This window comes from Cupressus sempervirens, chromosome 5 (assembly GCF_028749045.1).
Source record: "Cupressus sempervirens isolate cs-2001-9-10 chromosome 5, ASM2874904v1, whole genome shotgun sequence".
Taxonomy (NCBI): domain Eukaryota; kingdom Viridiplantae; phylum Streptophyta; class Pinopsida; order Cupressales; family Cupressaceae; genus Cupressus; species Cupressus sempervirens.
Window position 1 is genome coordinate 264156982 of NC_143122.1, and position 72089 is coordinate 264229070.

The 72089-nt window shown below is 34.4% G+C and overlaps 1 protein-coding gene across 1 annotated transcript; it reads left to right on the forward strand.

The window, feature by feature from the left end:
• Window positions 1-16978: 16978 nt before the first annotated feature.
• Window positions 16979-45089, forward strand: LOC149555564 (pentatricopeptide repeat-containing protein At3g22690-like). The gene is made up of 4 exons (XM_089829677.1): window positions 16979-19100; window positions 26951-26957; window positions 34328-34342; window positions 40429-45089. Exons 1-4 carry the CDS (start codon window positions 17180-17182, stop codon window positions 42863-42865), a joined length of 4380 nt encoding a protein of 1459 aa, XP_089685803.1. The 5' UTR covers window positions 16979-17179; the 3' UTR covers window positions 42866-45089.
• The last annotated feature ends 27000 nt before the right edge of the window (window positions 45090-72089 follow it).

Sequence of the window (72089 nt, forward strand, 5' to 3'; positions counted from 1 at the left end):
TTCTCTTTCAGTATTTGAAGATATAAGATATGCTCACATTTTTAGAGAAGGCAACAAAGAGGCTGATTCATTAGCCAATCTTGGTACCAATGGTATTAATTCTTTAACATTCAATTATTATTAGAACCTCACAACAAAATCAGATTAATCATTATCTTTCTAACTTCGATGTAGTAGTGTGATCTCACACGTATTGGACAGAGTACCTTTTATGGGAAATCCCTCACCTTAGCCTTGAAATCCTTTCAATATGATGATTTTGTGAGGAGCTACATTAATCATTCGCATGTCTTCTCCATTATTAGGCATCTAGAAATTTTGACTCCTATTTATTAGTAATTTTGGGGCTATTTTACAATACATTCTTGCAGAGTGTGGTTTTAGCAGCAAAATAATTAATGATATAGGCCGGGTAATATGGACTCCAACATTAGTTTGTTTCATGCTTATGAAAATCGCACCATGGCTTTCTGTGGGCCGATTACTCAAGAGAGATGGAATAGGATCTTGAGGCCCATAGATGATATGAGCTATATAGCAGTCAGTCGGGCTTTAGAAGGAATTTTCAATTATGATTACTCATGGAGGACTAATAGTGACATAGTAGGGCTTTGGGTAGGTTGCTTGGCTTAGGAAGGGATTGAAAAATGGGACATTATTAGGATTACCTACAACATTTTCGATCCTTGTTGGTTAGTGGGATTGGAAATTGTTGTTGCAAACATTGATGCTTGGCTTTGCATTCCTCTTCCAGAGGCATACATCGAATTCGAAGTTAATAGTCAGGAAATGGGAAGGAGACTGAGACACCCTTGCATGGTAATTAGGGATAATATCCAATTTTTCAATGAGTGGCCTCGTATGGAGAAGAGTATCAACTTTCTGTTGAGATGGAGGGGCATTATCAAAGATCTAGGAAGGGATTGGTTAACTGATTACCTAAGGGTGTATGATGCCTATATCCATTCGGATGTGAATTTCAACAACATGTAGGATGTGGAATTTTGTCTTCCAAACTATGACAAAACCAGTAGGGGTAGGTCAAACTATGAATTCCCCCTAGGATCAAAGGCAAGTTATCTACATGAAGCGTAAGAAATCATAATGGTTTTCAAAAAGTATGACTAAATCATCTCTTGGGTCATTTTGTATATTAACCAGACCCAAATTTTGGCTTGTAGTGCTCTGTTTTAAGTTAGGGTACCTCTGTAGATAAGTCGCTCCTACTATAACATCGAACAAATCGATTACTAAACACCTTCTACTTCAGTGTCTTTTTCAATATAAGTCAGGATATGGTTGTTACTGTACATATAAACATATATTAATAAAAAATGTTTTAAGCTATTATTTAGCCTCCTTTATGTGGTTATGGTGTTTACATTTCGACTCTGTTGATCAAATTTCAGTATAAATTTTGATAGAAATCCTCCTCCTAGTCAAAGCTTTATGCTAATTGGTTTTAATCCGGATCTTAATTCATGCATCAGTGTTTTCAATATGAAATTTGGAGTATCTCTAAAGGCACTATCAATGTGTTTTCGGCTTGCTCTCCCCTAGGATTCAACTTATTAATTTAATTTTGATATAATCTTCTTTTAATTGAGCATGAAAATTAATCATGTTAAGATAAGTGAACTTTGTTCCCCATCTGTACTTTAATTATTGATTTCACAAATACTAAGATAATTAATTTAACTACAAATCAATATAATTAAGTTAAAATAGATCAATTAATAATTATAAAAATTAATTAAATTATAATAAAATCAGTTAATTAACCTACTGTATTAACTCCTTCATGACTCAATATATCATTTTGAGATGGTTCCCCTAGCTCCATATTAAATTTTATTGTTTTAGTTTTTCATTAACCCTTAACATTTGTTGATGGTTGTGAATTTAGACAGATGTGGATTATCTTTTCTCCAACTTGGAACCTCTTTGGAAGATAATCATATTGCTCTGAACATCAATTTGATGTAATCACTAGGTTATGCCCCTTTTACTAATGTATAATACAGGACTGTGGTCTCGGGCAAGATAGGAGGTTTTCTTTCCCCGTTATTTCCTACTTGTGCCCATCATAACAAGGGAACTATTTGTATTTCCTTTTAATTAATAAAATTAATCAAGGCTTCGGATGTTTACTGAGCAAAAAAAAAAACTTTATTAATAAATTTTAGTATATAATAAAAAAAAATTATAATAATAATTAAATATTTAAAAAATCATTTTTCAAAAGATTTATAGCCTCTCAGCTTCACACAACAGTGTGAAGTAGCAAGGCAACGCTCAATGTTGCTACAACAATGTGAGCCACTACTTGTAGTGCTCACGACTGTTGTATGCAGTGTGACCTACTACAGTGATAGGCCGCATGCTGAAAAAGAGAAGGAGAAGGGTGTGCAGGGGTGGTGGCCCTCACCCACCATATAATATATATATATATATTTTTTAAATTTTTTTTAAAAAAAGCCCCTCGGTTACAATGCAAAATTCACGATTTTCAATAAAATATTATATGTGATAAAAATTATCACAGTAAAATATTTACTATGGTAATTCTTTTTTTGGTCGATAATAAGTTTGTTTTTATTAATATTATAATAATATTTACATCAAGATAATAAGGTCCTTAATTATATCTAGATGGCTATCATTTACAATATGATATGTTTCTCCTTTACATCTGAAACACAAAAGGCCTCTTCATTAGGATGATTTACTTACAAAGCATTTCCTTCCTTTTCTTAAAAAACTTGAAACCTATACCTATGGTCATTATGACCTCGACACTGCCAAAAAGCTTTCACTGTGTCGATCCTCCAAAAAATCCATATTTTGAAGTCGCACGTTCAAATCGAATTCTTCCATTTGCAAAGCCAAACATCCTTCTTTGTGCTGCCTCCCATTCTTGCAGATCTTCCTACTTGTAAAAAAAATGGCTTTCTTGCTCAAACAAAAAATGACATTGTTCTTCTATCTTCATGCATTCCCTACCATAAAAAAAACTACCATCCCACTCCATTAGCCTTCAAAAAGGGATTTTCATTGGCTGCATCAAAATTCATCACTACCCTCATTCACTTTAAACTCTACAAAAATTTCTTGCCGACCTCTTTCTCTTTGGGAAATCCATTGAGAAAGTGGCCCCCTTCTTTTGGTCATGGTAGGACAAGATTTCAGACTTAAGACTATTCCATGCATGGTGTCGCTCATTTGTGTAGGTTTCTCTGTCAATTTTCCTGCATGGCCAATTACAAAGGGAAAAACCCCTTTTTCTATCCCTTCTTCCTCATCTTTGTAGCCTTCACTAAAGTCAAAGGCCCATCCAAGATGTGCACATTCCAGTAATGCCTCCAAATTCAGAATTAAGGCCTCTTCAAAGAGTGCCCTCATAACCCATGCCACAATTTGTTCATGTTCTCCAATATGCAGACCCCATGCCATTACCATTATTGCTATATCCACCTGAACCTTCCAACGGTGGTCAGCTTCATGAAAGAGAGGGCCCAAAGTCTCTTGCATTGCTTGAATCACTGTATTAGAGGGGCATTTCATTATTTTCCTTAGATGATGATTTGCCACACGCCCGAACAAAGCCTTCTATTGCTTCATCATTTTGAAAGTGAAGGTCAGCTCCATGAAACCTGCACAAAATTACTTTCTTAATTCAAACTTTTGCTTTGAAGAGCTACTCTCCTCCTTTTTTTAAAGACCTTTACACGCTTTTGCTGATGTAATTTCTATTGCATTGGCATAGCCAAGATATTCCCCTTTTTTAATTAGTCCTATTGCCGCACATTTTAATTAACACACACGCTTCACAAAGATTTATAATCTTTAAGAAATCTTACTAAATCCTCCTTTCTGACTTCCCCGTCCTTTCATAGGTTGTTTTAGAGTTTCTTACATTCCTTCATCATTTGAACTATAATTTATATCTTTTTCACAATTTCAATGCTTGACTCTAACTGTTTCATCATTTAATGACAGTGCCCATTTTAACAAAGTGTCTGCTTCCGTGTTTCCTTCCTATTTGATGTGCATGATTTTAAAATCTTTAAATTTAATTAATTCTTCCACAATTAAATTAATTATATTTGAAGATGCCAAGCACTGATTTGCATTTTTTATATTGCCTGCACTACTATAAGAGAGTCACCTTCTAAGTGCAACTTCTTGATCCCCTCCTTTCTTGCCAACCTTATTGCTAGCAATGTTGCTTGACATTCTGCTATATTATTAGTGCATGTGGGTAGTTTTTTTTCTTCTTTCAAAGAAATACATCCTTCACTATCCCTCAACACGACCCCAATCCCTGAGATCCCTGGATTACCACTTGCAGCTCCATTAAAATTTTCCCTTACCCATCCTTCCCGTGGAGCTTTCCACTCTATCTTTTATGGCCTAATCTTTTTATTTTTGGTTACCAATGCCCTAGAGGGAAATTTGAACCTTATTCGTGGCCATGAAGATAGTAACACACTATCATCTTTTGTGTAAGGAATCTGCATTGCTTTTATTTTTGTGGCCAAGAAACTTACTGTCTCCTCTATTGCATTTATAATTCTATTTAAACATCTTCTCAAATTTTCCGTTTCTCCTTTAAAAATCCTTCTATTACATTCCTTCCATAGTTCCCAAATAATCAAAAATGGGGTAACTAACCATATGCTTGAGAGGGTTGATTTTCTTTTCTCTCTTGGCCATCCATCAAAAACTTCCTTGACACTTTGGGCTCTTGGGCCTTGCCACCTTAATTTGAATTGAACCAAATCCCAACATTTCCTTGCATACTAACATTGAATTAAAAGGTGATCTACTATTTCCTCATGCTTCTCACACAAAGGGCATCTTGATGGACCTATTATGCCCATTTTCCTCAGTCTTTCTGTCATTAAAATTCTTCCATTATAAGCTAACCATGCAAAAGCCCCTTGCCTTGGGTAAAATGTCCTTATTCTAGCAGAGATCTTTTGAAGTGAATACCTCCCTATTTGTTTCAGCCAAAATATTATATCCTAATTTAACTGAGTAATTACTTGATAAGGAGCCACACCAAATTATTTTATCCTTCTTGAGACTCACCAACATATTTCTTTCTTTGAATATGCTCTGCATTTGCTGCTTCTGTACATCTGTCAGCTCCTCTCTTGAAACATATTTCCAACACCATTCTTTCCCTATTAAACCATCCTTTTCTACCATATAGTTAGCCACTAAATTTCCCCACTTTTCTTTGGAGTATGTTTTTAATTCCAAGTTACCATCATCCTCCTCCAAAATTTTATGTCCATTCCAAGAGTCCTCCCAGAATTTAGCTTCCTTCCCATCCCTAATACTCCAAGAGATGTGCTTCACTATAATATGTCTGCAAGAGAGCATGAAGTTCCATATGGTTGAACCTTTTGGTGGGTCTCAAATCATTAAGATCCTTTGAACTTCATCTGAGTCTAAATATTTACCTTTCAAAATTCTCACCCAATAGAGCTATGGATTCTCATACATTACCCATATTAATTTGGCTCCCAGTGCTTTATTTATAAGTTGCCAATTCCTTATTCCAACTTCCCCTTCTTCCTTGGGTCGACATATCTTTTCCCATGCTAGTAGGGGGATTTTGTCACCTTCATTAGACCCATTCCAAAAAAAATTTATCATCTTCTATTCTAGAATGCAGACAATATTTTTAGGTATATCTAGACACATCATTGCAAAAACAAGCATGGCTGAGATTACTATTTGGAGCATAAGGATTCAGCCTACCAAAGATAACCATTTTCCTCTCCAACCTTCCATCTTTTTCTAACATTTTTCTATCAATTTATCCCATAGCTCCGCTTTGTTTCTGCCTAAAAAAAAGGGTATCCCTAAATACTTATTTGGCATTAGCCCTATTTTCATATCCATAATCTGGCATATTCTCAATTTGACATTTTGTGGGGTGTTGAAGAAAAAGATCACTAATTTATTCTAATTTATTAACTGCTATGAAATTCTTCCATAGAGTTCTAGAGTATGCTTCATAGCCTTTGCTTCCTCTATACTTGTTGCTCCTGCTAAAAAAGTATCATCTACAAATTGTGAGTAAGGGCTTCAACTATCTCTGTAATTTTGATTCCTCTCCACAATCCTTGCTCCCATTGCCTATGTATTAGCCTTCCTAACACCTTCGCCATTATGATAAAGAGATAGGGGGATAGGGGGTCCCCTTTTCTAATGCCTTTTTCTTGTTCAAAAAAGCCTTGAAGGCTTCCATTTATTAGTGCTGAGAAATGTGGTGTAAATAAGAAACCTTTGTCAACCTCATCATAAGCCCATTTTATATCTAATTTAACCATCATGTTTTGTGTTTTTGAAGTTTGAATAGTGTGGACTGCCTCATGTGCTACCACCATCCCCTCAAATATGGATCTTCTTGGTAAGAAGCCACTCTATTCTATCGAAATGATTGAGCTTAGAACTTGTTTGAGTCTGTTTGCCATAACCTTCGAAATAATCTTGTAAATTGTATTGCATAAAGAAATTGGCCTAAAATCTTCAAAGGTTATTTGTGTTTCTTTTTTTGGCACTAAAGCTATAAAGGTGTTGTTGAAATATTTAAGGATGAATCCTACTTGTCTAGATTCCTCAACTACTTCCCACAAATCCTTTTGAAAGATAAAACTCAATTACTGAAACATTGTAGGAAACCATTTGGGCCCGGGGCTTTATCCCCTCCTAAACCTTTTAAAGCTTCAGTAACTTCACTCTCTTTGATGAGATCCATTAGTGCTTTGTTTTGAGATGCTATTATCAGTGTCGAGATAACATTCAACACTTCATCCACATCATTTTGATTCTTTGCAATCTGTTGTCCCCTATGAGAGAAAAAATTAATTGCTTCTAAATTGATTTCCTCTTTATCTTGGATGAGAACCCCTTCAAAATATTGAATCTCATAGATTTTATTAGTCGCCCTTCTAATTTTTACTAAATTATGAAAAAATGAGTATTCCTGCCCCCCTCCTTTAACCATACTTCTCTTGATTTCTGCCTCCAATAAGTTTCTTCTTTATTTAGACATGCTTCTAATTCCTTTCTGAGAATTTTCTCCTCCTTAAAGTCCTCCTCAAACATACAATTTTCAATGACGTTAAGGCTTAAAAATTTTAATTTCTCCTCTAGTTCCTTTTTTTTAATAAAAAATGTTGCCAAAATGTTCTCTATTCCAAATCTTCAACTATTCCTTGAGGAATTGTAATTTTTTGAAGAAAATGAAGGCTTTGTTAACGTTCCTTGTTGGAGCGTTATTCCACCATTCTGCAATCAGGTTTGCAAAGCCTTCAATTTTCATCCACATGGCCTCAAATTTAAAAGGACACCTATCTAGAGTTTTTTTTTTTTCTTGAATCCTCAAGAAAATAGGGAAGCGATCGGAACCTTGATAAGAGAGAATTTCAGCAGAGCATGACCAATTTGTCTCTACCTAATTGCCTACCACAAGAAATCTGTCCAACTTTTCTACTATGTGCACAAAACCTTCTCTTCTATTTGTCCATGTGAAATCCCCTTTTTTGAAATGGATTTCCACTAATCCACTATCATTAACAAAATTACTAAAATCTTTTTGGCTTTTTGAACTCCAGCCGTTCCGACCCTTTTTGTCTTCTAGGTTCAAAATTGCATTAAAATCCCCACCTATAATTGCCACATCATTATCTAAATCTTGCACTTTTGTAGATATGGTTTTCCATAAAATCCTTTTTTGAGCATTATTGTTTGGACCATATACATTTATCACCGAGAAAGAACAGTGTAATTGTTTTACATATACTTTGATCCATTGCCAGTTAGTGTCTAGATGGGTTTCAGTCATTTCTAAAGTATTTGATCTCCATAAAATAGCCATACCTCCTGAGGCTCCCTGAGCCCCTGTCAACAAACATTCCCATCTTCTAAATTTGCTTTTGAAATTGGTAAAATCCTCCTCCTTAATCTTTGTTTCTTGTAGAAGCATCAAATCAGGCTTTGCTTGATCAAGACACATTTTGATCAATCGAATTTTGTCAAGGGCATTGCAACCCCTGACATTCCACTATAGTGTTTTAATGGCTCCTAAGAAAAGGCTAAACCTTTCCCCGATCTCAATATTTTTGATTGGCTTGTTGCATTGCCTGCCAATTCTAGTTTTAATTTGATAGATTTGGGGCCTCTTTTCTTCTTGCTCCCTACATTTGGTTTCTTCTTTTTAGAGCTTATTTTCTCTATGGATCTTTCATCCTGAATGCCTAGATATTCGAATAGACCTAAGTCATTTAGGTTATCTTCCTCTTCTAGAGCCTCCTAAGATGATTATCCTCCTTCCTTTGTGCTACTACTATCCATTGTTTCTTCAAAAGATTCACATAGGTTTTGGCTTGGGAGTACTTCTATATCCTTAAAGACTTCATTTTCCTCTCCTAGTATAGTTCTCCCACTTTGATCTTGCATTTTCAAGGATGTTTCCATAAAATTTCCTTAAAATTCTTTGGGGTCTAGATTTTCAGGTTGGATAATTTCTCTATTCTTATCTGACATCAATATATGATAGGGAGTATCATTTACCTTTTCATGCATCTCTGTTTCCTTCTCCAGATTGCCCATTTGGAAGTCCTTTCCCCTATTTTCTTGCCATTGTTCCATAGGGGTTTCTATCACCAGTTGAGTTGAGATCTATTTATCCTCATGCTCCCTCGCATCTTTTTCCAAAAAAAAATTCTCCACCGTAGCTGACTTCATTGAAGTTGAAATCTCCTAATTCTCGCTGAGATCTTTTAAATGAATATGATTATTTAAGCTTTTTTCTTTCTCCAACTGGCATTCCCTCAATTCCAATTCCTCTAAAAGTTTGTCAGCCTCTAGCCCTTTCCCTTTCATAAATCTGCTACTCTGTAATGCCTCTTCCGAGATTGGATTTTCTTCCCCTTCCCATATCTCAATAGGCTATTTCCATACTCCATTTTTCGTGCTTAGAGTGATGAAGTTTGGGTAAGGGTTTCCTTCCTTCATATTGATTAGAATCCTTGAGTGAGAGGAAGAATCTTTAATGTTCAAAACTTCCTTTGTTCTAACAAAAGTGCCAATCGTGTTCCCAATCTGTGCTAGAACCTCTTCCCCCCAATATTTTGCTAGTAAGTTGTAAAGATTAATCCATATAGGAAACATGTGTAGCTTTTATTTTCTTGGGTCAAAATTTGGCTTCCAATCCTTCATTAATATACCTCTACCTTCTAAAAGGTAAGGGCCATTGTTTAAGATATCCCATTTGTCTATTTTTCTCGGTGCTAACCCCATGTAAAAGTCATTTGTTAGGGTTTTCAACCTACATTCCTTTCCCCATAAAGCTTTACATCCTAACCTTATTGTTCTTACAGAATGCCATGGGCCTAGCCATTTGAAAAAGAAAGCTTTTTCCTTTAATTCACATATAGTTTCTTGCCATTTTGCATTATCTATGTGAATAGTAGACATTACCTCATAGGTGATATGCTCTTCTAAGTTTTGGGAAGGGTCTTTGACTGCCTCTTTCACCTTTGCCAGAGCTTGTTGTCGTTGTTTGGGTCTGTAGAACTTGTGTGCAATCTTTGTATAGTCAAATCTATCAAACTTCCTATAGATAAGCTTTTGTCCATGCACCCGGTTTCCCCATTTCCTCTCATTCCCCCTATTTTGTCTCCTTTGTGGTGGATTGAAATGGTCATTTCTTTGGGGGTAGGGCATCGGTCTCTAAAAACTTGTTTTATTATATCTATTCAGAGGCCATCTATTGTTGATTCGCTGCCCATAAGACTAGCTTGCATGTTGATGAAAACCTAATCGAGCATTTGCTTTCCATCCATGATTTTCCCTGCCATTTGCAAGTAGTCTTTGCTTCCATCATTCAAAGCACTCCCGCTCTCGCTCCTAGGCCATTTCTATTCCATTACTGTGGTAATTTTTATTAACATATTTTGTTTTTTATTTTTTTCCTATAAAATCACAAAATAGATCTGATAGGGAAAACCAAATAACTAAACTGAATTTTGCATTTTAAATATCAATTTCTTTTCCAAACCTACTCAATTTGAAATCAATTAAAAACATAGATCTTTAAACTTTACAAGACGAGGGTTTCAAATTTTCAATCCAATTCCAGATGTTTCTCAAACGAAGAACTGTAAACTCACAAACAAGGGTTTCAACCCAATTGAATTCTGAAAACCATTTTAATCAGACACAGAGAAGACATATAATTTCACTAAATGAACTACTATACAAAACTCACGAGATCCTATTTGGGTCTGATGCTAAACAACGAATGCACAAAACACAAGAATTTTCCTTTCCTTTTGAAAACCCTCTTCCTGACAAACCCGTGTGTGGAGAAATGGGCTCTTATTTCCTAATAAAGAGATTTTCCTCAAATTAGGTCTTCGATTGTGCAATCACGTGAAACCCCTTTTCCTTAGTCACTTTATTATATTTTAATTTCATGCACAAACTTTATGCAATTTAATTAAAATAAACTTTATTAAATTAATGTTTTTTCTCTTTTATTAAATCATGAGGCATTTTTAATAAAATATTTATTAACTTAAATAATATTAATATTTAGAGTTTATTATAAAAATGAAACTCCTAAATATATATATTATTAAATTAAATAAATATGATTATGCCAAAATTAGAACTTTAAATAATTCTTTAAATTTAATTCTTCTATTTAATTAATTTCTTAATTAATTAAATTTAATTTAAAAATTAATTTTTTTAATAAAATTTTCATTAAATTAAATCATTAAATTATCTTTTAATATGATTTAATTACAAATGAAAATCACACCAGACCCACAAAACTAAATACAACTCAATTGAAGACAAAGAACATAATCAAACTCCAAGATCAAAATCATGAATTCACGTCACTTGACGAATTTGAAAGGTAAACAACTCATACACTTGTCCTACTTTCTAGGACAATTGGCTTAAGGTTAGGATTTGGACTCAAGAATAATCTCTCCACTTATACCATTAAGATATTGCGATAGGGCATGCTCATCCTAGCAATTCAGGAAAGTTGATGCCCGATACGCAATTTGCATAAAATCTGTGCATGTACATGCACATATAATCTAAACTAAATAGACAATGACAGGGAGTGGTGCATCGTGTAGATCCCAACTAGTAGGTGACTATGACTCCCTCCCTCAACCACATCAAAAACATCAATCATAAAATAAAACATACACGTACACCATACACATGCAAGTATAGGGTAAGTAACCATAGAACTGCATATAAATCATTCATCTAACTAAAATAATGAAATAATTGTATCACTATATGAACATACATGTATCATCATGAACACATGAAATAACTAAGTAACTCATTAAATAAATCAATTGAGTATGAAAGAACATTTAATCAAATTTGGTAAAACATAGCCATCAAACTGGCCTAAAAGAATTCAACAATATAATCTGAAAAGTAAACTAAGGGTAGGCATTACATAGTCACAAGTTCAAACCTTCTTGGGTAACATTAAGGGAGGATTGTTGGACTAATCACCAACATTCCTCTTTTGGATTTGTGGCATGGATTAATTGCCTTCTATGGTTCTATAAGTTTAGTGATAGTATCATACATTGACATGTAGATATTTTGGTGCAATGACAACCCTAGTTTGTAATATTCTTGTGTCATTTTTTAATCATGAGGAAAATGATAATTTAGAATCTATTCTTATTTTTGTAGCACATCATCTGCTTAAAATTTTAAATTAAAGTCAGGGAAGGGAGTATAGAAGAAAAATAATACATGGATCTCTTTCTTATTATTTCCTATTTTTATATTTAAACATTCTAGATTGAATGTCTATTAAGAAATAATCATAGGACCATGAGCTCCCCCCAAAATTGCAGCTAAAATTGTTGAACAAAAGTTGGTAGGTAAAACAAGTGTCACATAGTGACATGTACTTGCCATTGTAATTTGTTGTAATTGAATTGGCCATTCAAATCAATTTATATTATAACTAACATCATAGTGAAAAATAAGCAGGTAAGATGTAAATTAAAAGTAACATTATAGTGAAAAATAAGTAGATAAAATGTAAATTAAAAATAACACTAGTTAAAAAAAAAGATAAGATGTAAATTTTAATATAGTATGTTATGATTAAAAATGTAATTAAACATGCAACATTTATATATGTTAGCTGATCAAGTTGTAAGATAGTCATTATTGAGATATTGGTTTGTAATATTTTATATAATTATAATAGAAATATAAGAGCTTAGTACAATGGATAAAAATATTGTACTATTGTTTCAATATGTCTTTTATATAAATTTTAGAATTTGATTGATTAAGTACTTAAGTGAAACTTAGATACCTAAAAATAATTTTTTGGGTAAAATTTGTAGATCTACTATGGAATAGGTTTAATTTAATTCATAAATATTTTGATAACGTGAAAAGAACATTGAAAGTGTAAATATTTTCAAACATTAAAATTGCACTAAAATTATAAATATATATTTTATAAAAATTATTATCATATTAAAAAAAAAATAGCATTGGATTTGTAGTTAACTATATAGTAATAGATAAAAAGTAATTAACAACATATTTATAAAAATTTAAAATATTAAATACTAATAAAACATAATAACTAGCCTAAAATATAGCCGAAAATAAATGAATATGGAGAGGCCTCCGCAAAAAAGGGTTATATAAGAACAAATTAAATGAACTAATCATCGTTGAAGAAATAGTTATAATAATAAATTATTCTAGCAATCACACCTTAGTGTGCAATGTGTATGTTGTAGATGTATGGAAGGTTAGCATATTTCTCCCTTTGTTGGTTCCTCCCTCTCACCCTCTCTAGATATTCTCATCTCTTTACTAATCAATCTCAGCATTTATATCTCTTTCTATTGTATCCTCTCTATCTTTCCCTCTTTATGTATCCCTCAATATCCCTCTAGATCTATTTCTATCTCTATATCTCTATTTATCTTTGACTATGTATCATCTTTTCTCCCATCTTATTTCTATATGTTGATCTCTTTCTATATCTTCCTCTCTCCTCTCTATATCTAAACAAATTTCCCTCTCTATCCATCCATCCATCTCTTCCCATCACCCCCTTTCATAGACCTTTAAATCTCTACATATTTATTTTTCTTGCACTATATCTCCCTATATATGTATATCTATTTTGTTATCTCTTCATCTCTTTCTATCCCTAATATATCTCCCCATTTTAGTGGTCATTTATCTTTATCTTTCTCTTCACATAATTTTTTGTCTCTATCTATTTCTCCCTCCCTTCATCCATCTCCCGTGTTTTTATCTCTCAATCTTCATATTTATTTGTATATATGTACTTATCTATATATGAGATCTCTCTATCTATCTAATTATTTCTACCTCCCTCCTCCTCTCTATATCTCCATACCTCCTCATCTCTCTATTAATCCATCTCACAGTTATCTATATATTTTTAATTATCCCCCTGCTTTTTAAAAATCATTGAATAGATTATAAACTAATTCACTAAAAGTGCCAAAGTGAATTAGTAATAGCCTAGAACTAGAACAAGTGCAAGAAGGGGCGCAAGCGCCAGAGTTCCTACCTTTGATGGTGTGGTTGAGATAAAGGTCTTTAAATAGGTCAAACAATGGAAGGATAATACTTAATTGATTAGTGACATAGAACACATTCAACTTTCAAATATTAGAAGCTAAAATTGAATGCCTAATTTTATGGATCATTATAAACAATGTTGTAATGGTTAATAATGCTTGTCCATTCTTGCCTTATGCAATGTACCATTTTTTCACTTTCTTTCAAAAATTAATAATCTAGATTGGTAGACTGGGTAGAGATAAAAAATTGTTTCAAATTGGGATGAATGAACAAAGTTGTTGAAATTCGTACGGGTCTACTTAGTTAGATGCCTTGACTGTGGGATCAACAATTCAACCTCTTGTTAGAATTGCCTATTGAAATCTAGGCAGATGAATATTGCCACTTTTGGTTAGTGTGAAAATTGTACATTTCTTTCAATAAAGGAAAAGGAAATTGTCTAGAGGTTCGTATTTAAGTGCAAAATCTTTAGGCAAGACCAGTAAAAGTAATAGTCAAGTTAGAGCAAGATTGAGGCCTAAATGCTCCCTGTTGAATGCAACAACAAGATAGTGAAATATAAGGATTTTCCCTTCCCAGTCCACTATCAAATTCCAGTCCAGTTAAAAAATCTTTGTGGAACCTTGATCATTAGTTGCAGCGATTCCAATAAATGTTTGATCTATTGTTGCAATATATTCAAATAAGAATTGAATTGTGGTCACATAGGCTTAAAGCTAAGTTTGGTTGAACATGTAACCATTTCTTATGTTTATTTAATAATTTATAAAATCATGTATATATTTCTTTATAAAAAAAAGAGACTGAAATTTGTGTGTAAGTGAGAAAGCCCACACTCTGAATTAACCATGTTTCTGTGTACTATCTGTTTAATTGAGATATGGTACTTTTTTTTTTATTAGAGCTTTCAAATTTGAAATCAAATTTAGGTTTCTTTATCTTCTAGAATAATAGAAGCTTTAACTGGGGCTAGGAGAGTGATAGTGGGATTAATATCAACATTTTTGTGGGCCCAATTGGGGCTAGGAGAGTGACTGTAGGATTAATATTAACATTTATGTGGGCCCTACCAAAAATTAGTTTTGTGAGTGAACTCTAAACAAAAATTTAGGGTCCTACAAACTCATAGAGGCTTGAAATGTTAATGGTATTATAACAAAGTTATAAACCAAGTCACAAGATTCATGTTTTCTTTTGAGTTGAGAAAAGAATAAAATTTGAAATTTGAACAATATCTAGAGTACAGTAAACAAGAGTGTCATCAAGCTTGAATAATCTAAATCAAACTTTATAAAAATAAGGAAAGACAACCAAATTTTAAGATTGATTTCTAATCCAATTATTTTGTTATATTTCTAAATTAAATATGAGCATTACATATATTATAATTTGAGATTTAGATTATCTATTAATTTCATAGAAAATTAGAAGAATATATGGAATTAAAATAAATTTTGTCATGTAAATTGAGGTGCTTATTATTATTAAATCTCTATGACATAACCTATTTGTTAGTTTGTCGTATTTGGTGTTATATATAATTTGACTGAAGACAACTAATAATAATTAGATATTGTAATCACTGTAAAAATGGGACACTTCAAAATCTCAAAAAACATAGTAGTACTTTTTGTGGTAAGATATACAAATATGAAGAGAGATTTGAGCTTCTTGACGAAGAAAAGCCCCCAAATTTGTTCTCTACATGAGGTCCTCATCAATTTTGCTTTCCATCCATCAACAATAGAGACATAGTCTTACTACAAATCCTCTGTCAAAACCATAAGATTCAAACTAGTCTCGAATCCTTCATATTTATAAGACTATAATACTTTACAATTTTCTTCCTATCATCAGGGAAAAATAAAATACTATTCATGTGAATTGAGAAGAAAGATAGGCGACCCTACCTTTGAGAAATCATGGACAAAAGAATCCTCTCTTTCTTAATTGAACGAAGCTCTTTTGCAACACATCAATGAACTGCAGATCCAATCATTTATTCAATAAATGAAAATATCTGAACTTTTTTTTCCCTTAAATTAAAATCCAAGTTCATGGTAAAAAGCATATAATAGAATCTAGCAGACTACATTTTGTAAGGGACTCACTAAAATATAAGCCTAATTAGTCAGGTTGAGCCAAAAGTTTCACCCTCTAAAAGGGAGATTAAAGAGGTTATGCTCATTCAACACTCAATGGGAATCTCCAAAGGTTTTCAAAATGACTTGACAAAGATCTTATATATCATACATGGCCATATGCTTCGACATCATGCAAATCATAGGCACGTTATTTAATATACTCCTGAAATTTTGTAGAAGTTGTTCCACATGTTTTGTTGTAATCAATGATGATCAACCTGCTTGTTGGCTTCAACCATTTGTAGAACTTCTTAATTAAAGCAAGCCTATCCTGACATTTTTTTAATAATCCTTCAACCAAAGATAAGTTTGATTAGAAAAAAACCCAACTTCATCTAGTCACTATTGTGCCTCTAAAGACAGTCCAAAAATTCTATGAAATCATCAAAAACAATTGACACATGTATGTTGTATAAGAAGTGGCAGTTAGTAAGCTATTGTATGCATGGTTGAACCGCCTTACCTTCAGTTTCACACTTATACCTAACCACTGGTATAAGTCATCCCTTGATGAATGCTAACTTGAGTGGAAAGAGGGCCTTCAAAAAATGGATTTCAAGTTCTACCACAAATAAAATCAGCCACTACCCAAAAAAACCTATGAATGCAAATGAAATGAATCCATGAAAGCTTTACTCAACCTACAAAACATGAAGGAAAATCTAAAACAGTATCAACGTGCTAATAGCCCCCAATCCAAAACGGCACAAACACGAAGAAATATGGCAGAAAGTATTAGAACCCCTGAGAATTCATATGCAAAATGGACAAATGCACATGAATATTGGACATAGCGAAACAAAGTTTTTAATGATCATAAATGCATGAGCTGGAGAAATCTAGCAAAATCGTAAGAATTTAATTTCATTTAATGAACCTACCACTAATGAACTAAATAACTTGTCGAAGATGTCACATTCTAATTTTCATTGAATTTAAGTTTTAAAATATGATTTTTTTCATTGCCTTTTTAGCTAGCAGCCAATACCATTGCAGATAAATGTTATTATTTAAATTTTTTAAATAAGTTCTAATATTAAAACTTTAGTCTATATAAACAGCCTGTAAAATCCTTAGACTCAAAATAAAAGTTGGATTAAAGGAAAGCAATAAAACTACTTTGTTAAATCCCAAACCACCCACATTTTGTTAAAGTCAGGATCGAATATTCAAAGAAGAACACAACGTAGACGTTAAGAAAGGTCAGCAGATTCTGATGGCCACAATGTTTGATAAATTTCAATTGAAGAACGAGTTCCATATCTTCAATATAAGGTTCAGTAAATAGAATTGTACTTCTGAGGTACTAAAGATGGGTGAATTTTTATAAACAACAACAAAAATATCGTTTATTCGACAGAAATGATTAAATGTTTCCATTCTACCGCTTACAGCAAATTCTGTTAAGAACACATAACCCTCGAGAGGTCTCTTGTGTGTATCGTCAAATATTGCAGACATGCATTGGCAAGAAGTCTGTTTCACATGGGAAACAAATCCATTTTTTCATCACTTACAGGGGATTTGCATTTTCTGCACATGCATTTATCGAAAACAAGCTTATCGACATGTATGTCAAATGCGGGAGTTTGGTGGATGCTCGTCAAGTTTTCGCCAACATGAAAGAACGAGATTGCTTCTCATGGAATGCAATGCTTGCAACTTACCGAAGAGATGGGCATCCAGAAGAGGCATTAACACTGTTTCAGGCAATGCAACGAACAGGTGTGCAACCCAATCAGTTCACTTTTCCTAGCATTCTCCAAGCCTGTGCAAAAACTAGAGCTTTGGAACAGGGCATGGAAATCCATCAAAGCATGATGGAATATGGTCTCTTAACAGATGTTGTAGTTGGAAGTGCCCTGTTAGACATGTATGCAAAATGTGGAAGCATATACAAGGCGCGTCAAGTGTTTGACAAAATGCCTCAAAGAAATGAAATCTCATGGAATACCATGATTGCAGGGTATGCACAGAATGGTTTTCTCGTCGAGGGTTTGAGACTTTTCGAAGACATGCCTCAAAGAAATGTGGTTTCATGGACTGCTATGATTGCTGCCTATGCACAAAATGGGTTTGTGGAAGAGGCATTAGAAAGTTTTAAAGCAATGCAGTTGGCAGGCGTAATGCCAAACTCTACAACCTTTGTGAGCATCCTCCCTGCCTGCGCCAAAATGGGTGCTCTGGAACAGGGTTTGTATATCCACCAAAGCATAGTCGAAGGAGGATTTAGGTTGGATGTAGAAGTTACGAATGCCCTCATTGACATGTATGCAAAATGTGGATGGATTCAGAAGGCATGCGAACTTTTTAATCATTTGCCTCAACCAGGCGTGGTTTCATGGAATATATTGACTGCAGGATACATACAAAGCGGTAGTCTTGATAAGGCTTTAGAGATTTTCAACGAAATGCCTACAAAAAATGTGATCTCATGGACAACGATAATCGCAGGATGTGAACAGAACGGGTTTGTTAGAGAGGCCTTGCAAACTTTTAGGCAAATGCAATTGGCAGGTGTAGAACCGAACTCTACAACCTTTGCAAGCGTCCTCACAGCCTGTGCCAAAATGGGCGCCTTAGAATATGGAATGGAAACCCATCGAAGCATAATTGAACGCGGATTTATGCCAGATACTATAGAATCAAATGCACTCATAGACATGTATGCAAAATGTCGAAACGTACAGAAGGCACGCCAAGTGTTCAATAAAATGCCTACACGAGATATGGTCTCATGGAATGCAATGACTTCAGGATATGTTAAAAATGGTATTCTTGACCAAGCTTTACAACTTTTCAAAGAAATGCCTCAACGAAATGTGGTTTCATGGACTCTGATGATTGCAGGATATGCACAGAATGGATTTGTTGAGAAGGCATTGGAAACTTTTAAGAAAATGCAGTTGACAGTTGTAAAACCAAACTCTACTACTTTTGTAAGCATTCTCCCAGCTTGTGGGAAAATGGGAGCTTTGGAACAGGGTATGGATATTCATCGAAGCATAATTGAAAGTGGGTTTTTGTCAGATGTTGTCGTTGCAAATGCGTTAATCGATATGTATGCCAAATGCGGTAGCGTAAAGAAGGCAAGTGCAATTTTTGACAAAATATCCCAACGAAATGTAATATCATGGAATGCAATGACTGGAGGATATGCACAAAATGGACTTTGCAAGGAAGCTATCAAACTCTTTGAGCTAATGAAGCTCTCTGGAACATGTCCGGATCATATAAGTTTCTCTTGTGTTTTATATTCATGTTGTCATGCAGGTTTAGTGGACGAGGGCTGTAAATACTTCAATGGCATTAGCGACTCATATTGCATTACACCTACAATTGATCATTATGTTTGCATGGTTGACTTACTCAGCCGTGCTGGATATCTTGAGGAAGCTCTAGAATTTATCATCAAAATGCCAATGAAACCTGTTATGATTGTGTGGATGTGCTTGCTTGGTGCCTGTAGATCAGAAAAGAATATGCCTCTAGGCTTATTTACTGCTACTCTCCTTTTTGAGCTGGATCCTAAAAATGCTGCTTCTTATGTTCTCCTGTCAAATATGTATGCACAAGTGGGCAGGTGGAATGAGGTTCATAAGGTCAGGAAACTGATGAAAGATAAAGGAGTTAAAAAGATACCTGGATGTAGTTGGATTGAAGTCCATAAAGCAGTACACGCTTTTTGTGTAGGAGACAGATCACACCCGCAAACAAAGAAGATCTATGAAAAATTGGAGGAATTATCTTGCGGAATGAAGGCAGCAGGGTATTCTCCAGACATAAGACATGTATTGAATGATGTTGATAAAGAGGAAAAGGAATCATTCATTCGGCATCATAGTGAGAAGTTGGCAATTGCATTTGGATTGTTAAACACACCCCCTGGAACAACTATTAGAATTGTCAAAAACCTTCGTGTGTGTGTTGATTGCCACACTGCAACCAAGTTTATCTCCAAGATGGTTACAAGACAAATTATTGTGAGAGATGCGAACCGGTTCCATCACTTCATACAAGGGCAGTGTTCTTGTGGAGATTATTGGTGATCCTAAGTGAAGCAATTTGTAAACATAAAATTGCACTATAACAAACAAGTTGTACCATTATGATATTGCTATCTGGATTCAACTCAACTGTGTAATTTTCAAATCAAATTCACTGACCCATGCATGTCAGAAAAAGAAGAGATATGTTGGGATCAGCTTTATTTTCCATTTCTAAAATCGTTATCCTGTGTTCAGAGATCTAAATCATATCCATAGTATGGCATGTCCAACATGGTCCAACTATACCAGTAGGGTGTTTGTTAAAGCCTTATTGTATAATACAATTGAACTCTCAAGACACTGAACTGTCTTATTCAGGAGGCCTGTACATTTTTGCAATTACAAGGTGGAGGAGCAGGTGGAGACTGAGACAAAGGCAAAAGAAGAAGAATGCTTGAAGGAAATAGAAAGGCCAGCTCGAAATTTGAGAAAACAGCTTACATGGCCAATCCAATGCTTGGAGATGATGCGAAGATAGTATTTTGATAGATTTTTACTCAAACCTTTTTCCTTTTGTCTGGATCAGCCTATATTATCAGGTCTACCATTGGAGATAAATTTTACACACCAATCATGCACGAAAACTTACGTAAGTTAATGTGGATTTACTGGTCAGGAATTTCTAGTGTGCTTTCACATGAGGAATTGGCCTTATATATACGGTGCTTAAGAACTTGCATATTGAAGTTTGTAGGTTGATGTTAGAGAATAAAATCTGTACATGTATAATTAAAACCGTAATTAACATCAAATTGATATTAGGAGAGGAGGGTTGGAAGGTTACTTGGAGAGAGTTATACATGCAATGGTCTTTCCTAGTTAGCCTTATCGATCTGTGGACAACAAAGAGAAGCACATGGTTTGCAGCTTCGATTTGATCAAAGAGGGGAAAGAGTATTTGGAATTACTATACATTTGAAACACTAGAAACTTGAGGGGATGAGGAGCCCATGAACCGATGATAAACCTTCATAAAAGACTTTCACAATGTGAGGTGTGTGATCAATTTGGATACTTTATTCATGGAGTCAAAGCCAAGCTTTCAATGATATGTTTGATCAAGAGTCAAATATAGGAAATTTCAAATGTTCTTAAATTTTAGGTAGTCCCAATTTTTGTAATGCTTATCAATTGTTAATTTTTTTTGTTTTTCTTTAAAGTATTGTTTGAAATAATTGAGACTTGACTACAAGGAAAGCTATATCTGATTGAATTGTTTCACTATTTAATTTAAATGTATCTTTGTGCTTTTGGGATTGATTGTGTAAGTTTTTTTGGCATAACGTTTCAGGTCATACTACATGATCCATCATCGTACTACATGATTCTTGTTCTCCTTGACTCTCTTGCATCCCAAGGATGGATTATGTAGTATGATCTAAAGCGTGATGCCAAAAAAACTTACACAATCAAACTCAAACGCAAAAAAACACATTTACGTGGATTGTGGTAATCCAATAGCTTTTATTTAATTTAATTAACAATAATAGATTTTCACAATTCATTATAATCTTATTAGAATATTTCTCAATAGAATTGTGTGTATGATTTTTTACCATAAATGTTTGGAATCATATTCCATGATCATAATAAGAATGTGAGAATTGGAAGATGCAAATGATAATGGATCACGTAATATGATCCAAAACATTGATGGTAAAAAAACATACACAAAGTTGTATCTAGAATCGTTCTCATAAGATTACTTTATTTAATGTATTGTATTAATATTTAATTGGCAACTGTGATTAATAGGCATTGCCGCTATACTAGTTCTTTTCATCTTTAGTGAGTTTGTATTTGGTAATGATAAAATAAAGTCTCATGAGAGGATATGTTGAACACAATAAAGTTGAAAGGACAAGTTGGTTTGTAAGTACCATCATTATATATATATATATATATATATATATATACACACTTTTGTGTCTACCATGTTTTCAATTATTGAATAAAATTTAATAGCCTTGATCTTCTTGACTAGTGTAGATGTTTCTAAGTTGTTTGTTTGAACATAAAATCAATCAATAAGCACTCACTAGAGACTTGGTTATTTTGATTTCTAATAATTGATATGTTTGTCTCTTTCTATTAAGTCATATGTTAATTTACTCAAATTATCTAGTTTAAATATCTTATTATTAAACATTGTACTTGGTTTTTGAAATTATTATGCGTGTAACATATTTTTTTCTTATTTGTTTTTTCTTTCTTTCTGAATATTGGTATTTTGACAAGGATTTTGCACTATTATGATTTGGATATCATCATATCAACCATCATCTTCATTTAAGCTATTAGCACACAACCTTGCATGGGCACACACACACACATGCACCTATTCTTTTGATAGATCATCGTATTCAAACTTTTGTCATTTAACATGCTCTTTTCTTTGCCTATACAGAAACCCCTCATCCACCCACTTGATTTATTGATAGATTTGCACACATGCACTCATGCACTTACTGACTGACTTACTTACTTAGACTCATCCCCAAACCCTTAACTAACTGCACACATTCTCATACATATTTTCATATTCAATCCATTTGTACACATTTCATCATGCAAATTATATTTATAGCACCTATCATGATTATATATTCATTCTATGTATGTCATTTATTGTTCAATTGTGTTGGATCATTTCCATGGTTGTGGGATTGATACCATATTCATCAATCTTAATCCCAACTTTTTAATTTTAAAGATTAAATTTGGTCTCATCCCCCAACCCTTAACTAACTACACACATTCTCATACATATTTTCATATTCAATCCATTTGTACACATTTCATCATGCAATTTATATTTATTGCACCTATCATGATTATATATTCATTCTATGTAAGTCATTTATTGTTCAATTGTGTTGGATCATTTCCATGGTTGTGGGATTGATACCATATTCATCAATCTTAATCCCAACTTTTTAATTTTAAAGATTAAATATAGTCTCATCCCCCAACCCTTAACTAACTACACACATTCTCATACATATTTTCATATTCAATCCATTTGTACACATTTTCGATCCATTTGTACACATTTCATCATGCAAATTATATTTATTGCACCTATCATGATTATATATTCATTCTATGCATGTCATTTATTGTTCAATTGTGTTGGATCATTTCCATGGTTGTGGGATTGATACCATATTCATCAATCTTAATCCCAACTTTTTAATTTTAAAGATTAAATTTGGTCTCATCCCCCAACCCTTAACTAACTACACACATTCTCGTACATATTTTCATATTCAATCCATTTGTACACATTTCATCATGCAAATTATATTTATTGCACCTATCATGATTATATATTCATTCTACGTATGTCATTTATTGTTCAATTGTGTTGGATCATTTCCATGGTTGTGGGATTGATACCATATTCACCAATCTTAATCCCAACTTTTTAATTTTAAAGATTAAATTTGGTCAATTCTTACCCATTTCATTTGTTGGTTTTAGTTGACCAAACACATGTTTAAATGTCTAGATTTCAGTATATGTCAATGCACATTCTCCTGTCCAAATATTTGGGAGAATTAATGAATAAGAGAACATTTTTGTTTGGCAATCTTATAGAGAGAGAGAGAGAGAGAGAGAGAGAGAGACCATTGATATCTATTAATTATAGCTATCACTACAAAGCTATCATTCTTTGAGGGTTGGTCCAAAGAAAGGAAACAAGAAACCCATCTAATCAAGATGTGTACCTACACATATACAAGAATTAGATATTTGTATTAGAAGACACGTCCTTAGATATAATAGTTATCTATGTATGCCTAAAATGTGGGCACACTACTATGGGTCATTATATCCAAAAATTTTCAAAAGTGAGGTCTCGAATGGCGACTCATAGCTCTCTATTCATGGAGTGCAAGGGTTTGCAATGGAGACCCTCAATTTGACCTAGTTCATGCCCATGCAAGTACACCATGAAATGAGAGATTCAAAGAGGAAAAACAAGAGTGCTAGTCTCCATGATCATCAAATATTTATGAAAATGAAGAGGCAAGCTAATCTAAATGATAACAATGCAAAAAAAAGCAAGATCTAATCTATGAAAGCAAATATGACTCTAAACTAATATGCAAATGCAATGATAAAAGCCCATGATGAAAGCCATGGGTGCAAGAGAGAATGAGACAAGAAGATAAAAGTTCTCCACAAAAGCTTTAGCATTCAAAACTCCTTCAAAATTTGCTCTCCAATCCTGCAGCATAACAATAGCATAATCATGGGTATCCAAAATGAGGAGAAGGTTTTCTCTTATAAAGAAGATTGGATGATCTAGATTGAGAGAAAAAAAGATTTAATCAAGGGTGGAGAAATAATGATCCATGTGAAATAAGGATTCACCAATGAGAAAAAAAGAATGGTTGAGAAGAAAGTGGAAAGATAAGTCCCACTTAGAAATATGTGCATTTAAGTGTAGAGAAATTAAATAAAAGAATTTATTTTTTATTTTTTTCCATCAAAAAGAGATATTTAAGTGGGATTTTCATTTAATTAAAAGGGAGCAAGTTCTTTTAATTAAATAGAAGATATTTAATTAAATTAAAAGAGGGGTTTTTCTCTTAATTAATTAAATGTGGATGAATTATTTAATTAAAAAAGAGGTTTTCTTTTAATTAAATGGGGACTTATTTTATTTAATTAAAAGAAGAGATTTTCTTTTAATTAAATAAGACTTAGGATAAAATGATCAACCTTAGAAAAATAAATAATCGAACTTGATCAAGGAAATTGATTTGAATTGATTTAATAAAATATTGTCAACCATTGATTCAGAAAATTTGATAAATTGATAAATTGAATAATGGGGGCCCATAGTCTGGGAGACCATTTTAGGGTGCATACATTTTCCCTCCTTTGACTAATGTGTGATCGATTTGGGAACACATGTAGTCAAAGAAAAAAATTGAAGTGTGAGGTCGATTTGGGATCACAAAACAACCCAGATGTGTGGTCGAATCGGGAACACATCAGGACAAAGAATACAAATAAATTTTGACTTGCAAAAGTCAAGGATAAAATTGAATCAAAGATTGAATTTGATAATTATTGCACCCTCGTGATGGAAATTGAAATGAGATAGAGGAGAAACAAAAAATTGATCAAATCGAACAAAAGATAAAGTTCTTGATGTAAGATGAAAGATATAAGAATCACAAAATGAAGGGAGATCATCAAGCATAAAATATGATGCCCCAAAGGTGATTTAGAAGAAAAAAAGTGGGGTAAAAGCAAATGGATGATAGAAGTTTGGAGGGTATGGAAAGAAACATAAAGAAAATAAGAAAATGTTCCATAAGAAAGAGAATGCTCCAAAATCAATCAACTATTCAAGATAGAAATTTTAATTAAGATCACGAAAGAAGATAAGGAAATGAAGATCAAAATGTGACCATAGTTGATTAAAAGTCCACAAGAAAGATGAAGAGAGAACCCTCTCAAACTCATAATGCAGCCTAAAAATGCAAACTAAAGTGAAGCCTAAAAATGCAAGCTACATGAAAATGCAATGGTGTACTCGCAAAAGAGCAACTGTAACATAGGATTTTGTGTTCATCATTCATTAGAGAATGTAAAAGAACTTATTTTCATCATTGGGCCATTATTAACGGACATCGAAAAATCACACAATCATCACTAGTCACAAGTGCGACTATGAAGATATGAATGTAATTTATATCGGATTGGAATGTGGAAAGATTATAACATAAGCATCAAAAATATAAAGGCCAAGATGACTTCGATGTTAGCTTACCCAATTTAATGTAGCAAAACCATGCTCGCATCAAGGCATAAATGCCAAGATGACCATAAGAACGGTTGTGCAAAAACAATCAAGAATGATGCCTCAAATCTCCTAAGTGTTTCAAGGGGACAACAAGAGACACTCAAGAGTTTCAAGACCACATCTACAAACAGAAAATAAATAAAAACATGCCCCATGCACCAAGTCCTCTAGCTATGCATCCTAGAGAGACTTATCAGACAAGGACACTCAACACAAATCAATAATAGTCAGCACACAAAGAAAAAATCATGACATAAGTCAAGCATTAAGTGTTACATTTAAAATTTAAGTATGTTGATTGATACTGAGTTCCGAGGATAAGGATCAAATGCTTGCAGGAAGGGAAGATCACATGATGATACTGGGTAAGACCAAACCAACAAGTGTTGAAAGACACTCGATGTCAATGGTTGTATCAAACAATATAGTTGGGGTAGTGTTGAAAAACACCATTTGCGAGGTGTCCTAAAGACTAACACATCCAAGAGACCAAAGCTAGCATAGTTATGCCCCCTAGACAAAGACCAATTCCAAACCAAGGCAACAAGGACAAGGCATGATGAAGAAAGGCTAAGTGTTGAGGACATGCGCTAAGAAATAGGGGTGCAAAGGCCTCAAGTAGCACCCACTTCCAGGTTTTCACCACTTGGATTTTTTATTTTATTTTTTTCAAGACTTTTTATATTTTTTTTGTATTTTTTACTACCAAGGCGCCTGTTTCCAGGTTTTCACCAAGGCACTTCTTTTTTTTTTTTTTTTTTTTTTTTTTGAACTTTGGAATTTTTGTATTTTTGGAATATATATATATATATTTGGAGATACATCAAAGCGCCTATTGCTAGGTTGTCACTAAGATGATCATTTTTTTAGGACATTTTTCAATTTTTAGATTTTTCACAATATATCATTTTTTTGGATTTTTGGAATTATCATTTTTTTGTATTTTTTCAGGATCAATTAATATGTACAAATAATATACAATGCCCCCAAACAAAAACAAGGAGCAAACTCTCAAGCATGATCACATCATGCAGTCCCAATGTTTAGCAAGGTAGAGGACATGATGGAGCAACACGCTGATAAATATGATGGATAAGGAAGGAGTGTATGAAGCAATTGGAAGTGATCTTCAAGGATTGACTCCTCAAGAGTACCCAAGCTAGGGAAAAATTGTCATGTAAAGAACATTTGGACAAGAAATGAAAGGCCAGTATAGGATAATTTAAGAAAGCATAATGTAAAAGTGGGAAAGATGCAATCCAAAGGAGTAGACATGTCAAAAGACTTCATAACATTGAATTTTATGCTTTTTTTTATTAGATCAAGACCAAAGGGGTAAAGGATAGCAAAAGACTATAATGAATGGAGGAAAATAGATATGAAGACTGAACATGAAAGGAATGAAAACAAGATCATCATAAGATAGCTCACAAGATAGCCAAATGTTTGTATATAGGTCAACATTGTCAAGATCAAAGAGAGAAGATGGAATGAATGAAAGATGTAGAAGAACTACCCATGATGCCCGATTGTTAAGTTTTCATCATAGTACTTATCCAAGGTGCCACAAGGGAGTGGTTTTCACCATAGGACGAATTTATTTCTCTTTTCTTTTGCTACCAAGGTGCCTATTTACCAGGTTTTCACCAAGGCACATTTTCTATTTTTTTATTTTTATTTTTAATTTTTTTTTTTTCTCAATTTTTTTTCAATTTTTTAGAATTTTTCAAAAATTTTCAATTTTTTGAAGTATTTTGGAAGAAGTCAAGCTTTTTAGGCAATGCTCCTTGAAAGTTTAAACCATGACATACAAAGGAGTTGAAATGATATGCTCAAAGATGCTAATAGGGAAAGGAAGATGGAAGACAAACATGGAGGATATAGCTTTATGCAAAGCAGGTGAAATTGGAAGATGGAAATGAAGGCAAGATCAACATCAACACACACCTTGAAGGGTGGCGAGAGGATAGAGAAAACATGCATGAAGGAATATGGTGAGTGGATAGAAGAGGTTGTGGTTTAGGCGCATGGAATGGAAGAATTCTTTTTAAAGAAGATGAAGTGGAATTCTTTGGAAGCTTGAATGTCAATTTCAATTGTTGTTCAACATTAGACTTTCTCAAGAGAGACTTTGGAATCCATATAGCTATAAGCTTCTTTTCATTTCTTTTTGATGATTTAGAGATAGTATCTTCAATGATGGATTTTGGAACCCATACTTGTCTTGTAATTTTCTTCTTAGATATCTCTTTTGACTTTATGCCCCCATGTCGATTAGAGGAGACATGGTGATCTTCTTTTTTATATGGATTTTTGAATTGCTTCTTTTTCTTGTATTGAAAATTCATGTTACTTCCAAAAGACCTGGAACTTGTGGAAGAAGAAGGATGATATGACTGGTTTAGGTGAGTGGGTGGATGAAAAGGATTCAAAGATATGCATCTACATTGATCTTGAGGAAAGATAGGAGAGGAAGGGACATAAGGACCCAAGATGGATGATGAATTAGGAGAGTTGGGAGGGGAAAGTGAAGGGACATAAGGACCCAAGATGGAAGGAAGACGTGAAGCATTTAGTATCGGTGAGGGAGGTCCAAGGATGGATGTGGAAGATGCAAAAGGGTAATCAATAAGTTCATCGACATCTATATGACAATCAAGGACATTAGCATCTTTAGAGTGAGCATTAGTATTTTCAATAGGATCATGAACATCTTGAATGAGAGTAACTTCTTTGATAGGAGTACTTGAAGCTTGAGGAAACTTAGGAAGAGTAGAAAGTGGAAGGGAACATTGAGTGGTAGAGCAAGAAGATGGAAGACTTTGATATTGACAAGGATCTTTGGATAACATAAGCATAGAATTGTTCTCTTCATTTTCAATAGGCTCAACATTGGAAGTAACAACATCATTTTTAATAACCTTAATGGAAGTATCATCTTTGGAAGGAGCAAGTGTACTAAGGTCATTTTGATTGTCAATAAGCTCAGTGGTGCAAGCAGTATCTTGATCTTGCTTAGGAGAAGACTTAAGACATGGTGGAATGAATGAGAAAGGGCATAAGGGATCAAAAGAACCATGAAACGTATCAGAGACATCATGAAAATAATAGGATGACATTGAGGGTTCTTGATTTTGATCTTTCTTTATATTCTTTTCTTTATCATTTTTAGAGACCTCTTGACATGAAGCCACTACTAAGGAGAAGGAAGCATGTTGGAATTGTATGGAAGACTTTGGAGGAGATTGTGAAGGACTAGCTGAAGTAGGCATTATAGTGCATGAAGGCTTAGGCTCTTTAGGTTTAACATTATTGGAAGTATTTGTAGCCAAGTGAAGGTTAGCTTGAGTTTCTTTAAGAGGTAGACTTTGAGGATAACTATAGGGAACTGCATGAAAAGCATTAGGATCTTTGTTGGATGAAGGATTTGTAGAAGATTTGAGAGACTTAGAATCTTTAGGGGATGTATGAATAGTGGAGGAAGTAGAAGATGGAAGAGAACCATCATGAGACAAAGGTTCAACATTAACATGATCTTGCTCAAGAGTGTAATCTTTATTTTCAACATGAAGATTTTGAGGAGAGAAACTCTTGTTGCATTGATGTTTTATTTCAGCTGAAAAAAATGCTTCTCTTCCTCAAAAAATGCAAATTTATCATTTAGGTATTGTTCACAAAATTTATCAATGTTGTTTTCAATATTTGAGTCATATGGATTACCATCAATATCTATATGTGACTCATCCCCTTTAAGCACAAGCATAGGACTAGGAGGACTTTTAGGATGCGTAGGAATATAATAGTCATCGTCATCATAATCATTGTCACTATAGGCATTATAGATAGGCATATCACAAAACTTTTCATGTTGTTCATTATCATATGTCTCAATAAGAGGAATACGACTCTTGGTAGAAGTAGAAGAAGAATGATATCGTGAAGAAGAGATAGGTGAAGACCTACATGAATGATATTTAGAAGAATCATCATAAGACTTGGAATATGAAGAATGAGAATGATATTTAGAAGAATCATGATAAGACTTAGAAGATGAAGAATGTGAATGATATTTAGAGGAATCATGATAAGACTTAGAAGATGAAGAATCTGACCAATATTTAGAAGAATCATGATAAGACTTAGAAGATGAAGAATGTGAAGGATATTTAGAAGAATCGCGATAAGACTTAGAAGATGAAGAATTTGAACGATATTTAGAAGAATCATAGTGAGACTTGGAAGATAAGGAATATTTGGAAGAAGGATATTGTGATTTGATCTTGCACATGATCCTAGCAAAGGTGTCTGATTTATCCATTATTTTAATCATTTTTGTCGCAATGTTAGCATCCATGTATCTATTGGAGCGACAACAATTTTCAAATTCAAGAAGGAAGTGGATTTCATTTGAGCTCAAATGAGGATCCCTAAAAAGATATCCAAGATCCATGGTTCTAGAAGAAGAAGAATCAAGCATGAAAGAAGAGAAAGAATGAATAGAAGAAGGTAGACTATATGATAATAAGAGGAAAAGAATCAAGAAGACATGAAGAAGAGGAAGAATGGAAATGGGAGATTAGAAAGACATGGAAGATGAAGAAGAAAGAAGACCAAGAGTCATTTTGAAAAATTTGATACTATTTGAGATCATTTGAATGTTGAGCAACATGTAATAGCACTAGTAATCAACATGAAAGAAAAGGTACTAGTTGATAGGATAACCCTAAGAAACATTGGTACCAAACTAGGATAGTAAAAGCACTAACTTGTCCAAACGAGATGTGATAAGATAGAATATTTGCAATAAGCATAAACCAACACTGCCACAGAGGTGCTCACAACTTTGGGTGAATGCCCTAACACATATGGACCAGAGGATGATTTACCCAAATTATAAATAATTAAAATTGATTTTTTATGAAAGTGAATGGACAAGAGACTACTAAGATTCTTCAAGTGTAATATCAAAGGATCCAAGTGTATATCTTTCTCAACAAGGACGGTTTCTAATTCACCAACTCCAAACAAGGTCTCTTGTGAAATCAATGACTACTAATTCAAGAGGCCAAAGAACAATAACCTAAGGTGCAAAAAGGCTTCTAACAATGGGGAAAGTAGCCTAATCCAAATAGAATCAACCTAGGGAGACTAGAAATAATGGGATAACAAAGTTATTTGATCATAAAGTCTCAACTCAAGAACTTAGATTTTGTTTATTTTAAATGTCCAACTAGATGTATCGATAGATTCTTAATCATGAACCAAGCATGCAAGATAGCAATAAGAGATTTCAAACAAATGTCTTCAAACAATGAGCAAGGGACAAAACAACCTTCCACATGAATCAAAATAGTGTCGTAATATCAATCTAATCCCTAAAATCACTATCGTGTATGTTCTCAAAATAATTTTCAGTCATGCACATAGTCTTAGAAAAGAAAATTTGGTAGCACTATGGTTCCTAGTCATGTTCAACTTTGCAGCTTTTGCAATCTAGAATGGGCGAAATCCAATCCCGGTGCACCAAGGTTTTGACATATTCCAAGAATTTAATCAATCAGAGATACTGAGGAGATCTGACAGCCCAACAAAAGACTACACCTGTGAGGATTTCTCCCACAAGGACATTTAAATAGCGATTGCTACTACCACGTCAAAAATGGCCATTACCGCTTGAGGTACCATCAATGTGGTTGACCCAATAAAGGAAATGTCCACTCTAGTTTAACCCTCTCTAATCAAGGTAGACTCACAAAGTTGTACCACATGGGGACTTGGTTTGGATTCAAAGGTTCCAAGTTTCTGATGTGCTCAAAAAGGAACAGAGCATACTCCTCTAGCCTCTTCACTTTACCCAAACATAGTAAATAAGATTTTTTGACACGCTAATTTAAAATTACCGCACCAATTTTTTTAAAAAATCCAACAACAAACACCACCAATCTCAAAAGAAAGAAGACTAATAGACGTTGAGGACAAATCCAATCCAAATAATAAGATAATAACAAATATCCTTCCCTACCTACAAGAGGATCCGTCGTCAAGAGGAGCTTCGCATGTAAAGCAAGCGAATGAAGCTCAGTCTCTCAAGATCTCTCAAATAGTGTTCATAGGGCCTAATTACTATGTGAAACACAAATGCGTGAAAGAAAATCTAGATTCAATTTTAAAGCCCCAATTGAAGTGTGAATCTATAAAAGCATGTAAAAACACTCAAGCCAAACACATGAGATGTTTATTTTAGTTCCAAATCTAAATGTTTTAGAGTTCAAATAAAATACCTAGTAATCCTTGCAACATGTCTTTTCTTTGTTGTATCTTTTGTTTACACTTGAATGCTCGCTCGCAACGAACAAAGCCACAAACAAAACAAGCAAACACAAGATATACAATATATGTCCAACTCATGCAAAACTAGGGTTAGCTCTAAAAATTTGAAATTTGAGACTGATAATAATTAGTAAGTAACCCAAATGAAAGCCCACATCATGCATTGATTCATTGTAAAAATGAAATGCAAACTAAATTCATTAAATGCCTTTTTTTTAAATTGATTTTTGACCTAGTCATAAAGATTGGATCTACATGATATGAATTCAGATCCAAAACTCAAAATATAGAAAAGTAACCCCTATAAAAAATCAGAGGGATTTTCAAAAATGCAAGAATTTTGAAAAAAAAATTTAATTTGTGCCCTAGGGAGTCATTTTATCAAAATAGACCAGTTTTTATAAATCGAATTATTGACCCCTAATAGGACCTCTAAAATCAAAACACAAAGAACCAACTCTGTTTAAAATTTAGATTTCTTTTCAAAACTGTAATTTTTTCCATAAAATGTGCTGATTTACTCCAGAAAATGATTTTTTATGAAAAATCAAGGAAAAATCATAAAAAATCGAAAATGTTTCAAAAAAATCTAAAAATTGGACCAAAGCTTTTTAGATATATCACCACCTTGCAAAAAATATTTTAGATCAAAATACCTAGCCGTTTGAAAGATATGATCAAATCTTTCAAATCTAGGGTTTCTTTGAGTCTACAAACAGATCTGCATAAAAACCAGCAAGCAAAGGTGGGTTGCCCCATGGTGGGCACCAAAAATGTATGCCTAAAATGTGGGCACACTACTATGAGTCATTATATCCAAGATTTCTCAAAAGTGAGGTCTCGAATGGCGACTCATAGCTCTCTATTCATGGAATGCAAGGGTTTGCAATGGAGACCCTCAGTTTGACCTAGTTCATGCCCATGCAAGTACACCATGAAATGAGAGATTCAAAGAGGAAAAACAAGAGTGCTAGTCTCCATGATCATCAAATATTTATGAAAATGAAGATGCAAGCTAATCTAAATGATAACAATGCAAAACAAAGCAAGATCTAATCTATGAAACCAAATATGACTCTAAACTAATATGCAAATGCAATGATAAAAGCCCATGATGAAAGCCATGGGTGCAAGAGAGAATGAGAGAAGAAGATAGAAGTTCTCCACAAAAGCTTTAGCATTCAAAACTCCTTCAAAATTTTCTCTCCAATCTTGCAACATAATAATAGCATAATCATGGGTATCCAAAATGAGGAGAGGGCTCTCCCTTATAAAGAAGATTGGATGATCTAAATTGAGAGGAAAAAAGATTTAATCAAGGGTGGAGAAATAATGATCCATGTGAAATGAGGATCCACCAATGAGAAAAGAGGAGTGGTTGAAAAGAAAGTGAAAAGATAAGTCCCACTTAGAAATATGTGCATTTAAGTGTAGAGAAATTAAATTAAAAAATTTATTTTATTTCCTTTTTCATCAAAAAGAGATATTTAAGTGGGATTTTCATTTAATTAAAAAGGAGCAAGTTCTTTTAATTAAATAGGAGATATTTAATTAAATTAAAAGAGTGTTTTTCTCTTAATTAATTTAAAGTGGATGAATTATTTAATTAAAAGACTTATTTTATTTAATTAAAAGAGAGGTTTTTCTCTTAATTAATTAAATGTGGATGTTTTATTTAATTAAAAGAGAGGTTTTCTTTTAATTAAATGAGGACTTATTTTATTTAATTAAAAGAGGAGATTTTCTTTTAATTAAATAAGACTTAGGATAAAATGATCAACCTTAGAAAAATAAATAATCGAACTTGATCAAGGAAATTGATTTGAATTGATTTAATAAAATATTGCAAACTATTGATTCAAGAAATTTGATAAATTGAATAATGGGGGCCCATAGTCTAGGCGACCATTTTAGGGTGCATACAATCTATATGAACAAATTTGATCCAAACAAAAAATAGTAATGGATAGAAATTAAAGTGGTATACTATTTTTGAAACCCAACAACAAAATTCTTCTTCTTTAAGATTAAAGGTAACATTAATTATTTGTCTTGACACTTATTTTCCTACATTTAATACTTCACAGTTATATATGCTTATATTTTTACTATTAACTCAAACTAAGATATACTTATTTGTATCCATCTTATTAGATTGATCATAATTAAACTCTAAAAAGCTTATTTCTCTTTACAAATATATAAGTTACATAGACCAAGTCTACTAACCAATATCAAATTCTTATGGATGAAAGATATTTTGTTTTCACTAAACCATGTTGAGTATAATAAAAGATAGCCCAAGATTCAACTAGACACAAGATATACATGTAACTTGAAAACTCACCACTAAACATGTAGAAGAGGCTAAAAGAGTACATGATATTGAACTTAAACATAGAGCTAAAAAGCTCAACATCAAAACTATACAAGAGTACCTGAGGCTGAGCTTAAACATGAAATTTTAAGAGCTTACAATGCTATCTAGAAACCTTGATATCTCCATCATGCAATTGCAAAATTTGACATTTAATCTCTTCGAAATTTTTGTAGCATGACACCTCCTTTCACCGCTAGTACAAAGAAGCAAATTGTAACAAAATGTCATCATAAAATATTGCATTTCCACTCCCTGATGAACAATGTGATTAGAAAGAGTAGTTGAACATATGTTTTTTCAAATATTCATCAAAATAGTATATCTTATAGAATCAACAATCACGTTCTTATACAATCCAATCCCTAAAATAAATTCTTTCCTATGCAAGATGATAAAAAAAATAGCTAGAAAGTAAATAAAAATTACATTCCATTTTTTCTTAGACCAAGAGAAAGCGTAGAAAGTATGCTTAATAGTTTCAAAATGCTAGCAAAAATGACACTTCGGTGAAGAATCTTAAGAAATTTTAATGTGTCCCCAATAGGTAACTTATAATAAATTATTTTCTAGCTCAAGACTTAAGGATTAGCTTAAGCCCTAGACCTCCAAATTTGAAGACTTAAATCCCCCCATTTCTCTTCTTTAAGGCCCCATTTGGTTGCTTGAATATGAGTGGAATAGGAAAAGGAAATTATAATATGTTTTATATTCGTTGTTTGGTAAGCTCAATCGAAATTGGGAATAGGAAGACATATTCCAATTTTGCCCCTAAAATGAGCATATGTCTATGTCAAAAAAATCAGTTATTGGAATAGGCCATTTCCATTCCCATTCTGATTTTCCATTACATTTTTTTTTTTTTTGAATTTTGATTTTAAATTTTTTTTTTTGAATTTTTTATTGAATTTTTTTTATAACATTTTTTAAAATTATATCTATTTGTTTAAAAAAATGAAAATGAATTAACCAAAAAAATAATAAATTTAAAAAAAAATTAGGGGAAATATTTTTTAAAATACAAAACTTAACCTTATTCCTATTCCATTTTTGTACAACCAAACAATGGATTAACATATTCCCAGTCGAATTCCAAGTGCACAAAACACGATTGGAATTTCCCTTTTCTATTCCCATTCCCCATTTCCATTCCCATTCCATTTTTCTATTCTAATTTTCTATTCCTATGCCAGCAACCAAACGAGGCCTAAACTTACATTAACCCCATTTGACATTAAGCCCTAGATTCAATTTCAATTTTGGAAGAAGATTTAAATATTTTTTCTTCAAATAGAGAGAGAAAAAAATTGGTTTTCCAAACCATTATCAATCTTTTAAAAATGCTACATTGAAGAGGAGTAAAGATCTATATCCACTAATAATTTTATGAATGTGAGAAAATCTTTCAATCCGTTATTTAACCCAAGGGGGATTATTTAGTATCTCACCACTCCACCAAATGAAGAGAATTAATATTCCAAATAGTACTCAATGGTTGTACAACTTTTCTAAATTAATTGTTAGCTTGTTTAAGAAACAAAATTGCTAGTGGTTGACCGTGACATAGTGGTTGACCGTGACATTGAACAAGCTTGTTCACCAAATAGAGGAACACACAATATTGAACCCATGTTGAAGAGATTCTCTCCATTTCAAAAAATTGTCAACTTGTTGATACACCTTCCAAATGGATTCAATGGAAATGAAGCTCTTAAGGGCCCGTTTGGCAATAGGAATACAAGTGGAATAGGCATAGGTATATTCTTAAAATTTTGAATTCTCTGTTTGGATGCACCAAATCGAAATTAGAAAAGGAATAAAATTGGAATACGTATTCCAATTTTGGTCCAAAAATGAGGATTTGCTATTCCACCTAAGTAGGTGAAATAGGAATACATATTCATATTCCAATATTTTTATTTTAGAAAACATAAATTTTTGAGTCCATGAATTCCACATCAATTTTTGGGTGAATCAAACAAGAATAGGAATACGTAACCCCATTTTCTATTTGAGAATAAGTATTCCTATTCCCATTTTTATATTCCCTTAGCCAAATGTACCCTAAAGGAAAGAAGGAAGCCATCAAAATCTTATCAAACCACCCTACACTTTTGCACTTATTAGTCATAGAAATAAGAGAAATACAATCGCAAACCAAAGTTTTCCAAGTCTCATCACCAATATCAACTCTTATGATCCATAACCTTCTTAAGTTTTAGGATCCAACAACCCCAACCCACCCTTACTTTAAAGTTGTGTCTAATGCAATCAACATGAGGGTTTAAAGCCCAATTTTCCTTTCTAATTAGCCCACAAAAAATTGTCGAACAATATTGTTAAGATAATTGTATCCCTTTTCACAAGGCATCCAACAAGAGGAATAGTACACATGAGACACCAAAAAACTCTATTCACTACCTGAAATTTCCCAACAAATGAACTTATTTGTTTCCACATTTATATATTTTATTTTTAATTTAATTAAGAACCAATTCTACATATTAGCAAGAGAGATGCCTAAACCAAAGGGAATACCCAAATATCTCACAATCTTCATGTCTAATTTGTTTCCAATCTTTGGGAATCCAAGGAGGCATGGATCGGGAATTTGATCGTAAGGAATTTTGTTTTGTGATGAGCTATTTTGGAGCCTAACAATAAGAAATATAGGTCTAAAACTTCCATTAGATTTTTATTTTTAGATTTCAAATTCTAAATACACAACAAGCTATCATCAACAAAATAAAAATTAATCACCACTACATTTTTAGGAATATGTATGCATCTGAAAGGTTCATTTGATTATAATTTTGTAGAAGATTTACCAAGTGCATCAATAGCAAGCACACATAAGAATGGCGATAAAGGACATGGTATCTTGATAGATTTTTGTAAGGGGATGAATTGGGAAGAGAATTATTATTAACTAACAAATAATTAGCATCTTGGAATAACATGATAGCATGTTTTCAGATTTTGGGACTGAACCTCAACCACTATAACATTAAATAATAAACCTCCACCTTGTTCTATCACAAGCCTTATCAAAATCAAGATTTATAGGTGAAGTATTATGTGTTGATTGTTGCACCTGCTCACAAGTCTCCCAAACAAGGATTATCAAGAATGAAACCACCCCTAGAAACCCGATTTGTTTTCTTCTAAAAATCTCTTGGCCACTAGCTTGATTCATGAAGCCGAAACATTAGCAGTGATTTTATAGGAGACATTAAGTAATCTTATAGGACTCAATCTCGATAAGGAACCCTCATTTTTTACTTTAGGAAGAAGCTTAATTAAGTCTCTATTAATGTCAAATCCCAAAGAACCTAGCACAAGAGCTTCCAAATAAACAAGGTAGAATTGATCCTTAATGTGTTGCCACATAGTTTGATAGAAATCAATAGAAAATCCATCAATTCTAAGACTTTTATTAGGCAGCATATAAAACATAACACATTCCAAATCTTTTGTAGAAATATCTTGATCGAGATATTTATTGTAATCAACATCAACCTTCCTTGGAATTATATCCTCGATAATGTCTTCCATTGTCAATTGACATCAAGCCAATGAGGATCCTCTTTGAAAATATTTTTATAGAAATTGTAAAACGCTGCTTTAATGTCATTTTGTTTGGTGAACACCTACCCCATATTATCCTTAATAAAATCAACATACTCTCTTTTATTCTTATAGTTTGAATACTTAATGTACTTAGTACCTTTGTTCCCTTCCTTAATCCAATGCAATTTAGCTATATTTTTTGCCCCTTGTCCTTTGTACATACCAAGTTTATTGTAGTTTGAACATTAAGATTATTTGGATATTAATTCAGCAATTTCCTATTGAATTCAAGTTTTCCTTTAAGGGTTTTATCCTTACATTTTTGTTGCCACATCATTCTTCTACCAAAAGATTGTAAAAAAATAAATACATTATGATAGTGTCTTTTTCCACCAAACCATGTAAGACTCTCCTCCTTCCTGCTTAGGAATATAATTCCAAACACCAACCAAGACATCAACACAAGAGGGAATTTTCAGTAGTGAATTATTAATTTTGAAGGGCAAGTTACGTTAGACATCCTCAATATCCTCAACCAAGATGCATAATATAGGAAAGTGATTGGAAATTAGAGTAATCTACTTTGACATAGGAACCATTAGCATCTTGAGCTAATTGTAGGTTAGGAGAAATATAAAATTTATCAAATAAAAGTAGCTTCGTATCAACTCCCAATCTACAATTAGACCAAGTGATCCAATTTGTATTATAGCTGGAAGCATTTTTACAAATGGAGTCAACAACCCTAAAAAACTTCTACAAAATATCTATTTTTCAAATTATTTATTTCTCAACATCCCACTATTCAACTGATTACAATCTGAATAAAGGTCAACCATCTTGAAATCTCCTCCAATAATCTAATCAACTTGAGGCAAGTTGATTTAATCATCCGTTTTCACAATTCACATTTTCTATAGCAATGTTAGAAACATAAACATAACAAAAGCCAATAGGTTGCCCATTGATAAAAGACAAAATGCAGACACAACTTTGTGATGAGACAAAACTTAGATGTTGCAATATCATGATCAAAATAACCGAGGGCTTTAATTGAAGGAGTAGGAGACCTTGATATTTGTCTCCCAGGAGATGAGGCATCCCGATAACTTGATGGAGAAGGAGATCTATCTCTAGTCAATAGGAGGGGAGAATCACACTCATAATGAGAAACACCTTGTTGAGATAAGGTTGGGGAAGGCTTCTAAACATGAGTATGATATTTTCTAGAATTAGAAGATCTTTGAGGGTCATTCGTTTCCCTACCCATTCTCCAACTATGAGTCATGACAACATTTTTATGAAAGGCCAAGTTATCAATAAATTTTGAACCCTTTTGGAGTTACAGAAGGCATAACTTGCGGTTGGCCAAGCTTTTGCATATTATGCAAACTTGGTGTAACATACATTTGGGCTTGAGACTACATGTTCTTTCTTATTAGGCAATCTCTAATAAGATGACCATCTTGTCAACATAATAAACATGCATTAGACTTGTTCAAATACAAGTAGTTGATTGAATTTAAACCCTCAATCAATTAGTTTAATGTTGTTGGGACCGTATTGATAAGCTCCATTTCCATAGTGCACCCTAGGTGCACCATTAGACCAGATCTAGTTTTATACTATAGTACTCTACTCAACACAATCTCTTGTAAATAAAGGAAAACAGTGTTTAGAAAAGACAACTCTATTCATATATTACACCTAGATTTGAATGGACCTTCAAAATGAAAGTCAAGTATTCATGCCTGCGAATAACAAACTTATCCACATATAATCCAAGTGCCATATTAAGCACAACTTGGACATATTCACTGGGCTTGAAAATACGACACATAACCTTTCCCGAGCCCTCTCTAGCCTTCAATACACATCCTCCCCAATTAGTTTTAATCCATTTATTATAGATGTATTCTGATATTCAGCAATGCAAACAACCGCGTCAGCTGCATGTGTAAGTTCTCTAGTTTTTTCTCATTGTGTCGACCGTTTCTCCCATCTGCCTTCCCCTGAACTCCTGTGTACCTTCACTCATCTCCGTTTGCTTTAATCTTCATTAGCAGAAAGCAGCCGCCCTGTAATAAACCCACACGCGCTGCGTCTCAGAAAAACGTTCTCCGTCTCCGATTCAGTCGTGATAAACTTTTCAAGACAACCAGTTTTTAAATGTATCTGACTGCCCAGGCCACAAATGATTTTATAAGAATGCGGATGTGCCATTTTTTCGAATATTTGAACCACACAAGAATGCATACCCGCGCGTTGATTATAATCAGACGGTACAGTAGCAATGCCATCTCCTGGGCATCTCAATCTCCTGCTCCATGTATTCTATATAAAGGGTCAGTTGAGGCAGGTATATAAAGCCGTTTTAGGCCACTCTTCGTATCATCAGTTATTGCATAACCGCGCTGCCAAAAATGTGCTATCAGAAGTTAAACATATCCAGACTCTCATCACTTACAGGGGATTTACATTTGCTGCACCCACATTTTTTCAGAATAATCTTATCAACATGTATGCCAAATGCGGAAGTTTGGTGGATGCTTGTCAAGTTTTTAATAACATGAAAGAACGAGACAGCTTCTCATGGAATGTCATAATTGCAGGTTACGGAAAGCATGGGTTTCCGCAAGAGGCATTGACACTGCTTCAGCAAATGCAACTAACGGGGATTCAACCTGATGAGTTCACCTTTTCCAGCATACTTCAAGCTTGTGCAAAAATACGATCTTTGGAACAGGGTATAGACATCCATCAAAGCATAGTGGAGAGGGGTTTGCAGTCGCATGTTGTAGTTGGAAGTGCCTTGGTAGATATGTATGCAAAATGCGGAAGTGTACACAAAGCGCGCGAGTTGTTTGACAAAATGCCTCAACGAAATGCAATCTCCTGGAATGCGATGGTTTCAGGATATGCACAACATGGCTTTCATGATGAAGCTTTAAAGCTTTTCGAACAAATGCCCGAGAAAAATGTGGCCTCATGGAACGCAATGATTGCAGGGTATGCACAGAAGGGGTTTGATGAAGAAGCCCTGGGAGCTTTTAAGCAAATGGAGTTGGAAGGCGTAAAGCCAAACTCCACAACCTTTGCGAGTGTCCTCCCGGCTTGCACCAAAATGAAGGCTTTGAAACAGGGTATGGACATCCATCAGAGTATCATTGAAGGTGGGTGTTTGTGCGATGTTATTGTTGCAAGTGCCCTGGTAGACATGTATGTAAAATGTGGAAATGTAGAACATGCACGCGAACTGTTTGAAAAAATCCCTCAACGAGATGTGGTTTCATGGACTGCAATGATTGCAGGATATGCACAAAATGGGCTACTTGAAGAGGCGTTACAAACTTTTAAGCAAATGCAATCGGCAGGTGTAAAACCAAATACTACAACGTTTGCTTGTATCCTCCCAGCCTGTTCCAAAAGGGGAGCTTGGAAGCAGGCTATGGACATCCATCGAAAAATAATTGAAAGTGGATTTTCGAGAGATGTTATGGTTGTAAATGCCCTGATAGACATGTATGCGAAATTTGGAAGAATAGAGAAGGCAAGTGCACTATTTGAAACAATGGCTCAACGAGATCTGGTTTCATGGAATTCAATGACTGCAGGATATGCACTAAATGGTATTCTTGACAAGGCTTTAAACCTTTTTAATGAAATGCCTCAACGAAATGTGGTCTCATGGACGGCGATGGTGGCAGGATATGCACAAAACGGGTTCTTTGAAGAGGCTTTACAAATGTTTAAACAGATGAAAGTGGCAGGTGTAGAGCCAAACTGCACAACCTTTGCCAGCGTCCTCCCAGCCTGTGCCAAGATTGGAGCTTTGGAACAAGGTATGGACATTCACCAAAGCATGATTGAAAGTGGGTTTACACCAGATGTAGTAGTTGTAAATGCACTAATAGACATGTATGCAAAATGTGGAAGTATACGGAAGGCACGTATACTATTTGACAAAATGTCACAACGAGATCTGGTCTCGTGGAATACCATGACAACAGGATATGCACAAAATGGCTTTTGGAAGGATGCTCTCAGACTCTTTGAACTAATGCAACACTCTGGAACATGCCCGGATCATGTAAGTTTTGCTTGTATTCTATTTGCATGCAGCCATGCAGGTTTACTGGATGATGGCTGTAAATACTTCCATGCAATGACCTATTCTTGTGGCATTCCACCCACAATTGATCATTATATGTGCGTGGTCGACCTTCTTGGCCGTGCTAGCTATCTTGAGGAAACCTTGAACTTTATCATCAAAATGCCAATAAAACCCGGGGTTGTTATGTGGACATGTTTGCTTGGTATCTGTAGATCACAAAAAAACGTAGGATTAGGACTATTTACAGCAGCTCTTCTTCTTGAGCTGGATCCGAGAAAGGCTACGACTTATGTTCTTCTCTCAAATATCTATGCAGAAGTGGGCAAGCAATTTGAAGTCCAAAAGGTAAGGAGACTAATGAAAGATAAAGGGATTAAAAAGACACCTGGATGCAGTTGGATTGAAATCCATAGAACAATGCATGCATTCTGTGTGGGTGACAGATCTCATCCACATACTAAGGAAATTTGTGAAAAACTGGAGGAGTTGTCCTGGGAAATGAAGGCGGCAGGGTATTTTCCAGATTCTAGACATGCGTTGAATGATGTGGTTGAGGAGGACAAGGATTTATTCATCGGCCACCATAGTGAGAAGTTGGCAATTGCCTTTGGATTGTTAAAAACACCCCCTGGAACAACCATTAGAGTTGTTAAAAACCTTCGAGTATGTGTTGATTGTCACACTGCAACTAAGTTTATCTCGAAGATTGTTTCTAGACAAATTATAGTGAGAGATGCAACCCGGTTCCATCATTTCCAACAAGGGCAATGTTCTTGTTTAGATTATTGGTGATGCCAAGTGAAGCCATCTTTAAACATAGGTTTGCACTTATGGTCTGACATGAAGAGTTCAGTTCTTAATTCAGTTTCTAGCAAGTGCTTTTCCCCAAGTGTGAGGAGATGTTTGGTTCATTGTTCTCCGTCAAAAAGCATTTACCCTTCCCTAAAACAACAAGAGCTGCAGGGCAGCATAGTTCCTGCCAAGTGCAGGTAGAGCAGGGTTGATTTAATAGGAATATATATCAAGTTAAAAGGACACAATTATCATGTAGTTTCTGTCAAATGAATAGCTAGGTCTTATAGCCGTGAAAGTTTAATTTTATTGCATTTGAGCATTCTAAATAGCATTAAAACACTGCTTGTTAATCTAAAATGGAAAAAGATTAATACTGATTCACAATCTAAATCTTCATCTGTATGAACATAGCTCCTCATCAACACTTGCTTGAGCCCTTCCTTGTCCATGCTATGTCTGCTGCTCCAGCAGTCCAATGCTGCTGCCATTGAAGAAGAACATAAGCAGCTTATATCTGGATCCATTCAAGAGAGACTAACAATTCTCGTGTAAATGAATCTCATTAAGCCTAAAAGCATTATGATTATCAAAGAGCTCAGTTAGTAAATACCCAAATGCTCAATACCAACCATTCCCAGGGCTTCATGTTTGTATGCATCATGGACTGAACCCATGACACCGGTTTCTGATTTTAGCTTTGAAAACACAATATGCTAAAAATGCATTCTAGGGCAGCCTAAATACTTGTTACTCTAAAACTGAACACCTCGATTGATCCAAATGATTGGAAGCACCCAAGGCCTTTTAAAATGAGGGCTTTAAAGACATTTTTAGACAATGATCAAACTTAGAATGCCTAGATTTATTCTTCTTGAATCATGAACTTGGGTCAGGTTCAATGTGGCTTTTTGTTGTTTCAAGTCCAAGAAGATTGTTGAATAGATTAGATTCAGCATTTATAAAACATTTAGTTTTGCAGAACTGTCTCATAAATATAATCTAGTGCAACCTGAGAGCTTGAAGACATCTGGATCCTCCCAAACTTCAGATATATACTGCCCCTAAACAATGAAGAAATCCATCACCAATCATGCCTTGAAGCTGGAATTCATTTCAGATACGTAACTTCTTTAACTTCCCAAAATATGGTTGCTTCATTAAGCATTCTAGGGTACGAATGCTTGATATGTACTCTTAAAGAAAATATCTAGTCCCACCCAAAATCCTTGAAGGTACCTAAACCTTCATACAATACCATCATGAATCTGGCCTTTAGGATTGACATGTATTAAAAAAAATTAAAAACCTAATAGCTGCAACTGTTCACAATCTGTAAATATCCAAAAGTCAGTCTGTAGCTGTCTGTAGGACAATTTACAGCAGCTCTCCTTCTTGAGCTGGATCCTAGAAAGGCTACAACTTATGTTCTTTTCTCAAACATCTATGCAAAGTGGGCAAACGATTTGGAGTTTAAAAGGTAAGGAGACTAATGAAAGATAGAGGGATTAAAAAGACACCTGGATGCAGCTGGATCAAGTCCATATAACAATGCATGCTTTCTATGTGGGTGATAGATCTCATCCACAGACTAAGGAGATTTGTGAAAGACTGGAGAAGTTGTCTTGGGAAATGAAGGCAGCAGGGTATTTACCATATTCAAGACATGCACTGAATGATGTGGACAAGGAGGACAAGGAACTATTATCGGTCACCATAGAAAGAAGTTGGCAATTGCCTTTGGATTGTTAAAAACACCTTCTCGAACAACCATTAGAGTTGTCAAAAACCTTCGAGTATGTGTTGATTGTCACACTGCAACTAAGTTTATCTTGAAGATTGTGTCTAGACAAATCATAGTGAGAGATGCAACTCGGTTCCATCATTTCAAACAAGGGCAATGTTCTTGTTTAGATTACTGGTGATGCTAAGCGAAGCAATGTGTAAACATAAGTTTGCAATTATAGATCATGTTATTGGCTTTCATAAAATCAGATGGACATTACAATGTGCATCCCTGTATATATACACTGATAACAAATGGCAGACAAGAGTTACATCACTGTATATATATATATTAATGTCCAATGTGGGAGAAGGGCTTGCAGTTATCTTGGAAATGATCGGAGATCTTTTAATAGTTCTTCCCTCCAACCTTTGTCATTTGTATAGATTTTATTTTTATATTTTTGGGATTAATTGAAATATTCTACTTGTCTCTGGAGTTTCATGTTTCAAATTTATATGTTTGTGGGGATTTTGTTTTATGGTTGAAGATATTTAATGTTGATTTATATTCATTTGTCTTTGTGGAGTAAATATATCTATGAATTGTGAATTTATAATTTTTTATGACTTGTGAATTTATAGATTTTTTTCTTTGGATATTTGCAATGGTAAGAATGGTATGTGCATGGCCTTTTTTTGATTTTTTTAGTTTTATTTTGATTATAGTATTTTTAAAGCAATAATAAATCTATAAGTGCTACATTCTTGCATTAGTGTAGCTAATGATATATTCTTAATTTAAACACAAATCATTTATCCTTAAGAATTAGCTTTTGGTGCAGTGGCACCCATGAAAGAATTAATTTATCATCATTATGGTTTAATATTATGCACAAATGTAAGCAAGAAATGTGACATGGGTGAAGGATCCCGGGAGAATTAATATCTTATCATTATTATTTAAGTTGATGCACAAGTTTAATTCAATGGGTAATGTATCTTATAAAGAATCCTCAAACAAAAGGATTTTACACTATTTTTTAACTGAATGAGAATCGAATGAATGATTTTAGGGTAGTTGTAAACAGTTTGTAAACCGTTCAGATAGTCTTTAAAAGATGTCTCATAATGTAATGGAAGGATATAGAGAAGAGAATCAATAAGAGGGGAAAAGACAATAGGTTTGAAGAACAGAGTAAATTGAGAAGAAACTGTCATGGCTCTCTGGCGGCAGCCACCAAAGAGCCATACGTTTGTAATATGTCATTAGTATATAATGGAAGTGTGTTTTAGTTTTAATAATGTTTCAGTCTTCTCTATATCAATCTTTTGTACTCTGAAGCATTCGGTTACAATTCATTGGTTCATTGATAGAAATAATGTTATAACAATTTGGTTTGGGTTCCAAGTTAAGAACAGTCAGTTTTGTCTTACCATTATTTTATTGTCATTATTGTGGTTGCTCTGCATCAAATTGGTATCAGAGCTCAGAAGATTCTAAGCGTGTAGATGGAAGGTGATCTACACCAGGGAGTATTGTGGTTGGTTTGGATTCTTGGTATGAAGTTTGTGGTTGTAGTTTGGTGCCAGTTCACTTAGCTGCAGGGGGGTGGACATGACGGTCTACCAAAGGCCATAGAAGATGGTCTTGTGTGTTGCCAATAGACTGGGGAGAGAGGCATGATGGACTCCCAGGTGAGGGACAAAGATTGTGATGTAGCGTGGAGGAGTGGACTGAGGAATGGGAAGCACCATGGAGGCAACCAACATAACTCCATAGATGGGAGTTGGTTGATAGTGAAAAAGGAATCAGTGGAGGCATTGATGCAATGACCTAATTTCCATGGGACATGGAAACATTTGAAGTCTGGTAGTATGGTGCAGTGGCACCCATGAAAGAATTAATTTACCATCATTATGGTTTAATATTATGCACAAATGTAAGCAAGAAATGTGACATGGGTGAAGGATCCCGGGAGAATTAATATCTTATCATTATTATTTAAGTTGATGCACAAGTTTAATTCAATGGGTAATGTATCTTATAAAGAATCCTCAAATAAAAGGATTTTACAATATTTTTTAATTGAATGAGAATCAAATGAATGATTTTAGGGTAGTTGTAAACAGTTTGTAAACCGTTCAGATAGTCTTTAAAAGACGTCTCATAATGTAATGGAAGGATATAGAGAAGAGAATCAATAAGAGGGGAAAAGGCAATAGGTTTGAAGAAGAGAGTAAATTGAGAAGAAACTGTCATGGCTCTCTGGCGACAGCCACCAGAGAGCCATACGTTTGTAATTTGTCATTAGTATATAATGGAAGTGTGTTTTAGTTTTAATAATGTTTCAGTCTTCCCTATATCAATCTTCTGTACTCTGAAGCATTCGGTTACAGTTCATTGGTTCATTGATAGAAATAATGTTATAACAATTTGGTTCGGGTTCCAAGTTAAGAACAGTCAGTTTTGTATTACCATTATTTTATTGTCATTATTGTGGTTGCTCTGCATCAGCTTTTGACCCTTATATATCCTATTAACCATCCTAACTTAGGTTTATATGTGTAGAATTGTTTTGAGTCGTTTTTGTGTGTGGATATATAACTTGAACTTTTAAAACTCAAAACTTCAAAATTAAACTTTATCCTCTTTTCACTAATCATAGTGAGTTGACCTAACACATGTTTGTGTGTTATCTTGTAATGAAGAACATTCACAATTTCATTTAAAAACATACTAACTTTCTATTTTAGCACATTGATCTATGAAAATATTGTTAAACATGCTAACCTATATAATTATTCTAAGTAGTGTCAAAGCCATGATTGTGGTTATGTGAGGGGATATCATCATTTGTTTAATGTTTTAATGATAAGATTTGCAACAAAGTTGAAGTCATGACAATGCTAGAGAGATTTCAACCTTTCAACATCCAAGATATGTTGCATAGGTTGATATATCTTGGGCTTAAAAAAGGAGTTGAAAAAGGGGCGTTCTCTAGGTGTTCACCACAAAGTGTTTTATTTGGATGTTTCGCATATATCATGTTTGTATACAAAAGCAATTTTGAGAACAAAAGATTATAGAAAAGCATGTTTGCATACAAAAGCATTTTTGTGTAGAAATGGTTATACCTATTTCGTCACTTGTAGAAGTCTAAAATCTAGTGTATGATTTTGTGAACATCTATATAATTTGGAAGAAAAAATATTATTGAAGTGGATGCTTGTGTGAAATATGCATGATGATAAAGTTGATTAAATATATTTTGTGCTTCATGTTATAGGTTTCGATGTGTTATAAAAGTTTAGTCCTGGATTGAAAAAAAATGCACAAGATCTTTGGTTTAAGAAAATTGTTGATATGTATTTGAGTCTATCAGAATTAATTCAACTAGAAAAAATACAACAATGGTGAGGATTATAGTATCATAGATGCTCATGTGTATTTGAGCATTGGCACAATATAATCATGTATATGGTTGGCATGCAATTTTGTGGTTCAATGAGAAGTTCTTCTTATATCGTAGATGTCTTTTTGCTCTTTGACTGTGGCTACTTAGTTTTGGATTAGTTTGAAAAAACAAATCTATAATGGATTTAGTTTTTAGAGGTTGAGATCTACATGTTATCTTTTTTATTATCTTTTTTGAATTGTATAGTTAATGGTCACATATTTAGTTGCAATAGGACAACTTTAATGTTGACCATTTCCATCCATAGGTTTCTATAATATTGATGTAGATTCAACTAGTTGACCTTGTTTATGTTACGATTGTGGTTGCCGTTACACTAAAAGATTGACCTATCAATGCATACTAGACTTATAAAATCCACCTTGAAATAGACCATGAGTCTCCAAGAAATCATGAATCTCTCCAAGAAAAAAATCCTCTACAAGTCCACAATAAACTCACATCCATTTCCATGTGAAAGATCGTCAATATTCCATCTGAAATCTTCAAAGGGGAATGTGGGCTATTTCTTCTACCACTAGCCCATCATAGATAATCGACTTGGGATATCTTTGCAATGGATTGAACTCTATGACAATGGGTTAACATGTCATGTTATCTGCGACTAACCTGTGTTTTCCTTCCTCCCCATGAGACCAATGCTAGTGAGTGTTTCTTCAATGTGTAGGAGCCTAAAGATTCAATTTAGATGCAAGACATTGACAAGACATCTCTTGGGTCTCGTCGATATTAGTTCATCAGGATATCAGAAGAGGGAAAACTTGGCTCTCCAATAGGCCATGTTACCATGATGGGAAAATGTTGGTGAAACATATGACATGTTTTACCAAAATGCATATACAAGATGTTAGCAAAACACGTTTCATGGTTTGCCACTGTCTCAGGGTGGGATAACATGTTGTGTTATCCTCGCTTCACGGTTTTACAATATTCCTTTTTGCTTCTTGCAAAATGGTGAAGCTAGTAAGGTTTTGCCATGTGGATTCATTTTGTTCAACCATCAGGTGATGTGGGCTAGTACTATTGCCATGATTTATCAAATTTTATGTCATGCATCTTCATGTTGATCCATGATCCTAGTTTCTTTCATGTTTTCACAATAGCTTGTTTGAGGTCCTTACTGAATGGATAAGTGAATGGGTCAATACTACAAGTGGATTAACATGTATTATCCCATTTGGACGATTTCTAGCAAGCATCATGATTTTACTCTTTGCGGCCACACCACAACACCAGGGCCAATTGTTCAATGCCGACCAAATTCTTTTGGCTTTGTAATACGATGCCACTACACTCCATGCATGTTCACTACTTGGAGGTATATTTTCTCCCTTTTTATTGTTGATGCATTATGTTTTGGCCCTTTGCATCACTTCATGGATCAAATTGTAACAAAGATTAGATTTTGAACTAATATTTATTTTTATGAATTCGTAATCTAACTCCAATCTAATTGGGGTTTAGACTTCACGAGCAATAATAGTTTTGGTAGCTCTTTAAAAGGCAAACTTACTAATGTTCTTCTATGTTTCACTTACAACGATAATTTTCTTTGCAATTATAATTTCTTATTTGAACATATATCAAGAAGAATCCTTGTTTTTCCTTATCTCACCAGTTTGATATTTTGTGCATATTATTGCATTGGATTGATTGTTTCTTTTCAGTTTTCCTTGTTTGTATGTCATGTTAGTGCTCTCATGAATGTTGTACCAAGAAAACTTTTTATCCTTTGCATCATCTCATTAGTTCTAGCCTACATATGTGTTATGGAGGGTGAAATAGAGTTAACATCTGCATATTTAGTATTTAGTATTTAGTATTTCTTTTTTCATATTACATGTATTATAGGTAGATAGAGTAACCAAGATTCAGTTTGGTGCATCACCACATTTTTCTTTCATTATATCCTTCTCCCTTTTTTTGATGTGTAGGATGTGGTATACCAAGCTATGACCTTAAGTAACAATAAAAAAAGTAGAAAATCAAGGTTATTCAACTTGATGTAAAAAGTTAAACATCTTATCAAGCTTATGTCAAAAAATAGTAAGAAGAAAATTTGTAAGAAATTGAATGTAGTTTCTAAACTACTAGCCCTTGTTTTTAAACAAAAAAATAATAGTTGATTTTTTTAGATTTGAATGCAGGAGTACCTTCAACAAAAAGATAAAAAGTGTGTATATGTCTGACCACTTTAATCATAATTAAATGATGATATTTTTCACAAGATTCTATATATAAGTATTAGACTCATACCCAAAGGTGACATATTTTTGTGCAAGTTTTTCCAACTAAAAAATTATTTTTGAATTATCTGCTGCAACGTTTTTAGAATTAACAAACCCCTGTGTTTGACCACCTTAACTAATTTTGAAACTTACAAAATTGAAAACTTTTTTTCCTTTAGAGTAGGCGAAACAGAGAATTTGACACATGTTTCGGCTTTCAAAAAGGTTAAACTATTTGAAAGTTATAGTTATTCTTCAACCAGTTTGTCAATTAGAACTTTAGAGGCAACTCAATTATAAAATAAGTAATAATTATTTATTGAACTCAAAATTTGACACCATTTATATTAATGGAAAGTTGATGATCTCTTCAAGAAACCCTTTTCTTTCCATTTATTTCAAGTGTAGAAAAGGTCATCAGTTATACCGTCAAAATTTGGAGATCAAAGGAAATATGCATGCAGAGGTGGGACTCGGTAATACAAACTAAATTATGAATGAGCATCCTAGACGTCGATTAGGTGCTCGGTCGGGGGAGCCACCCTTACAAATTAACACATTTTTTGGGTTAACTATCCAAGTTTCTTATTCCAAAGCCAAAACTTGAGACAAATACCAAACCTAATCGGATAATTGAATATCCAATAATATATTGGATATCTGATTAATTTTGTCAAATTTGAAATTTGAAAATTTTCAATTTTGGTTTTCAAGTTTTGTTATAATATTAATATGATGATATATTAATATTAGTACAATATTAGCATTAGTATTATATTATTATTTCATATTACTATTATTAAATAGTATAATATTATTATAATATTTAATAAAATTAATATTTTTTAATCGGTAGTTAAATATTTTATATTGAAAAGAAAGTACATATATCTATAGAGATTGTCACATTGTGACCAAAAAGGGACTCTGCAATTTAACCACCTACCCAACGCTACCCAAACATTACACACTTCCTTTACACATAAAAATGATCACAAAAAACTATACACCCAAAACCCATGCAAGATCAAGGCCCATGACCAACTAACCTCAAGTTCAACGAAAGCAATCCGCAACCTGCTCACGGGTGAAATTGGAAATGTCATCCCCCGCCACACCAAAGCACCACTCCTCTCCTCTACAACACCACCACGACCTTCAAGCAATGATACATCTACTCCCGCCATTACTCAACCTGCCCACCAGATGAAGCACCCATACCACTCTTGCCACAATCTCTTTACTGAGCCACATAAGTCTATCAATGAACCAATGGGCGATCATCCTTGCCAATTGGAGTTATCAACCTGAGTGGTGTTTCCTTCCTCCATCGACAGTGATTCAAACCAACCACCCTTGCACGCTCATAGGAGTGCAGAACCTCCACCAGCTGACGCAACCACTTCTCTTCCCAGGAAAATGTACCTCCATAGGACATGCCGACGACCATACCAATAAGGGTTGAAGCTTACCATCACCATCGACAATCAACCTACACAAACCAAGACCTATATGCAATCCTAAACCAATTTCAACTCTAGGCACAATATCCTTCAACCCCTCTTCTCAAATAAGTTCTAAACATGCCCTAGTCACACACTACACCTCCAGTTTCTCCCCTCCAACTATTAATGCTAATGCGAGAAAGAGGGATGAGATGTCCATATTGGAATGAGGATGCCAGTCATGCTTCGAATAATCTTCCCCAAGTATCAGAAACATAGCCTTCCAAAAGTCCTCCCCATCAATTTTGAACGCATTGCCAAGCATCTTGACTATGATTACCCCTATAAATGGAGAGTATGACCCGAAGTCCACAAGGAAAAATTGGCTTCCATTCTATAAATTTAACAAACACCTCTCCAATTACCGCCGTGTTCAATTTTCACCAAGCATTAGCAAAAATAGGGTTGTGGGAATCAATAAAAGTCACTGGCAAAGCCTCCAGGATAAGTTATGCAGTAATGAATGTGCCATCATGTCAAAAACAACTAGAGCACTCGCACATGCCAGCCCCTTACAAACGATACTATACACTTGCCAAAAAATAAAAAGTATCGCTGTCATTTTGGATGAAACACAACGCATGACCAATCCATTCAATTTTGCAAAATGAAATCTAAGTCCTTGGGATCAATAGAACTAAAATATTCACAAAGTTCAAAGTAGTGACCCTACTGAACCCACTTTTGATAATTTGTAAGCTAAGGAATTGGCTTCCCTCGAAATATGGGTAACCCAAAAATCATCCACATCGGCCAACAAAGCTAAAATTTTCTGAATGTATTTGTTCAAATACCATGTATCCAACTCCCCTTTCACAATCCCATTAACCACGATCTATGAATTACCTACGAGGTAAGGCTTCGGGTACCCAACTTAATTTCTAACAAGATTGCCTCAACTTTCAGTAAGCATTCAACCTGATTATTGGTTCCATCACCAACTTTCTGAGCTCCAATGACTAGGATACTAATGTTTCCATTTCTAGCCCCTACTTCAACTCTTGATGGGTTGGGGTTCACCTTTGAAGTGCCACCAAAATTGATTTTGATCCATCTTGGATCAAGAGGCCTCTATCTGACCGTAACAACCACATTTTCTTCAGACAAAGGATTATCCCTCTTAGGCCCATTAACGGACCTGGATTTCACCAAGGGCCAACACCGCTAAATATGAGCATCCCTGTTATAAAAAGGCACCCTACCTAGGTTACTTCTCGATGCCATATTTGAAACTAGTTATGAGATAACCCGTTCTAGTCTCGCTACGATTCTAATTGTTGCTTCCACCCTGCTTTGGAACACCCTCTTGTTTCGTTCTTTCCAAATTTCCCAAAAAGTATTGGATGGAACAATGTGCCAAATTGTCCCAAATGTGGAAGACTAGTTCGAGATAGACCAAGACTCTAACCAATCATTCAGCTTGGTTGGCATGGGCCCCTACCAATTCAATCTTTGAAGGATGAAGACATGCCTTCTATGTGAATTCACAATTCAGAAAAAAGTGGTTCAGAGACTCTTTTTCCTAATTACGCAAAACACACCTAAACATCCCAACAAATCCTTACTGTATCAACCTGCCCCCAATAAGATAATGACCATTTCCATCCAACCACATGAAAACTCCTTCCTTAGGAAGGCAAGTACCATGCCAACATGAGCTTTGTTCCCATTTACTTTCTTGTGAACATTCTCCAATAGTGAATACCCAATCTTTATTGGATAGTTCCCACTCTTCGAGCCACACTATTTTAGAACATCACACTCCTTAGAATCTATGATCGTCATTTTATCTAAAATGTATTTTAACATAGTTTGATTTGGTAGGGAGAGGCCCAAGAGAGTAGGATCTTTCCATTTCAACACCCTTCCTCGCACAAAGGATACTAGGTCAAAAAAATTGACCACCTTTACACCCCACAGTCTCTTGGTAGAGTCAATTATATCTTGTGAAATTTTGTCAACTAGGATTCCATGAACGTCCCACAAGTCATACTAGAAGTTGGGACGCTGATCATTCCCAACTTGCCAAGTGATGTGGTCCATTATCAGACTTCTACAACTGATGAGGACAATCCACAGGGTTGAACCCCTTGGGCGATTGGCAAGAATCAAGATCCTCTCATTCTCTGGGCTGTCCAAATACTTTACCCTTAAAAATTCACCAATCTATGATCCACATGTGTATACATCTGCCAAATCACTTTGGCTCCCATTTCTATGTTTAGAAGTTTCCAGTCTCTCAATCTCACTCCACCCCCTCCTTTGGGTTGACATATCTTATCCTAGGCCATGAAGGAAAATTTGTCTTGCTCCTAAGAACTATTCCACAAAAATCTATGCATCCTCTATTGAATAACCCCAATCACCTTCTGGGGAATCCTAAAACATGACATTGAGAATATTGGCATCGTAGAAATGATTGTCTTTAACACGAGTAAGCAACATGCTGGCATTAACCATTTTCTCTTTGATCCTTCTAATTGAGAGAAACACCCGTCAATTGATTCTTTCCAATGTTTAACACTTTTGATGCCTTCAAACAAAGACAATCCCATAAACTTACTAGGCAATTTGCCACTATGAACACCAAATAACCTAACTATCTCTCTATGGGATCCTACTTCTGTGTTAAAAAAGAAAGCCTTAGATTTGATCCAGTTTACACACTTCCTTGAGGTCAAATTGTAGCACTCTAGGACTCTATTCATAATTCTTGCCCTAGTCATTAAAGCAACACCAAAGAAGCGGGTGTCATCAGCGAACTGGGAATGGGATTTGGCTTCAATTCCCCTCGCAATGCATATTCCTTTCCACTAACCATTGACCCTTTTCCTTGAGACAATTTTGCCTAACACTTCAACTAACAAGATGAATAAAAAGGGGGAAACAAGGTCTCCTTTTCGTATACCTTGAGAAGTTTCAAAAAACCCCAGAGGGTTACCATTAATAAGAATCAAATCTTTGTATACTAATGTCATACCACCTATCCACTTTGTCCATTCATTTCCAAAGCCGAATTTCTTCAACAACTTGATAGCCCCTATCCACTTGATTTTTTTTCACAGAGATCCAATTTTAGCATCATGTACCGTTGGTTGTCAACTTTTGTTGAATGAATCCCTTCATGGGTCACAATAATTCCATCTACAAATGTTCCTATACGGAGTAAACCTGCTTTGTTCAAGGGAAATCAACTTGTTGAGATTGACCTTCATTCTATTTGTTCCCACCATTGAGGTGATCTTGTAAATTGTATTGCATAGGGAGATCAACTAGCAATCATCACTGGAAGAAGGTTTTTCCATATTTGGAGTGATGACTGCTGAAGTGTTATTAAAGTCTTTGAAAATGAAACTAGACTTCCTAGATTCCTCTACTACAAAAGAAGTTCATTTTTCAACAAGTTCCAAAATTTGTCATTAAAAAAATGCTTGAAAACCATTTGACCCATGGGTCTTGTCTCCACCCATGCTAAAGACAAAAACCTTGAACTCTTTGATATTCACAGGTTCTATTAACACCTGGATATCATCTGCAAAAAAGAAGAAGAAGCTAGGAACAACATCCAAAATATCTTCTTGTGCTTTATCCTTGTGTTGGCTCTTGATTTGATAGGATTTTAATTACCTCTTGGGATGTGAAAATACATAGGAGTTAGCTACAAACCATGAAAGGTATCCCCAACCAAACCAATAGGACCAACTGATAAGACATTACAGTCTTCTTCCCTTTGAATTCTACATGATTCAGGCGAGTATACCTTGGGGATAATCACCACTCACTTTGTAACGATTTTCAATATTAATCCCCATTAAAGAAGACAATAGCCTTAAAATATTCTAACTTAGAGACAACAAAAGGAATGCAAGACAACTAACCCTTCATATCCCAAAGCTCTCTAAGTCAAGTGTATGCATATTCTTTCAAATCTACAATATAACATGAAACATAAAAGATTTTGATTAAAGTTTTTTACTTCAATGCAACCCTATATATCTATTTAGAATAACAACATGATCAATGCTTTATCCAACACTACAATTTATGATCTATTCCTCTACTTTGTAAGGATAATCTCTATACTATCAACATCCCATACTTATTGGAATCTCTTTGTATAACCCTGTGATTCTCTCAAACCATGGAAAGCTATTACATAATCCATTAGATTATCAACAAATCATGAGATGAGATATAATTCAAAATGAATTTCAATAGGGATTCATATATACTTGACATCGAATCTTGAAAATAAAAGAATGAAACAAGAAGAGACAAGAATCATATTATATAACTCCATTGATCTATCCAATTATAATAATTTTACTTGAAAATTATACATTAATATCAGATTTACAACTCAGAAAGCCAAAAAGACTTAGACTATTGTTATTTTTGTACCTTTCATTCATAAACAAGAGCACACTTAGATAACATAGAAAAATATGGATCGAGTCTAAATGAAAAATCTCCTTTCAGATTAAAATTATCAGACCCTCCTTTCAAGTCTAGAGAACTTGTGTATAGATTTGTGTTGCAACAAGCTTCAGACTTGCAGGGAAAAGATGCATGTCAACTCCTTATTTGGAAAAATATTCCAGTTACAACTAAACATGTGACTCACTTGATAAGAATGCGTGCAGTTAATCCTTCACTAGCTTGATGTGACACTCCTTGGCACAATGACTCTATACTTTTTCCTCTAAACCACCTGTCACCATCAAAAGGGAATAACTCTTCAAATCATTTTTGTTCTAGTGGAGCCTCATTGTTAGAATCATCAACTGGAATATGCCATTTTACCCACTCTTCAAATTCATCATTTGTTGGCCATTTATGCTTGAGGATCTAATTTGCCACTTGTCTATATGGATTGTATTTTACTATGGCTTGTGTGACTTCTTTGTCAAAATTTTCAAAAAATACTTGGGAATTTACTAATTTTGAAATACACTCTTGAAAAAGTGCCATATTCATATCTTGAGCTATGGATTTTACCATGTCACTCACCTTGGTAATAGCCACACTCCCCCACTCAGCGAATTCCTTCACACTTTTGTCCTCTTTCAAAATTGTTGGCACTAATGTGTCTTGGAAACTCTCCAATTTGTCTTATAGCTCCATCATGTTATTTACAATATAATTAGGTAAAACTAATTTTTTTTATAGTGATTTTACAATTTTAAACGTGGGCATGGCATTCGAAAAAGCACTAGGGTCCACTCTCACACATAATTCAATTTTCTTCATTTTCTTAATTCTTCCAACCCACTTCTGATAAGTTGGTTTTACCAAAGTTCTATCATCCTCCAATTTTCTAATGGCCAAATATAATAAATCAAACACTTGGTGGAGTCTAAACATTTTGGAGTTAATTTTCTCATGCAAGTTGCTTAATGTAGTTCAAAATATGCTCTCCTTATCAAAACCAAAACTGTTTTTTTCATTTTCAATTTTTAACTGCAGATCAACCACCTCTTTGATCAGAGCATTAACATATTTTCCTTCATTGGGTGGAATTTTTTGGATTGGCACTATGGCAACTACTGGCATAAATGACACAATACTCAATTGTCTTGAAGAGCTTTCTCTATCTGCACTTGATGGTCTGTCTATGCTGGGTGACTTCACTGCTTCTAGCTCAACCACTTTCTGTTCTAACAAACTTACTTTGGTTTTCAAACTAGTGGTTAGCTTGGACTAATTCTCATAGGCAATAAAAATATGTTTATAACTCTCTTGCAACTCTTCATACTTCTCCTTTTCCTTTGCTACATCATGCATGCAGGAAACATGTTCTTCCAGGTCTCTAGTTGATTTAGAGAGCTTGGCATCTTCCACTCTCTGAAGGAATATGTTTCCCCTTATTTGAGTTTCATCAACAATTTTCTTCCTAGAAGTAGAGGATGAGAAGGACCAAGTTGCTAAGGCAATTATCTCCTCACTGTAGTACAAGCATGTTCTAGGTCTATTTGATTCCTTAATATTAGGCCTTTTCAATCTCATGTCTTTCATAATGGAATCAAATGCCGCAACATCTACTATATCAACATTTGGTAACAATAAAACTCCTAATTTCTCAACAAGATTTCTTCCCTCTTTTGGGGTACTAGTCTCAAACCTATTGATCATTTATTCCTCAATTTCTTCAATGAGATCCTCTGAATCAACATCAGGCCTTTGTACCTTTTTTTCTTCTATTTTTGGTAGCATTCTAACTATAGTGTTTCCATAACAACTTCTTGAAGGGTATTGATTTAACAAATTCATCATCCTCAACAAAAGCCCCACAAGCCTCTATTTTGACATCCTTAGGGAAAATTCCCTTGATCTCTTGAGTAGTGATGTTAGACATAGGCACCCTTAGTACTTGGAGGGGTCCTTCATTTAACAATTCTTCTCATATATAAAGGTAACCATCCTCCTCTTCTTCTTGCTCAGGGATATTCACTTCCCCTTGTTGTTTGACATATTGAGTAGCTACTATGCTACTAAGGGCTTCCTTTTCTTCAAACACAAAATCATGGTGCCTTAATGGTGGTGAGGGTGGACTAGGTGGTTTGGGTGACTATGGAGGAGTCTTTCTAGCTAGGCCCTCTGCCTCTTGACCTTCTAGAATCATTGGTGCCACTAGCCTCCTAACAGGCTTTTCCCTGTGATATACCCTCAAACCTCCCTCTCATCTTCTTGAGGCTCTGACTCTTCTCTCAATCTTTTCTCCCCTCTTCCTTCTTAGGGCATCATGTCAGAGGCTTTTAACAACATATCTAATCATTCAAAATCCTCTATTAGTGTGACTTTTGATGCTTTGACTGTGTCAAGTTTTGCATTCATTGTATCATACACCTCTAAAATATTCTCTGGTATTATCCTTAGTTTCTTAGCCCATGTTTTGGCATCTAGTAAAGGATCACATGTTGGGTCTTCTTTATGAATAAGGTCTAACAATTCCTTCAAAGTAGGCCATATTCTCTTCTTTTTCTTCCAAGAATCAATTTCATCATCATTTTTTATGATGTCCTCTAGGAAATCAAATTCATGCTTACCCCTTGGTGTTATTTTTATCTTCTACATTAGCATTTGATAAAAAAAATCTATATCATTCAATCGAATGAAACTAACATCCATGAAGTAAGTTCCGAGTAAATGAAACAACTCTTTCTTCCCTCCTCTTACCATTACAAAATGATTTAAAACTATGAGATCTGGGAAGAAAGTCCCCTTACATGACTTTGTTGGGAAGTTAGTATCCTGGAGCATACCAATCTTCCTTATGACTACTAGAAATCCAATCCTCAAAGGAACATACCTAGGCATTACAAGAGGTCTACTTGGGAAACCATAAACTTTGACAACAGTTGTGTGAGGGTAGAAATAAATATCTCCCATTTGTGGGATAAATTTGGTTTTAACACTATAATCAAGTGGTGTTAAGAATGCCTTTAGGATAAAAGGAATTTTTTTGATAAAAGGCAATATTTTCCTTCTGAGAGCATTTCCAAACTGATTCTTAAACAAAGTAAAATTGGGTTGATCCCAATCAACTGACAGGATAGTTGACTATAATTGCACTGATAGTGTCTCATCATCTCTTTCAAACAATAGAGATTAGCTTTTTGAACATGTATGTACACACACGTGCACACGCGTGCACACACACACACACACACACGTTCAAAAAAATAGTCTCTATTGTGAAAAAGGATCATATGCACGAGCAATGAAGACCATCTGAAATCTATTGATTCTCCTCTATGAAAAGTTGCCAACCCTTCGCTCATTCTTGCTTCTAGATATTGAGGAATGTCATGAATAATTACAACACCACACTTCTGAATTCCTAGGCACATCCACATAGTTGACTTACTACAATTTACCCTTTTTTCTAACCCCAACACATGGTATAAAGAAGTGTGTGTATTCACTAATGTATCATCATAGTGCTCTTCATTACCTACAATGCATACGATAGATGCAGGTGTCAGTTGAATTTCATCCACCTCTTTTAAAAAAGGAGCGGTTAGGCTTTGTTACATATCTGGTCCAACATAGTTTAAGGCATCTTCAAACATTTTGAAGTCAATTTCATCAGTCACATCTAAGGGTGGATGAAGATGAAAAGCCTTCCTAATGGACTCAACATCTATTCTTAGTAAAACTTCTCCATCTAAATCTGTAAGTTTCTCTGCGATAGGGTCATGTTTCATTGCTAATTCCAACAATAGGTCAATATCCAAAAAGACAATGAGAACTACTAATTTTCCTATGTCATACTGTTGCACATCGTATAAAGGGCTTCCAACATTATCTTGACCGTACCACCTCCTAAAGGCATCTAAACCCTTAACTGGCATGTGCGAATCATGGATATTTTCATATTTGTCTTTTAACCCTATGCAAACTTCATTTTTTAGGGTTTTCCATTCCTTTGTTGCTTTCTTACCTTCTTTTGACATGGGTAATCAGTTGATGAAATCATCTTGTAGGCACCTATCCTCATAATTTAGTTTACCATAGTACTTATTTGGTGTCATCTTTACAATTTTGGGTTATTAATCTAGCTAGTATTCAATGATGGTTTTCCAATAAAAAATTAGGGATTTTAGAACAATTAAATACACCAAGAAAACCCATAACTTCAAGTTTACAGAAATATCATTTAGGGTTCAAAGGTGGCACTCTGTTTCTCACTTTCTGTTTTCTTTTGGCTGAAAAACCACTCTAAACTTTCCTTTGAATTCTCCTAGAGATAGATGATCTTGATTGTCGCAATTCTGAATCTTGAATGCATTGTGTTGGCACTATGGGGTGAAATAACATCCTTTAACTCCTTCAAAGTAGCATTAAAACCATTAATCTGTGTGGACTAACTTTAGTTGCGAGTGGAAAAACCTTATCTCTTGTTACTATACCAGATTTAAATTTCCACCATTGATTATCCTTTTGTTTCACATCAAACAACTGGCATTTTATTTGACATACTTTGTTCATCCTCATCATCATCATCTAGGACCCACCGCTCAAGCAATAGGAATCAAGAAACTATGCCTCGTAAGCCTCTTTAAAAATTCCATGCTCTTGTGAGAAAGATCCACCTGTTCGCATCTCACTTTTTTGCAAGACAAATGGAAGACTTCGTGAGAACACACGAACCATTGATCTTCTTTTAAGATGAATCTCCTTCATCATGAGATTACGTTGATTTTAAGCTCATGCATAATCTTATCATTAAGTCTCTTGAATCCTCTTAAGCGCCAATTAGACACATGGAAGCATCTCACTTTCTCGCTATCGAGAAGAGAGAAAGCTACAAAGAAACACGAGTCGTCGATCTCTTTCCTTTTAACTACTGGGTACACAGCTTTGTTTGGCCCCACTAACATCATCCATGTGGACCAATAATACATCTAGCCCCACTTGAATCCTTAGGTGTCACTAAGCATTTATTTCGCCAATCCTGGATGCATGGCGAAATCTCTCTTTTTCACAATCATCTTTGCCAGGGACACGAAGATGCAAGAATCGTCTAATTAAGATAGTGGGTCTATCTATAGAGTGTGTTTGATCATCCTTAAGTCCATGTGGTACCATTAGATGCCTTCCCTTAATTATTGTGCTTTCAGACCCACCATGCCTGATCCATTATGAAATTATGTGGACCAATGAAAGTGATAATAAATCTTCTGTTTGGACATCTATCTAAGCTTGGATCCCTGCCATGCAGTGTGATCTCACTATTTTGTAGGGCAGGAGAGAGAAGTTTGCAAGTAAGAGATTTCAATCTCGCAACCAATGATGTGATGAAATTTGAGTGCTTTAGCCCGCCATCAAACAGGTGCTTGTGTCTCTCTTTTTCACTATGATATCTATCAAGTCTCACAAAGATGCGCTAACCATTGGATCGTGGTCCCAACTCTCTTGCAAGCATACAAAGGTAAATCGGTTATGCACTAAGGTTTTAACATTGAAAAAGACATGGACCACGGTTAGATGACTTAAAGAAAAGTTGTGAGAAGCTAGGCAAATAAAAGGGGGCCAACTACATGGTATGCCGACCCTTTCTTAAACATATATTATAAAAGTGATTTTCATGGGGTTGCAACTTAATGTTATAAACACTTAGGAAAAAGGGGCGTTGCTTCACAATACAATAACCTTCATTTAAGTTACTTAAAGAAGTAACTTCAAGATAGAACAATTTAAGGGCTCCCACAAATATTTTTTAGGGTTTTCACTTTAGGACAACTTTCACATGGATAAACATAGACAAACCTTAGTTTAGAACAAGCACAAATGAAAACTTTTGCCAATGCATGGATTTTGTGATTATGCAGAAAATACTACCAACAATGGCTTTTTCCCAAGATGATGGACAATTTATGTCCATGCAAGGATCTAGAATCAATGGGAGATCAAACCAAACACTCAATAACATTTGGAGAGCACAAGACAAAACAACATACAATATAGAGCAAAAGGATAAACAAGACTATATACAAGGAAACACACAATAGGAAGGGAAAACACACCTATGCACAAAATCTACAATATGTACAAAACTAATATACTATTTTTGGATAAACAATATCTCTTAGTAGAAATACTTCTTCAAGAACTATCCATGACTTGGCAGTTCAAGAAGATCACCAAAAAGTTCCATAATGTTATATGAGTCCTCTCCCTATTTACCGTGAATCAAATATTGACCCAACCAATAGGATCAAAATTTCCATGTTTTCCTTTGTCATCTAATCTTGTATTCCAAAGCAAATACCAAATCATCTAGTTTAAACTTTTTGTTTGTGTACTTTTTATCGTATAAGTGTTTCATCTATAGTTGTAGCTTGGCATTTTTGGTTGAGGCTTCTCTCTTAATTTCATCCAACTCAATGATATCATTGAGTCTATCTTGCATATCATCACCGGTGTCATCCTCATATTTATGAATGAACTTGTACATCACAATTACATTATTTTGTGGCAACTTTGTATGAATCCCATACACTAGGTCAAAAGGTGCATAATCAATTGCTTTCTTCAGTATTACCCAGTCTACCCATGCTGTCAAAGGCAACTTGGAACCCCAAGCCTTTTTGTTCTCATCCAGAATCCTTTTAATGATCTTTAAGATGCTTTTATTACTATATTCTACTTGTCCATTCCCTTGGGGATGATATGGAGAAGAGGTGGACTTGGTTATTCCATATTTGTCACAAAACTGAATATATTCATTTGATCTGAAACACATGGCATTGTTAGCGACAATTTTCTCAAAGCATCCAAATCTAGTATTGATATTTTTAAAAATGAAATCATTTACCACTTTTCTAGTTTACTTTTTGGTGGGGATAGCTTCCACCCACTTTGTGAAATAGTCTTTAGCCACCAAAATCCAAGAATGACCACCACTAGACTTGTTAGCTATCTAATCTATAAAATCCAAACCCCATTTTTGGAAACGTGCTTTTAAATTTATAGATAACTTCAAATTTCCTGCAAACCTTTGACAAGGATCACATTTCTTTACCAATACATGAGCATCTCTAAACAAAGTAAGCCACCAAAATCCAGCCCTTATCACATTCTAAGTTGTGGTCTTTTCCATGTAGTGACCTCCACATACACCATTGTGCATCTCAATTAAAATTTTAACTGAATCATTGTAGTCTACACACTTCAAGAGAACACCTGTACTTCTCCACCATAGCTTACTATTAACAATTATGTATTTGATGACTTGAAGTTTTAGTGTTCATTTCTCATTTTCATTCATTTTAAGTGGAGCATACAAATATTACAGATAATGAATAACATCTCTATAACAGCCACAAGAGTCCATGTCACATATGTATGGCCTAAGGTCATCATCTACTTGATTTACCTAGTTTGCATCCAAGTTAGACTAGTGCCATTAACTTTACCAATCCCTAACCTCTAGCAAGTTTGGTAATTTGAATATCAAGATTGAATTCTTGGATTTGGTTGATCCACCTACATCTTCTTCCTGACAACTTTTGTTGAGAGAAATATATTTAACAACAACACTAGGGACAAAGGCCATTACTATTTCCCACATCAGATAACACCTAAATGCTTCAATTGCTTTCACCAATCCATAAGCTTGTTTCTCATTTATATCGTATTTTAGCTCTACTTCCTGAAGTGACTTACTAAAAGAAGATATAGGTTGTTCAAAAACTTCTCCATTCTTTTGAAGTAGCATTGGTGCAACTGTATGAAATGTGGCAAAAGAGAAAATATGTATAGGTTTATCATAATTAGGTGTCCTTAGTACTGGTGAATTCTTAATTGCTTCTTTAATATCTTGGAATTCAATTAAAGGTTCTCCATCCCATTTAATCTTTTCCCCTTTCTAGAACATATTTAGAATAGGCCTACTGAGCTCTACAAAGTTTGTTATAAATATCCTTGAGAAGTTTACTTGTCCGAAAAATGATTGAATACCCTTCATATTTTTAGGTCTTGGAACCTTATCTATGACAGCTACCCTCTCTAGGTCTATCCTAACCCCCTCCTTGGATACTATATGACCTCAAAGCTTACCCTTAGTCACCCCAAATATGCATTTCTTTGGATTAAGAGAGACACTATATTCCAAGGCTATTACAAAAATCTTTTCAAGATGTTGACAATGGTCTTATGCTTTTTTAGAGTATGCAGTAAGGTCATCCTGGTACACCACCATGTAGTTATCTATAAAATGAGTAAAGGCTACATCCATGGCCCTTTAAAAAGTTTCTCTAGTGTTGGTGAGCCCAAAAGGAATTCTCACATACACATATGTCCCCCATGGTATGGTGAAAGAAGTCTTATATTGTTCAACTTCATCTACCAACACTTGATTATAGCTAAATAAACCATCCATCAAAGACATCAATTCATAAAATGTCACTCTTTACAACATGACTTCCATGTTTGGTAACCCATAATTATCATTTAAAGAGGAAATTTTTAGATTCATGAAATCAACACACAACCTAATGTCTCTGTTCTTCTTTTGGATAGGCACCAAGTTTGAGACCCATGTAGAATGTCTGATTGGTTTTATAATACCCCCATCTTTAAGTTTCATTAGTTCTTCTTCCATCTTAGGGGCCAAGATAGGATTGATTGATCTTTGTTTTTGCCTAAATAGTTTAGCATTTTCCTTGTGAGGGATAAAATGTTTAACTAGATCTTTCTTGTAGGCCTTTAGGTCATTATATGACCATGCAAAGACATGTATGTATTTCCTCAGTAACTCAATTAGAGATTTCCTTACAACAAGAGATAATTCCTTACTTATATACACTTTCTTTGGAGATTTAGTCATCCCTAAATTTATTTCCTCAATCTCCTCTAGTTTCTTATTTTTGACATTCGATGTTACCCTATCCTAATTATCAAGGACACTTTCTAGGACAACTAAACCTTTGTGCACTTTGTTAATTTTGAGTTGGAGTACCTCATTTCCAAACATAATGTCTTTGCTATCTATGGTTTCTACAAAAGCACTGTAGTCCAACTCATCTCCATGATACTTACCTTTAGAATTAAGAAAATTAAAAATATCTGAATTGTCTTCAAATACTTTCCATCTTTCAACATTATCAGGAATTGAAGGTCTAGTTTTCACTTCAACTTTGAATAGTCCTACAAAAGTTATCTTATCATGCTTAATGGCTAGATTTGCTAGTAGATCTGCCATCTTATTATTTGTTTTGTCCATCCATGTTATTCCAAAGGCATCAAAGGCTTCAATTTCATCCCACACAACATTCATGCACTGCTTAAGCCTCTTATTCTTTGATGCAAATGATTTCCTAACCTATGATACTACTAGCTCAAAATCACCAATTACATACAAGAATTTTATACCATGTTTAGTAGCTAATCTTAAACCTAGGAGGAGTGCTTCATACTCTACAATATTGTTTGTGGATGTAAAATCTAAAGTGAACAAATATATGAAAGTTTATTCTCTAGTGAAATAAGTACCACTCTAGCACCAACTCCCTCTTTTGAACTTGCACCATCAAAATACATGATCCATAGTTCTCCCTTTTCAAAATTATTTTTTACTTCTTGTGTTATTGGTGCAAGTATCTTTTCTTTCTCTAATACAATTGATTCTGTCCTAAAAGCATTAATATTTTTGTCCAAAAAACAAGTCACATCATTGTCTACATTTTTCTCAATCATATGAATGATCCTTTGTTCTCTTTTTATTTTTACAGCTTTGTCACCTATATGAAATGTGGAAAAAAAAAATCACATCGTAAGTTACCACCCATGGCAGCACTTCATTTTCTAGATAACAACATACCATATTGAGGTGGGATATCCACTACCAATAGAATCATAATAAAGTCATTGTCTAGGTATGCAACTAATTTATAAGGAAGTGCACAAATGGTTCCTACATCAGGAGCTTCTTTGGAATCTAAAGCACAACAGCTTCCTTGTTTAGTGTCTACTTTTAGGCCAAGAGACTCCATCATCTTAAATGGAATAACAATGTTTGAGGCACTAGTATCAATCATACAATTTTTTTTATTGTTTTACCATTTATAATTAGACTCAAGAAGGAAGGGTCAATGCTTTTAATATAAACTACTGCAGAATTATCAAGATACATGGGGGAATTTGAGACACTATTCCTTCATCCTCCTTTTCTTTGGGTGAAGTTTGTATCTTTTCCCATAACTTGGCTTCTCATTTTCAATAATACTACCCTTTCCAACACCCCCTAGCCATGCTAGGGCTTTATTTTTATGCTCCTGTATTCTAAAATTTCAGACAAAGGAATTTTTACAATAATTTGTGACAACATGGATAACATATCTACAAGGGTATATGGAGGAATCTCAATTAGCATACCTTTATCATCATGCAATTGAACAATGGACGTCTCAGCTTATTTACTGGACTTTATCTTGGATAATTTTTCTTCATGAGGCTCTTTCTTCTTGTTAGTACTTTGAGTGTAGACACCCTTCCCAAGTTCCAATCTTTTTCCCTTGACATCCTTTACCTTCACAACCAAAAGATCTTTTCTTTTATTTAGATGAGAGTTCTTATGAGTGATGTCCTTGATGAAAATTCTAGATGATTTACCCACATCATTGTTTACAACCCTATTCCACATATTATAAGTGCTTTGAACTTGAGAAACCATATTTGTAGTTATCCTATCAATTTCCTCTTTTGATTATTTTCTCAAATTTATTTGGTTCACATCATATACCACATTACATGCTTTGTTATCCACTTCCTCATCATTATCAGAGAAAATTTGATGGTGGAAACTCCCATAATTGTACCTCTACAAATCTACATCCCAATTAGGCTCCCCTTGGTTAGAATTTTCATCATACTCATGATACAATCCTACTAAATTCTAAGCTACATTATCTGGATTTTATTCTTCTACAACTTCTTCTGGTTCAAATTTTTGGAAAGCATGAATGGATGGGGTAATTGCACAATATTCTAGGGAATGAGGGTATTGACAAGCTATGCACCAAGGGACTTCTTCTACAAAATTTGTAGAATTTATCTGCAATGGATCTGGTATAGCCTTCTCATTATTACCCTTTGCAGTATTGTTTATGGGCTTGTCATCTTTCCATTGAGTATTATAGGGAAATTTTTGCAATATATTTTGCCTATTGAAATTATTTTCAAACTCTAGTCTATGACTTACAACCCCCTTGTTGACATTACCCATGACAAGCTTCATATATTTTAACATGCTTAAGACCTTATCCATCTCATCTTCTTCAGGCTTTTTGTTTTCCACAGGCTTGCCACTTTCCTTTTTATTACCTTTGGAATTAAAAAGTTTAGGGTCATCTCATCTCCCCAGTTTACCTGAAGCCCTCCTATTATTCTCAATATTTATTGCTATCCTAAAAACATTTCTTAATATCTTGGGATCCTTATCTCTAAGTATGTATGCCATTTTATTGTCAAATGTATTGAAATAAGTTGTCAAACATACATTCTCATCTAGCCTCATGACTTGAAACAGTTCATACATTCCCTTTTGGAACCTAACATTAAAATAAAATTAGAGTCATAATGATTCTTCTTGATGTTATTAAATTCATTTAACACAAAAGAAACATTAGTGTTATCCCCATATTGTTCCTTAAAGCATTCCTCTAGGTCCTCCTAGGAGTTAACACTATCATCAGGGAGTCTTTTGAACCAATCCCGAAAATCTTCACTAAAGGGATGAACAAACAATTTCATAACCACATCTTCATGTTCCACTTCATAGTCATTCAACATATCAATGAAGTTCCTAAGATGTTCCTCTCCACTAATGGCATTGTTCCAAGGAAATTTTGTGACCTTGCCTCTTAATTCATTAGGAACAAGGTTAGGATGTCTTGGCATCTGTACAAATATTATTTTTCTATATCTTTCTAAGTATACATATCTCCTTTCAAAACCTTGACTACCACTAGCACTTGGTCCAACAAGATTGGATACCATCCCTACATTAGTATTTTCTTGTTGTCTAGACACACTTTGGCCTATTGAAATAGAAGACATCATAGGACCAACTTGGGAAAAACCTATATTACTTGTTAAAAGACCACAATATGGGTCAATGCACCAACTTGTGGTGCCAAAAAGGTGACAAGTAGTTTTTTTTTTTCCCTATTTTAAATAGCGTGCACACGCTATAGCGCGTACGCGCTATTACCAAAACAAAAAAAGTGTATATGATGGGATGCAGACCCATAGCCCATCATTTTCATCAGTATTTTTTTCTACTCTTACAACGAGCAACGCGTACGCGAGTTGGAAACATAGCATTTTCACCACCATTTTCCAAAATGCCTCCTCGTCATCAAAATCCAAGACCACAAGTGCACCCATGATGACGCCGTAAGTGATACAAACCTAACTTTGCATTGTTTGATATGTTTTTCATATTATTTTGTAGGTTTTTTATATTGTTTTGTAGGGTTTTTACAAATTTCATTTAGATTTATTTATTTATTTGGATTTAAATTGATTTTTTATTAGGAAATGTCCATAATCAACCGAAAAATTCACAAGAACGTCAAACCCCTTAAGAACCTCAAAACCAAAACCCTCCTCAAGAAGAACAACAAATTCCACAACCCGAACCAATTGCAAGACCTCTGCCAGGCACACAAGAAAATATAATAAATGAAATAGTGAGAGGCAAAATTGAATTAGAAAGACTCATTGCTCGGTTGAAAGAATCCAAACAAACCAATCCAATAAGGGCTCAATTGGCATCATCCCTCGAATCCATTAACACCCAGATAGCCTCAGTTAGTGGTCAGTTATATATTTGGCAGGTTAAGAGGGATGCACAAAAAAGATTTTATGCAAATAAATTGTCATATGAAGATATTAAAAAAAAAGAAATACCAAAAGGTAGTATATGTGCATTATTTAGAAAACCCTGTGAGCAAAATACTGTTAGAGAGGGTACTAAATGATTCCCCATCCATTGGTGCATACACGATGCTATTAGAAATAATTTTTGGGATAGATGGTGGATGGTTTTTGATGCCCCTCCTTGCAACAATCACGAGGTCCCCATGTATTTTTTGAAGAAATTAGATTGTGAGTTTGTCCTTGGGGAGATCCCCAATTATTTTGATATATTAGACTCCCAGGGTAGAGATGGGGGGTCATCATTTGAGAGGCCGAGAGCACGTCGTGACCCTAATGTAGTTAGGGCACCTGTGGTCAAGCCACATCATGAGCATGTGACTATTCCTTCAGTTGTGAAGGAAAATGTAGATGCCAACACTCTAGGGACCATTAATGCTTTGACGCAGACCCTCATCCATTCCACGAGCCCATTAGTTGAGGGGGAGCCTTCTGTGTGTCATGGTCATATGTGCACTTCATGCGAATCCCTATGCACATTTGGCACTCATGCTGGAGATGGTGCAGATGATGGGCTTATCACCGATCAGTTCCTGAATGACACATTTGGCATTGACACACAAGTAAAGTACAATTATAATTTACTATTTTGATCACATTTCATATGTATAGTGAATGATTAATTAATTAGCATCTATTGACATTGTTTAAAATTCAGGGTCAGAGTGTTGCTGGGCCTAGCAGCGATTCTCCAGACCCATTTTTTGTCCCTTCCACAAGTCCTGAGGTATGTATCGATTTAATCATTTTAATTAATACATATATTTATTACGTAATCATATTAAGGATTGACAAAAAAAATTATGCATGTGCATCAGTTCTCCATAGGACCCTCAACCTTTACCACAGACTCGAAGCATAGACATCATACGAGCTTCACACAGGTACAGTTGTTTCATGTTAATTTAATTCATTTGATTATATTTATTTTATGTTTCATGTTAGATGTAACGTGTATTGTATGACATGCAGCTCATGATGTCGGACACACCTCCTCATCTGTGATAGTCTGTTGATAGTGGAGTGGCCGCAACTGTGGCTAGCTCACAGCCACTGATGGAGGTATGAAAGAATTTTCTTTGTTTTAGTTGTTGTTTATAATAGTTAATCTCAAAATTTCTAATGTTAACCTTTGTTTATATATTACTATAGCTTTTATGGTTTTTACACAAGCAGTATGTATGTTAGGCCTACTGATACTCTTTTAATTATGGATTAAAACCTTGTTTTTATTTTACTAAGTGGTAAGGGGTAGTTTTGTTTAATGGTTATCTACTAATAGTAGGTCAGTTTTTTGTTAAAGGGTCAGTCCCCTAGTTTTGGCTACTTTTAATTCAAAAACTAGGAGTGAAGGTAGAAGTGGCAGTGAAAGAATTAGACAAAGAAGAGCTAGGAGCACATATTGAAGTTAGAAGTAGAGAAGAAGTAGGAAAATCAAATAAAGGTATGAGGACTAAGAGTAGGAGATCATGAAATTAAAAGTAAAGATAGGAATAGAAGATTAGTTGTATTCCAAGTTGATTTCAACTAGGAGTAGGACCTACAAGATGGAAGTTATATGTTTTCTATAAATAATAGTCAAGTTTAAAGATATAATTGGTGATTAGATATACTCACCTTGATCTAGTAGAGTCATAAGTGCAGGAGAATTTGTGTTTTAAACTAATATTATTCATAGGCCAAAGTAAAATGTTGAACTTGATAATAGAACTAGGCATATCCTTAGGATTCAAAGAAACTATAGTTTTTGGAATCAACACCATCAACTCTCCTTCACTATTTCTTTGGGATGAATGGAACTAGCATAACAAAATTCTACATTCTTTCATTCTCCTCCTCCTCCTCCTCTCATACAAAATAAACTTGGATAAGATAACTTACTAGACTTTTGGATTCATGGCCATTCTCTCTTCTTTTTATACTCTTATAGCTATGCTAGTGGGATAAATCATTGAGTATTTTCTTATCTTTTATTTTTGCTCTTTCTTTTCTCAATTGACCACTTGAGCTTTTGCTATAGCTTTTTCAACACGATGCTTGAGATTGAGACATTTTCTTGAGTGAGGTCTCTTCAACTAGTTGACTTGGAATCTTAGTAAGCTTTAGGATTTTGTTGTTCTTTTATGTATCCTTGCAAATGAATGTAATAGTTAATATTCTTGGTTTGGGAGCTTTTGTCCTTCAGCTTGGTGGTATTTAATCTCCTTGTAGTTTTCCCAAAATCTTTACCTCTTTCTCTTTTTTTCTTCTACTTTATTCTGTGCATGAGGTGGACACATGCTTCCAATAAAGTGGGGACTACATGTATCATTTGAAAAAGTAAGAACACTTATTTGGTATTAATTTTAGCCCCATTTTAATATGCATTATGGGTTCCTATATTGATTTCACACTCTCCTAACACTCATTGGACCTTCAAATTATTATTTAAGTCCTATATTGATTCATTTTCTTTAAAAACTCAAGGTTACCCTTATCTATAAGTGTGGTTTTCTATTTCAACTTCAATCAAATAATTCCTTTCATTTATTGGACCTTATCTTACCATTTATGACATGTATTTTCTCTCTAAACCCAAAAATAAGTTGTTAGATCAAATTTCACACGCTCTAAATATCTTGGACCCACAATCAAAACTTGGGTTGGAATTAGTGGGTATAAGATGACTTTGGTGATACTTACTTGGGTACAATATTTTTTTTGGTGATATGTGTATTTATAAGTGATTATATTTATTGAATTGTTTTAGGGTCTCGTCACGCCTGATCGTCCATGAGCATTTGAGGTGAACTTACAGAGTGACTATTTGTTGGCGGTAAGAAAATAATTGATTTTGTGTGTA

Excerpts from the sequence above, each read along its gene's own strand:
- LOC149555564 (XM_089829677.1), top strand. The coding sequence starts at position 17,180 with ATGTTTCCATTCTACCGCTTACAGCAAATTCTGTTAAGAACACATAAC.